The sequence below is a fragment of the Poecilia mexicana genome, unplaced genomic scaffold (genome assembly GCF_051168715.1).
Source record: "Poecilia mexicana isolate PSO_F unplaced genomic scaffold, ASM5116871v1 scaffold_21, whole genome shotgun sequence".
NCBI classification, from domain to species: Eukaryota; Metazoa; Chordata; class Actinopteri; order Cyprinodontiformes; family Poeciliidae; genus Poecilia; species Poecilia mexicana.
Window position 1 is genome coordinate 10187517 of NW_028263390.1, and position 51596 is coordinate 10239112.

Genomic DNA, 51596 nt, shown 5'->3' on the forward strand with positions numbered 1-51596 from the left:
AGCCTCCATATTCGGCTTGTCTCATAGATTTTGGTAAGCACGTGTACTTACTTGTAGCAATACTGTACAGATGCATCTAACAGGATGTTAATAATTTGCCAATAAGCCTTGCTGTTCATGGAGTGCTACTAGAAAGTTTAGTGGAGGGAAAAACTGTGGTAGAAAATATTTCACAAACAACCAGATCAAGGCTGTGGTATCAAGGGAGTTCTAAAGTTGTCTTTGTTTTAAAAGGTTTATGTACTAGAGATAGTAGCAATCAGAGTCATGTCAGCTACAGGTGTGTGTTTTATTCCAAGTCCAGGTCTAAGCAGCGGTCTTCAAGGAAACTCTAGGTCACTTCATGCTGTCCTCTGCTGACAATGAAGACACCTGACTCCAGCTTACACTGCCAAAAAACTAACGCTACCTCATTTAATATCCCAATTAAACGAGGTTTGTTGTGTCTATGTACGAGATAGTGTTCAGTTTCTTTCGGTATCGCTTTGCTTGCTTGGTCAGCAAACTTGCTTTACCTAACTCCCCCCTTCACCCCCCCCAAAAAAAAGAAAACAAAAAACAAAACTGGAATATTGTCAAGAGGAAGGTGAAAAATGGATTCAGACCACGTTGCATAGATGCAGTAGTGATTTAATTTTCAGTTTTTACTGATCAGCACGAAAATCAGCTAAGAAATAAACATCTGAAATACAACACTGTGTAATGAATCTATTTATTAAATAGGTTTTGCTTTTTGAATTGAAGCAGTCAAAATAATTACTTGTAAATGATTTTCTAATTTGAGCTGTTTCTCTATACCTGGTGAATTTAAAAAATATATATATATCTTATTGTAAAAGAGTGGGCAGGATATTTTTACTTCTATGTTCTGATGTTCACTTGTGCTGAACACAAGTCCTTTTGGGCCATTGCTGCTGGACTGTAACACACCGGGGACATCTTTAATCACCACATTTTTTTTTTCAAGCTGTGTTTTACCTGCTAATGGAACAGGCAAGTTGATAATTAAATTAGAAAAAAAAAAGACAAATATCTAAGTAGAGGCTTTCTACAGGCACGGTGGTGTTGTAATTGCAGTGATTAACCAAAGTGGAGGAACTAATCAGTGAAATCACCTACTGTTGTTTGTGTTGTTGAAGAAAACCTGCAGACAGTCAGGCCTTCGTTGCACACGACTAAATAACCTTGACTAGAAATGATTACAAGTGCTCACAGTGGAGGAGATCATCGGCTGGTTTGAGTGATTAATTCTTCTGAAAATAAGGTGCAAGTCGCAGTCGTTCAGGTTGAATTTTGTACACTGCAAAAAATGTTTTAAATACAGCTTAACCTGCCCAAAGTACCATCATATTTGTAAAAAAAAAAAAAGTTAAAATATTAATAACAAATAGTCAAATAGATTTCGATAATCATTAAGAAACCAGATCAAGTCCCCAAAATTTTCCTTTCTCAATTATTTTTATAGGGCGAATTGTATCTTCATTTGAAGCTGGACTCTGTCATATAGCCTCAGCAAGCACTTAGACTAGTGATTGGAATATGCTAACTTTGGAAAAGCAAAGCAAACTTCATAAAATACCTATTTCCTTTCTAGATTTTACTTTTAGACAACGAAAAGTCACTTAACTTATTCATTTGACTATCTCCTTTTCCTCACTATTAACATGGTGCAACAAGCATCATCAAACAGCACGTTTAGAGCATCCTGCACAAGTATTGCGTTGGCCGGCTTCACTTTAGCTAAACATCTCTGCAATGCATTAGCGTCATTTGATTTATAAATGAATCTAGCAACACAAAACCATGGGAGCTGATGTGGATGGAGTTGCTACTCATTTCGTACTTTGTACGTTTTTGGCCATCTCTTACCTGCACCTACTGTACCTCAAGATGTTTTATACCAACTTTGTTAGTTAGCACTAGGCTTGTGACATTTTGTATCCACTTTGAAAACCAACGTTTCTACCCAATCTACTGTAGTTTACTTATGTGGTAATGTAAGACCATCAAATTGCATCTACCAGTAGGAGTTTGCTCATTTATTTTGGTTATAATCCGTTATACCGTCTAAAAGCCTGCTCTCTTTTTAAAAATAATTAACTTCATGATTTATGAAAACACCTAACCAACAGGAGATATAAAGAGATGCTCTATAGTAAAGTACATGGCCATGAAATATTAGCCCAAACGTCTACAAAACGTTGGTAGCTAGCTGTAAAAGGGCAAAGTGTTGGTAAGATAGAAAGGTTGGGTTTGCCTGACCTAACCTCATGAATATCACAGTAAAGTTGGCACACAGTCCCACTATCAATGCTTCATCATCACACAATCAAACCACAAACCTGACTTACCCTTTGAAACGTTGATCGTTATGGTGCTGTCACTAGCTCCTCCTCCAGAAATCACAGGAGGTTTTCTCAGTCCTGGCTGAAAGTGTTTTATGAAAGAAGCTCAAATCATTCACCTCCTCCTTTGCTTATTATCACCTTTAGCTAGCTCTTGTGCCGGTGAACTGGGAAGGAATGGGTCACCTCTGATTATGCGTCTTCCAGGACATTTTTACTAGACTGGCTCTGATACATCGTTCCATCTGCACATGCCTTTCTTTATACATCTTTGCTTAATATATTGAGCATTGAACGTTTATACAAGCATTTTTTTAAACTCTCACTGTTTTGCAAATCCACAGAGAAAAATTACAATGTGAAAATGTAATCTCTTTTTTTATGATTGCTCATAATGTTTTATGCCAATTCACAGAATAAGAATGAGAATATTCTTAGAATAAGAGAGGGGGGAAGAAATGCTATTTTGTATTGGCAATGATGATGAAATGTGTTGTTTTGCTCATTCTTCAAAAAGAGCAAGCATTAGTATGTGTAAGTGTTTCATTTCAACAAACCCAACTGAATGTCACCAAAGCCAGAAAATAATACAGTGTTAATGCCAAGCTGCATTCAGTCCAGACTGCTTATCATTCAATTATCGGGGAAGAGAAAGGAAAGAGAAACCACAACGCTAAAGAATTGAATGCCAGTCAAGCAAAGCAAATGTCGTGCTCTGCAGGTTTAATCCTGTTTTCGCTGAATAAGTTAAACTCTTCATTCCTTTTGTTTGTTTGTAGGTTGTACCGAAACTCCTGAATCATTTAAACAAAGATCAGAAAGAGGAGCAAAGCTGTTCCGTGCAAGTTTAAAGTCACCAGATGAAAACCCAACACCCTCCGAGGACGCCGGCGTTCCTCCGGTTTACTTGGCGTCGCTGCGAACTGTGCATGGTTTTTGCACAAGCATCAAAGTGTACAAACACGTTTAGATGAAAGCGATTAGATGTAATCACTGATTGAGGCATTACGGGGATGCGTCGGTGCAGCTCTCGGAGGCAAAATATTTTCATCACGAGTAATTTATCAGGGAGCAAGGAGGTGAGGGGCGAGGGGGACGTTTGGGGGGAGGGGGAACTCAGGCGAAGTGTTAGTTTGTGTTAGTTGGAGTTATCATCAACACATAAACAGATTTAATTCAGTGGATGTGACACCTCCATCACAGCACAATTTATCTGCTGGAGGAGAGCACAGGTGTAATGGACTCTATCGCCGCAGATGAATGCATTTTCCATCACAGATTAATGTTTCCACCACAAAGCAAGATTACAACAATCAGCCACAACATTAAAAACCTTGACAGGTGAGGCAAATTCTATTGATTATCTCATTATAGCCCTGTGTGTCAAGAAAGGGGGATATATTAGGCGGCTCTCGAATCTAAAGCTGAGGTGGCTGGGTTACAACACCGCGCGTTTTGTGTTTTGTATGCACTGATTACTAAATGGTGGTTTAAGCAGAGACGGACAACGAATTGGTGGCGGTCCATGGATAACCGAGCCTCGCTGATGAGTTTAGGGATTGAAGGCCGGACGCTCTGTCTAATCCCACAGAAGACTCACCGGTCTGTTGCAGAAACAGAAACTAAATGACAAAAAAAAATAAAAAATTCAAACATGTATAATTGTAAAACACAAATCCCTTAGCTCACAGAATTTAGGCCTTTGAAAGTCTATTAAAGAACCAAAGTCATTGATTTAATGACCCTGGCAGGGACTTAGATCAAGGTTAATTCAATCGGACCAACAAGATTTAAAAGTTTAAACAGCATTATGTAATAGAGCCAAAATAAAACAACCTCTGGAATTATGCCTACCTAAAACAAAAAAGCACTACAAAATATGAATACTGATGTAGCATATACAACAGTGGCGAGAGACAGCATATTGTTATAAACGGGAAACAGGAAGCACTAGATGTGTCAACAGTCAGATCATCCAGGTAATCTTAGATGTTGTTTGTGAGCATAAAGTTCTGTAGGTGCGAAAATGTGTTTGCACCTACAGTTTCATCATGTGTCCTTCTCATCATAACACATCTGCTGAGGTACTTGGTCACGGTACTCAAAATGGAAATAAAAGCAGCACAATAATTAGCTGAAGGGGGAACTAACATTTTCTCAAATGGATGGTGAGTTGTGTACAATTACTTTGATCTCATATCCAACCACAGCATGTGCTGGATGTGATTTTTTATTTTTATTTTTTATTTTTATTTTAGGACCAAACTACTGATTGATTTTAATCAACTAAGTGCAGACTTACTTTTTGGTTTGATAGCCAGTGTCCTTAGAAATACATTTTCAAAATTATGGTATTTTAACTGAGTGATACTCTCACCTTTAAAACATGGATTGTTTATGAGTGAAATAAAACAAAAGTAAAAATCATGTTTGTTGACACAGCTGAAAGAGAGTAACTCTGCTGGTCAAAACTGGAGAGGAAACCTTGATGTTTCCAGCTCCTGGATTTTCACAAGAGACATTATTTAAGGATCACCAAACTAGTGTCAATGTTGTAATTCTTTATTAAGTAAAACTTTGAGGAAAATCATCACCTTCATTGCAGCTCTCTTACCAGAAAATGGATGGATGGATGGATGTTGAATAATGTGGGACAAAAAACAGGAAGCTAAACTGTATCCCTTTGTCATGTTGGGAAATGGTGGTTATGACCAGCATGCTAATTGATTTATTTATTTATTTTTTGTTCTTATTATGGTGTAAAAAAAATGCTGTACAGTCAGCTTTTCTGTGCTGCAGCTGTTTTGGCGAAATGCTGCTTCACCTTCATCATCTCTGCTGGAGGACAAACCGTGCCACTGGGTGACTGGCCTGCAGATGCCCTCCTCTGGCACCTGTCCCTGCTTTCTAAAGGTCTCATCCCATGATGCTTACGCTGAAAGTTTTCCGGGCTGTGGCTATGCAGAACACACGCTGTAGATTCTCCTCCCCTACTGAACACCAGCTGTTTGACATTCGTCTAAATACTCCCTTTGCTGCTTTCAAAACTTCCAGGTGCTCTCAGTGTCTTTGCCAAGTGAGCATTTGGGACTTGATTATTGTAGGAGAGAGAATGATGATTCAGTCATCTTTTTTTCAGTTTAATGGGCTCTCTTTGCCAGCATTGCTCACTAAAGATGTAGAGTAGCCCTTCTCCTTAATGGGATTTCCTCTGCAAGACGACAGAAATCCACATAAAGCTGACATGTCCAGGCAGAGACTGTGCCACATTTTGCTTTGGTTTGTATGACAATGCTCACCTTATGGAGTAAACAAACGCATGTATTTTCTTGGTGTAAGAAGTAAATAGCATAAATGTTGATTGTACCAATTCATTGGAGAGAATTAAACTGCTGTATGCCAAACTGAATTGAACATCTAGTCTAAATACAAAAAAAGTCTTGTCTTCTTGTTATTCAATGAGTGCTCATCTTCTGATTACTTGCGAAAGCAAAGACAACTTGCTGTTTTCTAAAAAAATTGGAGGATATTAGTATTATGCAAAGGAATATGAGATACATTACTTGCCACTAGGAGTGAGCACTGATAATCGATTGCCGGTCTTTAAAAAGCCTGACCTACCGATTCAAATTCTGGCTGACACCCATATTTTCATCTGAAATGTTGCTAAATATAGCGAGAAAGTCAATGAGTTGGTAACATTGGGGTGACTATTGTCAACTGCAAATGTGCAGACATGACCTAGTGGGCCAGTCTGTCGGTCAAAGTTCTCTCGCAGGAGAGCAGAAGAGGACAGTGGTTGATTTTTAGACCTTTACTGAGGTAGATAATATCGGGGGATAATATCGGCTTCTCATGTAAATATCGGCCAATCGCTGATCTCCAAAAATTAATGAAATCGGCGCACCTTCCATTAGCAAGTTGAAAAGACATCCAAAGAGCCCCTCAGCTCCACTGTAAAGTCGTCTACACTTAACTCTAAAAAGGTGGGTAGATGTGAAAGTGTTTGTTGGAGCGTCAAACAGATGGCCACATTTAACTAAAATTAGCTGTAATAATCATGCGGCACGGACTTCAGAGTCACCTTGGATCTGTTTTGTTGTGAGGGCACAGCCTGCACTACTCTAAAAAGAAAGTACTCCAGCTGTCGGTCCTAAGACGATCTGACCTTTGCAAGATTCTAAAATTATTTGAATCCCACAAGATTACAAAATCACACGCCGCGGTTTTCACTATGCACCATGTACGCTGCAAAACTCTGGATGCATGCACAACATAGTAAGCCTTAAAATGTCGAATTTTTATTTGATGTTTACGTGACAGATCGAATCCTGCAAAGTTTAAAAATTATATCTACTTTTGTATCCTTTTTTTAATGCTCAGCTGAGAATGTTTGAATGTTTTTTTTTATTAGCTGGCCAAAGGGATTTTGTGTTTAATCATTAACATTACCATTTTTTTGCAAAATAGCCAAAGGAGTGAAAAACGGTGCAAATCAACCTTTGCGATCAGTAACACTTTTACGAAGGCATTTGTTCTGATCCTGCACCTAAATCTGTGCTGCTTAATGAGGCATTTATCAAAGCATATTAGTGTCCAGAACAATGAAATTTTACTCATTTGCAAAGTTGTCCTTCTTTCATCCAATATTTGAAAATGTGTCAATTCGCAATACATGACAAAGATCTTTACCGTGTAGATTTGAACAAAATATGACATTGTGAAGAGATTTCATCATCTCAAAAAGAAAAATGAAATCATATCGGTCGTGTAAAAATGCTTTGTGAAAAGGAGTCAGTGACAGAAATAATTCCAGAGACGCAGCTTGCTCTTTTTTTTTTTTTAGCTTAAAAGCCACATGAAAGGCTTGAAACGAAGCAAACCTTGAACATTTTAAATTCACAAGCTCACAAGGTGAGTGATTCAGTTTGATTTTTAGAAATTATAGGTTCATGTCTTGTTAAAAAAAAAAAAGAACTAGAACTTGTATTACAAAGTACACTGCTGGAGGACAATACTAAGGTTCTTACGTAGTAAAAATGTGTCACCTTTATAATATACTTTTCATGCCCAGTACACTTTTAGGCTTATGGGCCATTTATGATCACCTTGTGATCAAGTAGTGTGGTGCAGTATAGCTTATGTGTGATTAACAAAAGGGATGACGATGGAGATGAAGAGGCTGCCAGAAACATATCCATAGTGCAGACCACCTAAAGGTGCTGTGGCGCTTCTTTTCACGTTCCTGAGAATTGAAATTATCACAACTTCCTAACTCAGGCCTCCCCTCTAGCAGGTATAGCATCACACAGCCATGCCAATTAGCACACTGAAGCTATGAGGGCAGTGACACCTGAGTGGACTTATTTCTGTGCGAGCACAAATGGACCTTCATCCTCCGAAGTGATATCGGAATACCTTACCTGTTGTCTCCTGGAGGTAAAAAAAATATACACCAATCATAATAACAGACAAGCTCCCACAGCTGCTTTCTCCAGCTAAAAGTTAGGCAACCTGCACTGTTTTGAGATTAGCCACAGTTTGTGTTGACTGTTTTTAATTATATCGGTTTAGTTCATGCTGCACCAGCAGGTATTAATGCTATCTATTGTTTCACAGTCATGGGGTGGAGGCGGGGGGGCTCCAAATGTGAATGACGCACCAGAGTTACAACGCTGAGCTGTCGCAGTTGTTGCCGTTTTAATCACAAAGACATATTCACAGGCAGATCCACACAAAAAGAAATAGGCACATGCCCCATCTTCAGTAGAGGCACAGCCTTTGCTTTTTGACATCAGTATTTTAAGCCATGATCAGGTCACAGTTGAAACACTCCAGGCCAATAAAACCAGTTTTTTTTTTTTTTTTTAATCTTTTCTGACAAGCAGGGAGGAACTAAAGATAGTCTTGTTATATCTTTCCAGGTAAGAGCTTTGCCATGTCTCATTTCATTCCGTTTAATCTGTGCACTTAATTACCTTTAATGCAGACTAATCTGGTATTAATGCCAAATGGAAGCCACAAAATAAATTTACCAAGAAGCTTTGGATGAACTTATTAAGGCTGAGCTTGATAACATGGCTGTAAATAACTGTGTGCATTACAGTCACAAATCGAGGAGACCTTGCGGGACTGGACGGTTTAAGCCCGTTTTGCAGTCATTATCCTTGCAAACATTGGTTCAGAACGTTCTGCTCAACTCAAGCTCTGAACGAGGAACATTTTTTTTTTCTTTTTTTTTTTTTTTACAGCCAAGCGAAGACAGACATAGAAGAGCATGTATTACAGGTTTCTATTCCTTAGGCTTTTGTTACCTTAGGCTGAGGCTGTGAGATTTGCTGACTTCCTGTTGAATTACTCACTACATTTAACATGTTTACCATGGCAACAGGTATCTGCTCTGCTGTGCGTTTCAGAGACTAAAAGATTTTTTTTGTTAAAGTACTCCATCTGGATTTTTTATTTCCACTTTCCCTATAGAATCAGTATTTGCTGTGTTGCAAAATATGAGCTGAAGTGGACAAGCTCAACAAGATTTTGCTTGTCAGGCCGATCAGTGCGAGGATCCTGTCAGAGCTCAGGCTGAAGTGGAGATATTTCCATTTCACACCCGTCACACTGAACAGCCATGGGTTCGTATTCAGTAAGTAGAGTTCAGAAACGAAGTAAAAAAATAAAAAGGAAGCAAACAGCAGCTCGCTTGAATTCAAACCCATGTTTGAAGAACGATTGCTTTGACGAAAAACTCAAATGTAACAACTTTTTCATCCTAGATACACCTTACAAATGTTTTCTTTTTTTTTAACATTACGATAGAAAACTTTGGATTTAATTTGTTGTGTTTACGAGGCACCAGTAGTGCATATTTGGGGCGCAGAAGAAATATCCTATCAATATATAAAAAGATATAAAATGATATCCCAAGCTTTGTTCAATCCATTGTTTAAAAAAAACAAAACAAAGTAGTTTGACAAAACTGCAAATCTACCGAGGCCTAAACTGTAAGAAGAGCGTTCCTCAATGAAGCAGCGAAGAGACCCATGGTAGCTCTGGAGGAGCTGCATGGATCCACGGCTCAGGTGTGAGAGTTTGTCGACAGAACAGCTTGAAATTTTCAAAACCATGTGTGATTTTCCTTCCTCCCCACAATAATGAGCCACTTTTGCGGTTGATCTATGACAACGAAATCTAATAAAGTTTGTTGTTGAAAACATACAAACAAATTCAATGGGTTTGAAAACTCCTATAAGGTTCTGTTCAGACTAACTCAGACAAAAGGTCAGTGCCTGCTAAATCTTCTTCTGAGAGAATAGAGATGTGATTTATTTAGCTGCAGAGTTAGATAATAACAGAAACCTTGTTGAATTATATATTTCATAACTCTTAAAATCACTTTATATTATAGTCTGTAACTTATTAAAGTCAAAGTGCTGACAACTTCACTTTTTAGGATGTGACAAATGTTCAGCTCTGTATTAGTTTCATTGTAATCACTTTATAAAGATAAGTTCAGTAAAAAAAATATGATAGCAGTTTAAATGAACTGATTTATATCTGTTCATTTAAAATTTGATATCACAATAATTGATTCATTAATTAGTTCTTCCAGCTAACTTATTTTTTTTTATCAAAAGGACTTTCCTTCAACATGGTTTGCGCTCACATGATACTGAATGTTTTCAGAGTCAAATGAATGCAGTTTCTATAGAAGCGAACACAAATCATTTAAATTTATGTGAAGTTAATATAAATATCTTGAGTTGAGATGTGAGCTTGTGCTGAAAGACTTTAAGGCTCCAGAGAGGCAAAAATTTTTTTTTCTTTTTTTTTTAACAGAGGGGCATATGCTGCAAAAGAAAAAAAAAATTATTTTTATGCCCCACAAGATGTTACACTGTTGATTTATTTAAACTTTTGCAATGTGACATATCTAAGAGAAGAAAAGTAGCCTGTGAATCTCTGCTGCCAATCTCCGATGAGGCTCTGCTGTAGCTGTAGTATCTGCAACTACATCTTTTATAGTAACTTTTTATTAGTGCTACACATCGGCTCCCCTTCACAGAGCAGCTTTCACTCCGAGGTGTTAGTGGGTGTTCGCCGCAGGGTCTCCGCTGTATTTCATCTAAGTTCATCTTTATTGGACTATTTCACAATCAGTTGTTTCACAGGGAGAATGAGGTTCTTGGAGTTGAATCCAGTATTTTCTTGTCCACAAAACACAACTTTTTCTTGCTTAAGGATGAAATATCTGTTCACGGACAGGACTTCTTGCTTGAGAGTCAGATGAGCTGACCGAAGATCTCCCTTCTTTCTACCGGCACGCCTCCCTTTCAAATTGACAGTGGGGCATTTCAACTGGAAAATCAGGACTCCGGAGTTGGTGGACATTCACTCCGAATGAATTGGAGCGTGGCAGTGAGTTTGTCTGTGCATAATATTCAATGGAGAGCAATCAAGCTGTGCACACATTTACAAAGTGTTTTGTTAACGGACGTCCATTTGCAAACAGCAGGAGCTGATTGAACAAAAAACGCCTTGTTGGGTGCTGTGGTGGGAACTATTGCAGGTTTGAATCCCGGCCTGGTGACTTTTGCCGCATGTCTTCCCTCTCTCCCATTGCTTACTTTCCAAATAAAGGCCACTAGAGCCAAACAAAACTTTAAAAAATGCCTTGTTGATGCCAGAGAAGAATTGGCAGTATGCTTCAAGAAGATAGCAAAACATTAGTTGCTAAAATAATGTCTTGTTATAGCAAAAGTATGCAGAATGTCATCTTTAAACTAACATGTCAAATCTTGAAAAAGACCTTACTGATGTCAATGTAAAATGTTTGATAGTTTTACTGATTTGCTATACATCAGATGTATTTCACACACACTTATGCATACAAAGTTTCAAAATCCTTTTAAAAACGTCGCAGCCTTTGTGACGTACAAAACTCACCTAAAATCTACAATTCCCGGCCCTGCGGCATTGAGAAGATAAGCCATGCATACCACAACCCCGCATGAATATTGCCACATCTCAGCCGTCGCATTTGATTTTTTTCTGCCTTTTGTGGTGAGATAGAATCAGATTTATTGTAAACAGGATATTATGTTTACATGTAGCAGCAACCCTTGAGTTTGTGGGATATTAACAGGATATTGATGTGCAGAGTAAATGTGCTCTTCTGAGGCCTAACGACGGCTCTGTATCACTCGGGCGGGCACGACTCCGCTCCGTGTTCGGTCACGCTAACGAAACTGCACCCCAAAGTCATTTTCAGAGGCAATGAGCCTGCAGAAACCCGAGCAGGCTCCAGATCTACTCTAACTCCAAGTGCCTCCCCAAACTCTTTATGGTCTCTTAAACAACATTCTGACTTTGTAATGGTAAAAATCTCCTTTAGATGGATGCTAATAAAAAAAAATAGAAATGATTCCTGGGGGATCGGCAGCCTATAGAAAAGGCTGCATGTGGGGCTGATGTCATCTTAATCTTTCAAATTATGAATGTCACCCAACAGCATTGACAGCTGAGATGTTGCAGCCAGGAAAGGTTGTCCGTATCTATCAGTGGTCATACCTACTATGTAAAGGCCATTGATTTTCTTTTTCTTTCTCATTGATCTGTTGTGTTGATAATGTTGTCTGAAACAGACTGGAGAATGATAAGAAAAAGAGAAAAGTTGGAAGGATTTAATGGTAACAAAAGCAGAAGAAGAAAGGTGGGAAGTGCTGTGTGAGAAACTTGAGTGGGAGGAGTGGGAAGGGGGCTTTGGGAGCTGGACATTATTTATACTAAATGAGGTCAAGACCTTGAGATATACACTGAATCCCAAATGCAGTTTCCCCACAATCACCGTCTTTGCCGAGTGTTTGTCTGCGCGCGTGAGGATGTGCTGGCATTAGTCCACGCAGTCGATAGAAAACCTGCCGGGTCAATGTTATTTTCCCCCCATTACTTAAAGGCTGATTTGAGCATTAGAGCCTCTTTATTCCAGGTAATAATACCTCAAACAAACCCAGATGTGCACCTCAGTCACCGCATGGCCGCATCCTCCTCTCCCCGCCCACATTTTTTCTCCTTTCTGCTCCTTTAGAAAAAAAAAAAAAGTCCAAGGGTAACAAGGTCGCTAAAACGCCGACCTTACAGTGACTGCGCCTTCCTATATCTTTGCCTCAGTTGGCCACTTGCTATCTGTTACCTTGGAAACAGACAACCAATGAGAAAGCCGATCGGAGAGGCAAGGTGCTCTCACCAATTTGGACCGCTGCATCACTTTCTAAATACCACTTACAAGCAGAGCACATTATTACTGTTCCCTCGTAACAACAGAATAAAATCTGCGGTTTCTCATCACATAGCACCTATGTGGCACCTGTTCTTTGTTGTTGTTGTTTTTTTAGTTAGTTTGTGACAATAGAGTGGGAGGTGAGGATATCTGTTGGTGGAAGGTTTTCCTAATAATATTAGGAAGAAATGCAGAGCTCTAAACCTCAACTGAGAAACACCAATTTAATTTCCGTTTTTGTCAGTTTCTTCATTAAACATCTGCAGCATCTGCATGCAAATGTAGATAAGACTATTTCTTTTGAGATTCAAAATTGAAGATGCATATTAAAACACTTTTTGCTTCTTATAGCCCTGCCATTAAAATCAAGGCTAACCTTGTGGTTGTTTTTGAAGATGTTGTTCAGTGTGTGTGTGTGTGTGTGTGTGCGTGCGCGCGCGCATATGAGAGAGGAGATTCAAGTGCTCTATTTTGGAGCTGTTCTGGTCCACTTACACCAGCACCTGTTTGCCCTGTCTGTTCCAACTATTGCATTTTTCTAAACATACTGCCTTTTTCCCCCCCACTCTTTCTGTGTTACGTAAAGAATAATCTTCATTGTTTTGCACTTGTTTTGCTTTCTTGCTTCTGTCTTCGTCTGCAGTTGGCGGGGTTTATCTACGCCTGTTATGTGGTCAAGCTTATTTCTGAAGAAGAAGATAGTTGTAAGTACTAAACACACACTCTAACATGCATGCAAAAAAAATAAATAAATAAATGAGCAAAATGAAGTGGCTTGGTGCTGTCCCGTTTCCATCCTAACAGCAAATTGACTAATGGTTAGTAAAATCAGAACCAGTTTGCCTTGGTAGACCCTGGCAGAGGAAAACCACCCTTGACAACACAGCTCCTTGGGTCTTTGCAACAATCAATCACCTGTGTTGAAGTGGTGATTCACAGAGGAATAAAAAAGTGACTTGTGAGTGAGAAATAAACAGAAGTGTTTCCACACAAAGAGATAGAAGCACAGGGAATGCAAATTCAGCTAATGATGACATATTTCCAATAGCTTGCTCACCTAAATGGATTTTTTGTCATGTACTATTACATAAATTACATCAGAGTGGCAGCCACTAAAAGCAGGAAAACATTACGATCAGCTATCATGAAGACATTTTAAAACTATAATATCATAACATAATGAATAGCGTTTAGTCCGTCTTTTGTTGCCAAAACAGTCCTGACCCCAACTTGCCTGTGTCAATAAAAACAATGCATTACAGGTTTAAGAAGGAAACCTCCAATTAGCTTAGTTTTTCTCAGCTAGCTTAGGAAAGCTAGCTGAGAAAAGTTACTTGTAACTTTGACATGGGTGTTAAAGTTATTCCTGATGCAGCAAGCTGAAATTTAAGCTGACAAAAGTCGCTTTCTTTTAGCTACAACTGCAAGTTGGACTCAGACATGTTGATGAGTGCAAAAAAACTATGTGGACAAAAACTGGCTACCATCCTGATTAGCTAAACTAAGCTTTGTCCAGTTGGCGTACATGTTTTATGTGGTAAGCGTAGTTGTGTATGTGACTTATCTCCAATATAATCACACGTAATTAATTGAATAGTTTTAACCAAGGCAATTCACAAAATATGCATTGCAGGGTGTTGTGAATGGAGAAGTCCCTAACATCTTTTGCAGGTCCTTATATATTACCTATATTCAGCTTGCTAATGGAGATATTTAAAGTGAACGCGCAGAGTTGATTGGGAAAAGCTTCTGACTTTTTGATGGTGTTAAGCCTTTAAGTGGTGACATAAAGTTTTTATTTACTCATCTTTGTGGAGTAAGTGCTGATTTTACTGTATAATAGCCGGAGAAAGATTGCCCTTTTAGAATAGCTTGTAATGAGACCGCTTTCCCCTCGTTTTAGACTGCTGCTGGGTGCAGAATAATCAAGGGAAAAGAAAAGCTCAATTTACACCTTTAAATAAGTGCATCTGAGTTTTTGCCACTAAACTTGGTAAGCATTTGATTTTCATAAGAGGTGTCAATGTAGCATGTTTTCTTTCAATTTGCAAAGATGAAAACAACAAAGCTGCTCTGTGCGCCTTTTACCACCCATGTCAAATAATTTTAGTTTTATTTTTCTATCAAAGACTAAATGAAATGTGCTTCGGGTCACTTTAACACAACTCCACTTGTTATTTCTACGCACCGATAATGCTCAAATTAAACTACTAATGCTCAGAAAATGACAAGCATTGTTGTTTTGAAAGTATTCCTGTAGTTGGAATCATTTATGTGAGTATTTTTAATTTCACACCAGCTCACTAAAGTAATTTGTGCAGCCAAACACTTAAACTTAGACACAGTAATTCTCCTTTATTGAAGCCTAAAGCAAAGCCCCCTCGCCAACTTTATTGCCAAGATGTCCAACTCTCACACTTTTACTGTGAAACCTGTGTTACCTCACCACACACTTAAACCTCACGGCAGATAAAAGTAGATAATTCACTTTTTACTACAAATGGAGCAAAATCTGCGAGGAAAAAAACTACAAGGTGAAAAAAGCTTTGTTTCTAATTTGGTGTGAGGTAATGTTCATGTTTTTGCTTTTTGTTTTTTTATATCGAGCAGCGTCCCTGATGTAGAAGAGCACAGGGCATTTTACACAGATGGTACAACTACAGTAACTGCATTAGTGGCTCATGACTATTAATTTTCCCTGACTCGTAAAAAGGGTAGGTCACCATCAAACAGCAAATTACACTGTTGTTTTCTCTTCCTCACACAGGTGACCTCCTTTTCTATGGTTTTACTGAAGGATCCAAAATATTTGTCTTAAGACTTATTTTCTGACAATTTTGGTCTAAAAAGCCTCAAATAATTAGATTTTATTTGTGTTCAGTTAATGCTGGAGGCAGCAAGTTCTATTCTTTTCCTCCTCACGTCATCATATCATTACCATCCATTCATTTATCCAGATTCATCCCTACTTAACAACCGACCCATCCATCCATCGATCCACTCATCCATCCAGCTGGAACATTGAACGTTCATTCCAAATAATCAGGTGACCAATGGGCTAGGGGGAAAAAATAAAGGAAGACAGTGGCATCCAACAAAACCTACTCAGTTCCTACGCAGTTGCACCATCTAAAGTTTACATCCTTCATCCTAATAAACATAAATAACAACATGCATTGCTCCAAATATTTCACAGAAATCACCTTATTTCTTCAACTGTAGACCAATGCCAATATCACTTTTAAACAAGCCGTCATTTATTGCAAGATGAAGGAACAGTGTGACAGGTGCGTGCAAGAAAAATCGAGCTGGTTTGTTGAATGCCAAAAAGTTAGTCATCATGTCAGTAAATAAACGCGCAGTTGAACCAATTCTTACGTCTGAGTGTTTTCTGCCCTTAAAAGGTTATAACATAAAAACCTCTTTAAATGTCAGCTGTTGCTTCAACCGTCTCATTATGAGTGCAAATCTGAATTTTGGCAGACCCGCTGTGCTTACAGACAGCTGCTCAGCTCTGACCACACGCTCTTTGGAGAGGTTTAGCGAGTGGCTATGTGTGGCAAAGTAAGAGCTTTAAGTGGTTTTTACATCTGAACCATTACCCTTCCTTCCCGTCCAAACATCCTCCCCTCATTGGTCATTCTCTCATAACAAAAGCGGACAGCAGGAACGGATGCACTTTGGGCTTTTGTAACGTCAAGTGAAACTTTTACGCAGAGGATAATTGTTTTAGAAAAACACAGAGAAAGTGAGCAGGCACGGAGCGTGGAGGACGGAGTGATCTTCGTAGATGTTCAAAACCAGCATTTCCCCAAGCAGTGCGATAAAATAGATGTGAAAACACTTGGCCAATCTATTCAAATCTCTTTATTTTTATCTGTGCATCAGTACAGCAAATCCAATCTATGAGAGTGCAGGAAGGACGCTGGCCTCCAGTTAGAATTTTTAAGTTGGCAAAAATATATATTTAAAGGTGTAATAAGAGATTGAAAATGACTCAATGTTACGCGTCAGTTCTGTGATTTTTCTGTTTAAAATGCAGTGTGCGTGTGTGCATTAACATTAATGAGCCCATTAACCCGAGACCATCGTTTCCTTTATTCAGTTAAAGTTGGTGGTGCTGCTCCTCCACTAGATCAATACCCAGCCATGTCTTATTCAACACCAGGCCAAAGATGCTGTTTGCCAACGCATAAATATTGATAGGTAATGCATGCAGATGGGATGAGTGGAAATGGATTTCTGAAGTGAGGAGAGCAGAGAGGCTTTTTTTTTTTTTCTTTCTGTTTTTCCTCCATGCTTAAAGCTGATTGGGGCCCAAGATTGACAGTGTGAAATTGTTTCCGTCCCTTTAAAGGGAAAATAAAAACCGAAGGTCAGCGCAGAAAGGCTCTTTATGCACCCGGAGCTTCTTAATGAGGTCCCGGCAATATTTCACACTGTCACATTGTTAAAGTTAGAAAAGCAGTTGTAATTTATCACTGTTCTCATCCCATTTTATTAGGGAGTAATTGAATTTCAGTGAGTTTTGAGATAAGGTTTTCTTTTTTGTTGTTGTTTTTTTCCAGCGTCGGATTTTAACAAGCTCGTGGATGGCAATAAACCAAAAAAAGCCACATTAGCTTTTGCCTCCATGTCTAAATAATTAATGTCTAACAGTTGTCTGTGTTTGGCCTTTCCTCAATTGTTGTGTTTTGCCCTGTGGCTATTGGTCCCACGAATTTCTGTTCATTTTCCATCCCCATAGAGAGTCTGTTGGAGCTCGAAAAGCAGCCTTAGATAGGACAGAGCTTGAGGGATGTGTTTTGTTTTAATATGAGCATTTCACTGCTTGGCGTTGTGGAACAATGCTGCTTAAAATGTGCATTTATTTAAATGGGAAGAAGTTTGAAATTATTATTAGCTTCATCTTTGTTACTGCATCTTTGTTTTTAAGTTTTGGTTGTTGTCCATCCATCTGTCCATCCTTCCTTCCTGTTTACATCCAACAAATAGGGCATTGTTGGGTTCATATTAAAGAGATCTCCAAGCCATTTTAGCCCCACCTGGTTGAAAATGATTATTAATTGACATAGTTCAATAAGCACATTATATACTCATTCACTTGCATTTATTTGAGAGCTTTGGCTTTGTAACATCTCATATATGGGAACTTAAAGTTTAGATTGTCTTCATGTTTTGACTTTTTTTTGTTGTTGTTTTTTTTACCCTGAATTGCAGCAATGACCACATTTAGAGCATCAAGCACTTCTTTAACTGCTCAACATCAACACACTGAAATAAACTGTAGTTAAAGACTAATTAGAATTAACAAGTGTCAAAAGCATTATATGCTTGTAATACACAGATAAAACTCTCCAGAATGATTAGGATATCCATGGTAATCTCCTTGTTGCTGAGCCTGAAGTCTTGCACGGCTTGTGGAATGCGGCGGGTGAAAAATCGTCCTGATAATGCGGCGTGGAAGAATAAACACTAATCAGCAGGCTTTGTGGGTAAATGTGCCTTGGGTGAAGAAGCTAATACTCGCTAAGGACCGATGAAGGTTTTAAATTGCTGAGAAAGCTAATTACTCTGATAATTGTATGTGTATATATATATATGTCTGTGTGAGGCTTTGTGCAGGTAGAAGTGTGCACTACTTTCCATTACAGTCAGTCTTATCGCTCTCAAACCAGCGCAGACAGATTTCTATCAAACACAGTGGTAAACAAAGCCGCACAGGCAATTAGGGTTATATTCAGGAGATCAGTCTGTGAGGACAGAGTAAAATAGGACATTTTTGGTGTTAAGCAAATATTGAAAAATTTAATTAGGACGGCTATTTTATTTTTTTTTTAAATGGGAATCTTAATCTTTCTGCCGCTCCCATCCAATTTTCTCCGATTGTGGAGAGAATGGGACAGCCCAGACCCGTCTGAATAGCTTATCTGAGGCTTAAATTGAGTCTTAAAAGATTGACAGGCAGCACACTGACAGGTTTAGAGGCTCCATTTCCTCTAATGTTTGGAGGACGAAATTCTGTGGAGACAATTTGACTGCAGCATGAATCAGCAGGAAAGTCTTACTCTCTACACCAGGCTTCCCAAAAGAGGGGTCCAGTCATTCGACGGGACAATCACAATTAGTTTGAGCTTTAGAAATGGAAGTACGAAACCGCCGCTGAGTAAATCTCATCTGATTATTGCTGTTTCAACCTTAAGAAGGTTGAAAATGTTGATACATTCTGACAAGTAATTTAATAATTTTAATGAGATAACATGCTTAAAGAGTCGGACGTTTGCACACAACACCACTTACTTAACTGCCTCTTAGCAAGCTGGACCACAACCACGCGTTTTGTTGCCAACAGCAGTTTTATCACATAATTCTGGCTACTCTCTATATCAAAATAGTTTGTTTATGAAGTGAGTTTCCTGCCATGAACCCAGATTTTGAACATGCATTACAATATTTTATGGGGTTTGTGCATGTTGGCTTAATGTTACCCTAAAGTAATATTATCCTTCTTTTCACCATAAAGCCTAATTTCCTGAGTGTACTGAATTTTCCCAAGTGGGTAGCTGAAAATGTTAAAACAAGTAATAGGTCTTGTACTTGATGAGTTAAAAGACATTCTTGAATCCATCAGAACCCCGTGCTAAAAGGATTTTGGTGAATGTATGTTGTATTTGAGCCTGAATGTATGATATTTCTGGGCACTAGTTGCTTCTCTACCAACAGAAGGGTTGTTTTCCTTCTCAGATTTTATTTTTGAAGCACCAAGAAATGCTTCTCATACCGAACACATCATTTTTGTTACTTGTATCTTTCATACCAGATGTCCAAAAGGCATGTTAAGTTAAGTCCAACAATATTCACACCCCTGACAAATTAGGCTTTGTGTAGTGTTTTAATTTTGCCAAAAGGCTTCTTCTGTCTAGACGTAATATGAGTACTAGAGTCCTGACTGGAATCAAAGATTTTCTTTTTTATTTTCTTTTTTTAGGTAACTTCTTTTGGCTCTTCCAACCCCAAAGACTTTACCATCAAATACAATCTAAAAATAAGACTGGAAACATCCAGAAAGCTTAAGAGGAATCATGACAAAGGAATCATTGTTGTAATACCACAAAAAGATTATTGGGAATTGCATTAATAGTTTTCAGCATGTCATTTTTTTGAACTATAGAAAAAAAAAGCAAAGAATTTTTCAAAGTGTTTTCTTTTGAGAAACGTCTGTCTCATCTCTTATCAAAACACACTTCCAACGGTATGACTAGGTTGTAATCAAACCTATAGGCTGTTTCCATGGAGTGACTCCTAGCTCGACAATGCTAATGCTACTGCCTTTGCGCAGCGTGCTTCACAGACGCTGCTGGAGGCGCTTTAGGAGAGCTCCTTTTCAGATAACAACTCTCAGTCAAAGCAATGGAAAATCCTGAATGCCTGAGGTCATTCTTAATCCCATCCTGACATGCAACATTACAAAATAATTTATTCTATTAAACCGGGACAGTAGCATTTATAAATTTAGAGCACAATCCAACAACATCTGAACCTGATACAGTCGATGCCTTCAAATGATTATATTTAGCATAACATTCTGTAACACATCCCTTCAAACGTTGCCATTCAGAGCTTTTTTTTCTGTAATAAAGTCACCTCTCAGTGCGTGGTGCTTGCTGCAGTTCTTCATTTTGAGGCCTACATTTCAGTTTTATTGAAGACTTATGAAAAAAAAAAAATTATGCCTACTTTTCATCTCCACAGTGACATGCAAATCCACATTGTACTTGATGTTACGAAACCTCGCTGAATAAATGAGAAAGTGTCCCGCTGATCAAGACAAGAAAGTACTCTTTTATGAGCTCTACAACATCAAAGAAAAGGCAAAAAAAAGGAAACACTTCCTCTTTTCAAAAGTCCGTGCTCTCCGCTTCAGACTGAGGAGAGCACCCACCTGCTGGCAGCTTCTCAGCTCAGGAGTCTGTGGAGTTCTTCTAGATAATTTAGAAGTTAAGTGCACTCCCTGGGCATAAATATATTGCTGCATAATTCTCACTCTCCCTCTTAAAAATGGAATTAGATTTGCATCAAAGTGTTTTCGTACAGACGGAGCCAAATTTTCTCTGGAAGGCATTTAGAAGACTTAGCGGTTCGAGTGCGAGATGTACCAACAACACCTCGGTAGGTGCGTGAGGTCGAAAGAAATAATTCGCTCATGGCAGGAGGTTAACAAATGTCAACCAGCAAAATAGGTGCTAACTACTATTGTGTGTTTGTTTCTGTGTAGTTGATTTTATAGGAGGATTCGACTCCTATGGTTACCAGGGACCCCAGAAAACCTCCCACCTCCAGCTACAGCCTATGTACATGTGAGTATAGTTGGATTTGTGCATGTTCGCCTGCATTTTATGTCGCATTTGGCTTTTTGAAATGTTACATCCAGTCAGATGGGGGGGTAAAATACCGTGCGCTGGTCAGCTACATCGATAAAACCACCAACTGGTAAAGTGTATGACATTGATTTTCTTGTTTCAGTGCAAATTTCTACTGTAAAACCTTGAGTGTTGGCATTCATTTGGATGTTATTTTGATAAATACCACCCGCACAAGGGCTACTTCAGAAGAAAGCATATGGCCGTAGCAACAGCACCACATAATAGCGGCCAGCCACTGCAGAACAATGCGCTCAGCCTTATCGCTGGGAGTGCATAGAAACAAGAAAAGCCTCTAAACTCTACAGAATTTAATCCGTGAAGCCGTGGTATGTACTGGAAACAACGCTAATCAGTGCAGGCTCCCACATCTAGTAATCCAAAAACAAAAGCAGTAGACATTATAGACATAGACATTATTATAGACTTTTAAATATTAGTTCAAACGTTTTTTTTCATCATAAATACCTTGAAATGTACCCAGAATATGTAATTTCTTCATCCCTCTTGAGCTTTTGTAAGTTGCATGATGTTACAACCACAACATTAATGTGCATTTTTTAAAGACTTTTTATGTGTTAATTCAACACAACAACTTTTAATTAACATAGCGGTTAAATAAAAGGAAGGAATAGAAGATTTTCAATTATTTTTTGTAAAAGTCTGAAAAGGGTACTGATAATTGTTGGTCCTTTCACCCACAGCCGCGATTCTTTGGAGGCTATCTCTTCACCAGCTTTTCCCCTCTAGAGACTCAATTTTTGCTCATTATTATTATTATTATTTTTTTTGCAAAATATCTCACACTCACTAAGACTTGATGGAGAAGAACTGTGACTGTTAATTGTCAAATCTTGCCCCAGTATGTATTTTGACAGGGCGATTCGCATGAATGTGTTTTTATCTAAATCATTCCACTGTAGCTCTGGCTGTGCATTTTTGGTCTTTGCCCTGTGGGAAAGTAAACCTCGATCCAGTTTCAAGCCCTTTTCAGCATTTAACATATTCTTCTTTCCCCAAGATTGCTTTGCATGTAGCTCCGTCTATCTTTCTATAAACTAACCAGATTCCCAATCCCATGGCATGATGCAGCCGTCACCAAGATTTACAGATGACGTTCAGTGTTGCCTGAGAAGGTTTCATTTTGTTCTTATCTGACCAGAATACGTTCTTTTAAATCTGCTGTTACATCCAACAGTCATGTCAATTAGATTCTCACACACAAAAAAATGAAAATCATGCATAAATATTCATCTGTTGTGCCATGATGTGCTTTTGGTGTTGTCCTGACATAGAAGATTGAAGTTTATGTTTTAAGCACCAGTACTACAAGGGTTGTATGCATTAGAAATCTAGCTTATTTCCATAGAAAGACATAGAAATGTTCCCAGATTTTACTTTCTACATTAGTCAGCTGTGTTCGTTTCGTTTATATTTCGTACATACACAAGCCACTGTGCATAATATGGCATGAACACATTGAGTGTTGAAGGGTAGCATTTACCAGACCTTGGTCAGTTCTTTCATCATTGCTCTCAGTCTCTTTAAATAAAGGTAATTCTGTAAAGGAGGGTTATCATCTAGCTATGAAGCGGATTTTGATCCACTAGAATCTTTAGTTTCTCTCCTTCTTGTGCCTATTTTAAATTTAAATTGTAGCTTCCTGTTTTTCTTGAGGTGCTTCGGCCATTTGGTGGACAGAGAAATGCATCTAGGTGCAGACTGGCACATCGTCGGCATCAACCTCAAAGCCTAACTCTGCCCTGCGGGAAGCGCTGAGCCACACAGATAAAGCTACTGTAACGTACCAAACAACGAGATGAGATAATAGTGACTTGGCTGATGTGCACCAGACAGAATGTCAATACCCGTTTGTATTAGACAAGGACCGACGCAAATCAGAGGGAGATGCAGAGGCGTGGAGATGGAAAAACGGTGGACGAAGCGAAAGAGAGGAAGAGAATGAGAGAAACGAAGTGATGGATGACACGCAGGACTAAACAAAGAAAAAAGCAATAAAGGACTATTCTGTAGTTTTATATGTCCCCAGTGGAAGCCATAACCCAGATCATAAATCACCAAGCCTCTAAATAATGCCTGGAAACACAAACACTCCTCAGCTGTAGTACAAATACAAATATCTATGCACAAACAGCAGCGCGCGCGCACACACACTCATCACTGTGCACACAGACATCCAGACACAGTATTTGTGCTGATAGACAGCTTTTGCTCATAAACATGTTAATCCACGCAGACGAACCTTGAAATGCACACTCTCGTCCACAAACATCATCAATATGCTATCATTGTTCTCCAGCCGTCCTCCCCTCTGTTTGGTGTTTATTGGCTCTGGCCGAAGGGAGTAATAAAATAGCATCAGCCATCCCGTCCCAAAGGAATCTCTCTGTGCCATGGATATATACAGACACACTGCCATGACACATGAAGCTAATAACATAGCCGTCAGCATCTCTAAGGCGCCAGAAACATCTTTTTATTCAAATCTCTCTCTGGCATTATTTGCTTGTTAACCATTGTAAGATGAGACGAGGAAATAACACACGACACCTGCAGTTGCACCTATAAATAATTTAATCCCCTCTGCAATTTAGGTTTGCACATCAGGTCTGATCTCAGACACTCCTGGATGCAAACAATCAAGGGCTTCATCTGGACAAGGTCTTCTTGGAATAGAACACGTAAGACCTGGTCTGGTTTCATTGCACGTTAGAAATATGGCCAAAAAGTTCAAAGTCAGTGACTTGCTCGTGCAAGTCTCTGACTTGCACAAGCAAGGATAATTCTGAAAAGAGACAGCAAAGGCCCCGGCAGATACAGCTGGAGCATTGTTTGCGACTTTAAAGTTGAAGGAACGGCGGCTGTAACACCTAAGCATGGCAGACAGAGGAAACTTCCTGAATCCTGCGATTCTGAGACCCTTTACTGACGACCTTCAGCAAGATGTAGACAAGGTGCATACCAGTCGCTTGACTTGGACTTTAAGTCATATACTGCTGCTGATCCCAAAGCATAAAAAATGCAGCTCCAATTTGCTCACAGTTTTATACATTAGCCAAAGTGTTTTGGGGATTTCATCCTATGGATCAGTCAATCAAAACTGGAACTTTTAGGACCCGTGGATCAGAGTTAAGCACTGAACAGAAGCACGGTGGTTGCTAAGTGAGCTTCTATGGCTGCTTTGCTTCCTCTGGCGCAATAAATCCTGGGTGAAAATGTCATGCCTGCTGTGAGGACACTGAAGCTTGGGTGCCATTGCTTCAAAACAGGACAGCGAGCACAAGGATAAGTCCTCTGCGGCTAGGCTGGGAAGATACTAAAATCTCCATTATAGCTGCCTGACTTGAACTCTACACAAATTGCCGGGGGGAGACTGAACAGGAGGGCAGTCACATGCAAACCCAAGAAAACTAACACTCTGGAGTCTTTTGTCCATAAGGTGCAGGCCAGGAAATGCTTTGACTCACATTTGCAGCCATACCAGCTGAAGACTGCTCTATAAAATACCGAGCATACTTGTCATGACTGGAGCAATTATTAATAATATAACATGTTTTAATTTGGAGCAATATCTGTTTGTCCGAGGAGGCTAATTGTGATTGGATCTAAGTTATTGTCTCTGAATGTCGACACATTCTTACAAAACATCAAACTGTGAGCAAAACAACATGTTGGGTAATAAGGCTCATATAACAGATGTTCAATGTGGCTCAGCAGAGAACCTGCTACAACATGGCCATCCACCTGAACTCATAGGAGTTCAAAGAAGGCAATTAGAGCATTAGTCAGAACCAACCAGGAAGCCCTTAACTCTGGAAGAGCTGCAGAGATCCACAGCTCAGATGGTGAAGTCTGCAGACTGGACAACTGTTAGGCTACTAGCTGGTTTTTGAACTGAGAGAAAAGTGTGAAGAGGAAAGAAATCCAAAAGAAACTTTCATTTTAAGTTCGCTTAAAGACGGGACACAAACTGAACTTATTATGTGCAAAACGCTACGTGTGGTGCAGCTCTAATATTCCACTATCAGCAGAGGCAGGAAAGCAGAACAGTGGGACATTTATTATTTTGACAATCACAAAAGTGTGAGCTGCTATCTGTTTCTACGAAATGCACCAAATGCGTTCTTCTCTCATGTACAGTATGTTTAATTTTTAAAGGAGAACCGCTCGAGAAAGCCAGCACACCCACGAGAGTGTTGAGACGTCTCTGGAGTGTTATTATCTCGCACGGAACACATGGGACAAGTGCTTCTGATGTTCTCTTCAAGCAACATTACGCCATTAAGCTTATTTGTCAGAGCAATTACTTACTCAAGGATAATATAGAGCAAAATTAGTTGTGCAGTATTTCATCATAAACCCATTAGCCCGCTATCTTTTCAGTTTTACCAAATATTTCTGCTTTACAGGCTTCAAAGTCCTCATTGTTTGATAACATCTTAAGTATGCCGACGTATATTTTCAGTGAGTGAATGTATGCTGTAAATTTGCAACATGGCTGTCAAATCTGATTTTGTTGTTCTCCTCTCTCTCTCTCTCTCTCTCTCTTTTTTTTTTTTTGAAGGTCAAAATAAACCCGGAAGCCACTCCAGAGGAGCTGCCTTACCAACTGTCACTGCTTAGAGCCCTGTGTTTACCACTCCAACTCTCTTCTAACAAACAGAGACAGACGTACAGGCAGAGGATAGATCACAGTCTCCATTTCTTACTCCAAATACCCTGAAAAGCTCAATCAGATGGGATCCTCTGGCTCCAGTTGTCTACTGATGGAGTCCCTGATGAAATACTGTCATCATGTGGCCGATAGTGGTAACTGCAACACTTGTGAGCCACACTTATTTCATATTTTTGGAGCCCTGTCAGGAGCCTGTTATTATTTGCCTCTGTTCTTTTTTATTTTCTCTTTTGTTTCTTTTTTTTTCTTTGCAAATGAATATCAGTGTTGTAAGGGGGTGAAATAAGGTTGGCTTTTCCTCAGGCCTTCTGGAAGAATCTAAAATCCTGCTGACAAATCTCAGAACTGAGCCCCAGTTCCTTCAAGATACAGTAAGAAAATGTTCCGGCTCAATACTCCTTGAGTTGTTTCACGCAGATGCGCCTGACCAAAGACTTTAAAAAAAAAAAACACTTCTAAAATCTAACCAAGCTTTTTCCGCTCTTGGTGCCTGACAGTTTACTTACCGGACTTCCTACCAGGAACCTGCAAAGGCGACTACCGATGGAGGAATGTCAGACATCACTTTTCTAAAACCCTACCTTTCCTGCTGCATTCGGGATCTCGTCATTGACTGCAAACAGTGAAACCGCGCAGGAAGCCCAGACTCGCTTTTTACCTGTGTTTTATGAATGTTGACTAACGGTGTGACGTGACGACTTACGGGCTCGCAGCTCACACATGCATGTGGACAAGATAAGCACGCATGCACACTTACACAGGTCCTTCTTACTAATGTGAATCTTAACAATGTTTACAAAAGTCATGCTGTCTACTCGACAGAGAGTGTGGACAGAAATGGACAGAGGTGACCCTCACCTTTAAGCTGCAGCGTTTCGAGACGACCCAGGCTCGTCTTGCCGCCCTGTCTAAATATTTTGTCTTCCACTCAAGACAGACGCAAAGAGGTCGACAGAAAGAGCAACGCTCCTCCTACCCCTCCTGTCTACAGACCCCTGAAAAAGTAATAATTTGAGTTTTTTCACATTAAAAGCGTAAACTTCAACATGTTTTGATGTGATAGATGAAGACAAAGTAGGACATTGGTGGTAAAATGAAGGGAAAAAAGGCATGTTTTTCCAAATATTTTACATAGAAAAACCTCAATCGTTTGGTATGCTTTTGTATACAACGCCTTTTAATTCAATACCCCTAAATAAAGAGTATAACAGGGAGTCTCGAAGAGTTTCCCTACCCCTTCTCCGCCGGACACATCGTATAACAGGGGGCGTCAAACAGGAAGTCTCTCTAAGTGTTTGGAAACCAATGGGGGGAACCAAGAGAAAAAGTTTGGGAACCACTGCGTTAGCCAAAGCTAATATGGAATAGCATATTCATGTAGTGGTCCAGTGAAAGTCCAGATTGTAAATCCAATTGAAAAATCTTTGCCCATCTCCATCCAGTCTGACTGAGCTGGAGCTTCTTAGCAAATACACGTGAAAATACGAATCCATAACACACTTTTTTTCTTTAAAACTTTGAAAACGGCATGTCTTTTTCCATCAGTGTCACAGCTGTGCTTTGTGTTGGTCTATCACATGAAATCCCAACATAGTACATTGAAATTTGCAACTGAAAAATGTTCACTTTTTCACCGTATTATCAGGTGAAATTTGCAAGTTTTTTTTTGTGCAAGTTTTATCAACTGCCAAACGTGAATTGTTCAAATCAGCTGAAACTAACGCTTGCACACATCCCCAACAGAAAAGACAATCGCAGCCATTTGAGTCTCGACGTGAACTGAAGCTTTAGGAACACATGGACACCATCAAACAATCAAACAATTTGGTTTGTTATATGTTGATTTATTTCAAATACCTGATTTGACAACCAATGAAATCATGACAAGCGGAGGCTGAACAAATCCCACCTACTATATTTAGCCTCTTTTAAACAGGCAGGAGGCTTAGCAAGCCCCTTCTGTCACCTCACACCTCAACATTTTTTTTTCAAGATGAAAGTGCCAACTCAATCCCACTCATGAGCCACAGACTGGGACCAAAAAACAGGCTGAGGCTTACTTTTTTATGATTTCCTTGTAAGAAAAAGTGAAGATGTGTAAGAAAAGAAAACCCAGACATACAGCAGTTGTTGTTTTTTTTTTTTTGCTCTTCTACCTTTGTTGGGAAACACAACTAAGGTCTTACACATTTTTGATTAACTGGACCAAAAGTTTGAGGCCTTTTGCTGAAGACGCCCTCCTCTCGACGTGCAGAAGGACTGCTACCCTGGTTTAATCTGCAGTTCTCTTCAGCAGTTTACCTGTTTTGTAACAAAACTTTGTGGTTTACATTCAGAGTCGATCCGCCTGCCCGGAGGACAGAGACGGCGTTTTTTTTTTTGTGTGTGTGTTTGCATGAGGTGTTTCCAAACTGTTGCATATTTAATCTCATGCCTCGTGTGATTCACTGGCTTCATAAAAACGAGTAAAAAACAAACAAAAAAATAATAATAGGGGGAGCTATTTGGATTGCTGGGTGCTCCTCGGCTTTCTTCGAAGGATCCTCAATGTGAACTTTGTGCGTTTTTTTTTTTTTTTTGCTGTTTTCTATAAATAAGAGTCTGCAGAGTTTAGGAGAACGTAGGCAACCACAATGTACAATGATGAAATGTAACTTTGATCTTCTATACGTTTTTTTAATTAACATGTGGCTGTGTGTACTGTTTTTTCTAGTTGACTATTAATGTATGATGTTGTGTATAAGTGGGGGAAAAAACTAGGTTTTATTTCTTCTAACTGTACAAAGTATATGAAATGAGAGAATTTGAGAAAAATAGACTGGAAAAAACTTAGCTGGACTAAAGTCTAGTTATGTCAGGGGTGGAAATTGATTTCTAGTACATTGCTAAGGCTGCAAAATTAGTTGTCACTTCACTGTTCTCAAGATATTTCTTTTCTTAACTAAAACTGACTTGTGGTGAAATGTTTTTGCTCCAAGATTTAAATTGGATTAGTATTATTTGGACCAAAAAAAAAAAGCAATTAATTTATTTGCCTCTGAAGAAGGTACTTAATTTAAACTCAGCTGGCACTGTAACAAGCAACAATCTCTGCATTTTAACAGGAAACAACCCTTCAACAAGTCAGAAAGGTGTGTAAAAAGGTGTGAGTGTGTGTGTGTTTGCTCTTTGTTTTCAGAGTTATGGTGAACTGTACAGCCCTTAACCCAGACCCAGTAAAACCCATCTGGACCAGACCACAGCGAAGCAGCAATTTAAACTGAAGGCAGAGCTCCCTGCAGGCCACTGACCAGTAGCTGGACGAATAATTGAAGACTTTGTGTAGATCTCAATCTTTACTACCATCGAAAGACTAACAGTACTTTTTAAATTGATTGACCCATAAAGATGTGTAAGAAGCCATGAAGCGACTAGATATCTTTTATTTCAGTAGCATCATCATCCAATTAAATAAATTCCAATTTTGACTAGAGTAAATTTATGTCTGTCATCAAGAGCTAATTTTTTTTTTTAAACAAAATCATTGTCACCACTGTTAGTAGCGTCCATGAAGGTAAGCAAAATATGTGGAAAAAACTCCTTTCTGTTGTTTTCAGTTTATCAAACAATGCTAATATCCAATAGACATAGCAAAAAAAAAAAAAACAGTTTTTAAAGGATGATATTGTGGATTAAAGGAAAAAGCTTACCAAACCAACCTGGCACTATGTGAAATAGTAATACTGCCTACTTACTGTAATCCTAACTGACCACTTTGTTTTATTACGTCTGGTGAACTTTCACTTACCCGATTACTGAATGAGCCGTAGAATCAAGACGTTGATTAAGCAGAACTTGTCTGATAATGTGGAGCAGGCAAAAAGTCTCATCGGTGACCAAACTTTGACTTAAAGAAATCCAAAGCAGGTGAGAAACAGTCATTTACATCTACCAGTCTGCAAAAGTTTGCAAAGTCCCACTAAAAAATACCTTGACAGCAAGGCAACGACTCATCCAAAATGTAACAAAAAAAAAAACCCTAGAGTAAAATTTAAAGCACTTTAAAACTTACTTGTCTCAACAATAAGACAGAGAAACAGGGCAAAAATTGTTGCTGGCCAAAAAAAGCACAAAGACCTTACATTTGTCATAGAACATCTTAAGGATCCCCAAGACTTTGGGATAAATATTATTTAGACTGAAGAGACTAAAATACTTTCTTTTTAACATGTGCTTCATGTTACATCTGGTGTAAAACTGTCAAAGCATTTCAAGAAAAAAAAAAATATTTCAAAAGAACAGTCAGACAAAAGGACATGCGATTTAAATAAGGCAGATGTTTGGTTTTAAGTCAAAAGATGGTTGGAATTAAAAGGCTACTAATACGCACATTCTAGAATAATAATAATAATAATAATAAAAAATAGGGGCATGTTTAAAACAACAGAAATATAGACCTGGTAGACCAAACCTAAGTTCGTATTGCTGCAATAAAAACTGAGGGTGGCAAAAAAAAAAAAAAAAAAATCTCCATTCCTCACTATGGGAACATCCAGAATTTTTTTTTTTCAATATGAATTTATTTACCAGTGGTGCCCATAAGTTAGGAGGGTGCTGCAAAGCCTTATCAATAAACATTTATTCAAGCTATTACAAAGTTCTGATGGAAATCCCATTTATTTCCAGGAAGTTTCTCAAGAATGCAACTCAAATATTTGCTTTAGCTTTACTGGTTTAGTACATTCAGGTGAATATTTTGGTTCTGGGTTGATTTGTTACAGTTTGCCACAGACTATAACCATGTGTGTTATTAGCTCCTGTTTTTATGCTGGTTTTCCCACAGGTGACTGTACATAAACTAGACAGCTGGGATTAAAGTTAGAGTGTGGAGAATGAAGGTGTGCCGTGTCCTCTCTTCTCTGTTATCACCTCTGATGGCTTGCAACCTTTATTTTGTGTGATGTTCCTTTTTCAGTGCTGTGGAGTTCACTGCTAAAAAAAAAAAAAAAAACTTGAAGCAAAAGACGACAACCAAAATTCGTAGATCATTCATGGAATAATGTTGCTGTTGTTTTCCGCTGCTCTGGCAGTAGAACATAGCGAAACATGCTCCTCTACTCTCCAAGGGTCATTTAGAATAAGATTAATGAAGTAAAACTCAAACATTCAATTTTATGCTGCGTTCAGTCATCCTTCAGTTTTATGTGGAATGAGAAAAAAAATTAATTGGGGATTTTCATAAGTAGTATGCTGGGTTATTGAACGCCTGCTCTAAAAATCCAATCAGAACAACTAAGACCGTCGACAGCAACAAAACATCCTTGCAGAGCTACCAGCCCAAATCGAGAGGCTGCTGCCAAAAACAGCAGTCCAAAAATGTGTCTATTCAATATGCTTTCATTTCAATCTTTTTCACTGGAATGAGATAAGAGCATTTTGAGTTAGGGTAGGAGTTTTAGAGTAAAAATGATGCAATGGCAAGCAACTGCCAGCATCGAGCTAGACTGGTTCACACAATACTCCCTTGCTAAACTTTACAGCACCCTGTGTTCTTGCAGCTAAAATATTTTTCAAACTGTCGTATGCCACTGTAAATTTGATTTCTGCTGGTAGGCGTCATCTGCCAAGCCAAGGTATCTCTCTTTTAACCCTCCTGCACACTTCTCATTAGTGATGACAAACAGGCAACAGCAAGGTTTTCCCTCTCAAAACTACTGAAAGATCTTGTACGGAACAAAAAGACATGCAATACAGGAAGTATAAACTGTAATGTAAAAAGAAACACCTTATTTTCTTCATATTTATCCAAAGTGACTTACAAGGGAGGATCAACAATGCAGCTCATAACAAAAGCTAACAATAAAGTTAGCTGCACATCCCTGGTAGAGTCAGCAGCGATGTACAGTGTATAGGAGCAACCACTGCTATTGTCGCTTTCAAAATGAGGTCTATCAATTTTTCAAAGCATCCTATTTAGCATAAACATAATCTCTTTCATCCAGATTTGCAATCTCGGTATGTGCAGGGGATAATAAGGTGAGTGATTTCAAGAGAAAGTGACTGTGAACCATGAGTGTAAATGCCATACACATAAAGCAAAATCTGCCTGCTCAAGAACATTTAGTTGGCACAGAGTTGAGGAGGAGTCAATGTGATCTTTTCCTGTCAATAACAGCCCTGGACAGTCAAGGTCATCCTGATAAGAAGCCCCATTGTCTCAAGCCAGAAATGTAAACACTGGAGGCTCCCAAGACACACTTTTTATATAACTACACAAGAAACGCTTTTAAATTTAAACTGACTTTGTGTGATGCCAGTGTATCTTGATCAAGCTTGATTTTATTCTAACAGTTTTATAAGCACATGTTTTTTATTAAAACACAACTGATTAATATTTTTAAATGGTTAACAGTTTATAAAAAATAATAATTAAACTTTGGGAAAGTAAAGAGCTGAGGTAACCCTGTGACATTTTTTAGTAGAGAAGCACCACTGAAAAATGTGACGCACTACAGTTATGCGTGCAAAGTAACAACATCCCTTATTGTCACGTTGTGCTATGCAAATGCTTTGTCTGTGCTCATGAAGATGTACATATCACATACAGCGCATGCCACTTCTGAAAGCCTCACAAGGTGGTCAGGCAATCATCAAGTTTAGAGAAAAGAAAAAAGAGAGATGACACCAGTGCAAAAAAGTTATTTACTCTGTCTTTATAACACACACCATATTTTACACCCTTCATCCCAATCAACGTGCAATTTGGGGGGAATATTGTACCTGACAGGAATTGATTTTCTGCAAAATGTGTTTCTCTCAATGTGTGACTCTCAAAAAAAATGTTTTTAGGTTTTCCAGTATGTGGCAAGCAAGACAACTAACAGTCCAGAGCACTCCAATAACTTAATCTTAATAAAACTAAAACACAAACCGTATAAGAATAGGATTAAACAGACATAAATGGTTCATTTCAGACAAATAAGAGCAATTTTTGAAATTTTACATAAAAACCAGGCTAAATAAAGTAAATTGTACAGTAATAAGAAACCAAAGGTTAAGATACTTCAAAGAGAAATGGTGAAGTAGACTTTTTTTATTTGCTGTTTTAAGACTTTTATCTACATTTAGCATAGGACGAGGGTCTGTAACTTTTTCAATTCAATGCTGACATTTTTACTCTCACTCCTTAAATGAAATGTGTCCTGAAGAAATGAGAGAGGGCAGAAGAGATTATATGAGGCAAAAACAAACAAACAATGAAGAACAGAGTTTTAAAATACTAAGGTCAGCTTTTGTACTTTTCCAGGTAACACTGTATCTTCCAGTTATTGTGGAAAGCTTTTACCGAAACTCTTTTTTTCTCCCTGATCTGATTCGGCTTTACAGTCGACTCTTGGTTGCAGTATCTTCTTTCGCCACTAGGTTTCCCATCGGCCTATCAACACTCTCCTCGGTGCTTACGACAAAATCGGGAAGCAGCGAGCTGCTCGCTTTGTTTTGTTTTGGTAGTAGGAGTTGGAGGACCAGAGGAAGGCCGACAGACAGAGGTCCTCGTGGGGCAGACCTGCTCGCTAAATGGGGAGAGCTAAATCGGGGATGGAAGATGACGAACCGATAGCTGACGCTTGCGAGATGCCGAGCTTTATAAGCAATTTCGAAGAGGGAAGGGGGAAATTGTCCCGCAACCAGCCGACAGGAACTTCCATCACGGACGGCGAAGTTGAGATGCCAGTAGGGGGCCTGAACCGATCTGTCATCCGTTCAAACTCCCGGTTGTCCCTCGACGGAGGCGACGGGAGGACGCGGAAGAGGAGAGGCGAGGGAGAGAGGGATGCGGAGGGCAACAACAACAACAACTGCAACAGCGGAGGAGTCGGAGCAGCAGGGAGGAGGAGGAGGGCGAGCGCTGTGGAGGTTCTGAGGAGGAATTTCGGTGATACCAAGTCGCCCTCTCGCTGTTTTAGTGCAAAAAGTCGGATGCAGAGCGGAGTGGAACATGGAGCCGGCGGAGAAAGTGGTAATAACGACTGTAAGGACGTGGATGGAGCAGAATGTGGTGAGTGTCCAAAGTCGGACGCAGAGACGGGAGGAGCCGGTGGTAAAAACGAGCTGCCTTCAAACGAGTTGACGACTTCAGATGTTACAGGAGTTAAATATTTAAAGGCCAGAGATAAGTGGCACCCTAAAACTGAAGACGACAACAACACTGTGACTTTAAGTGAGTCGTTTAGTGCCAAAGAGCACGTGTACTGTACGGTATACTGCATTGCCAACGACACTCATCGGACAGATGCTGAAATCACGGACCGCTACGACGACGCTGTCACATCTGACGAACTAGAAACGGACTTGGAGACTGTAAAGGTGGCGGACCAGGGCACCGAACCGGTACTGTACACGCTGGATGACCTGGTGGACCCGTTCGGGAACATATCCCACCGCCTGGATGGGGTGCAGGCCGGTGCGGAGAGTCGGATAGAGGATTGCCGGGTGTGCCTGGAGGAGAAACCCATCGCATCCCTGCTCTGCTGCGGGAAGGCCTTGTGTGAGGAGTGTCTGAAAATCTACGTCAGCTCCCTGGTTGGTGGTGTAGCAGTGGCGTTTCTTTCTTGAGCCCATTATTCTGCACCCCGTCATACAGGTTCAGCTCAGTAAATTAAAATGTAATCAGAAACTTAACTCATTTCTCACGGTCAAGTCAAAGAGTACAAGTAATTTGTTGTTCAGGATGACTTATTTATAGGTACAACTTTATTGTCCACCAAGGTGGAAATTTTCCTTCGGCTCTCCTACCGTAAAATGAAAAACATTCATACAATCACAGTATCATCAATTTGTACATAGAATAAAACACTTTCCTTAAGGAAAACATTTCAAATTAATGTTTTGAAAACAAAACATTAAAAAACGTTATTCTTAAATAACATAGAATATTACACAAGACCACTGAAATAGGATATTTAATACAGAAATAGACAATAATTCAATAATGAGAAGGACTGTTGTCTAGCAGATAGTCACTGACACGCTCCACAAGGAATTAAAGCGGAAAAAGATTAAAGATGCCTTTTCACAGAGCGCTGTATCCTAGCATATTCATAGAAAGTAGAGTGGAAGGAAAAAGTGTGGTCAAAAATGTGTACAAGTATCACAGATATTGTGAAGCAAACCCATTCATGATTTTTTTTGGAGAGTCACAAGTTGTGAACTTCAGCTGGAGTCAGTGTTTTTTTTTTTCTTCTTCTTTTTTTATAGCCACTACACAAAGATGTATTCTGGATATGTGCTACTACCGCCTTGGGGTAAAGGCACCCCTGAACAAGTTATACAATCAAAGGTTTTGCCTTGGGTATGGAGAGAAAGTACTGGACTGTTACTTAATGGCCCAAAGTTTTCTTTTCAGATGAAAGCAAATTTTGCATTCCATGTGGAAATGAAGGTCATGGAGTCAGGAGGAACAGTGGAGAGTCACAGAATCTGACATTTTGTTGCATCTTAGTTGCGCCACAGGCTTATCATCTGCATGCTGTGCTGATACAGCAGGTCCTGCACAAGGAGTATGTTTCTTGTGTTTTACAATTATTATTTTTTAATTTTCAGAAGGCTGCTATTTTTGTTTTTAAAATACCAATTTAGACAAGTGGTCTTATGTAATATTGGAATTTTCTGAGAAAAAGTGTTTGGGATTTTCAAAAGCTGTAAAACGGAAACGTCAAAATTTAAACTCTTGAAATACATCAATTTTATTATCGCAGCAATAATTTAATGATATTAGCAGTTTTTGGAACTGCGCATGTCTACGAGTATTTATGTACCAGTACAATTACACAATATTGAATTCATGAGAGTAAGATAAGCTCTTTTTTTTTGTCAACTTTAAAGACGTACATCATTTTCTCTTATTTTTTAAAGAATAGTAAGAATGCATTCATTTTACTTTTGACAGTATTTTCAGACAGTGTTTCTAGAGTCCATAGTCATTGTAGAATAATTCTGTAATACAGAGCAGCAGGCCTGACTTATCGATGTAACTTCAGGTTCTGTTCTAAACTTCGGATACTTCACTTCCTGCAGACACTGTGGTAATTTATGCAGGAAACCGAATCTGCTCTGGGGCAGGCCAGGTTTCCAGATTAGAGGTCAAGAGCATTAAGCACATCTCTCATCCAGTCAATACGCTGAGAGCAGTGAAAGGTGAAAGAGATGATAATGCAAAAACAAAATTTCCCTTTTTGTTCTCAGAGAGTTATTGGGTCTATAAGCAGAGCTCATAATCATGTAGCTAAAACAGAGACCAGTTCCTCTGAAGTTTGGTACTGTTAGAAGCTAAAGATCAAGAAGTAAGATCAAGGACTTTATACTGTTAAAATTCTTATTTCTGGAAAAATATCTGTATTTATCTAAATGTAAAAGTAGAACATGTCATACTCTTGAAATGGTGGTCATTGTACATCCATCCATTTTCTTTACACCCTTGTGCCTTAGTGGGGTCAGGAGGGGTGCTGGTGCCTATCTGCAGCTAACGTTCCGGGTGAGAGACGGGGTCACCCTGGACAGGTCGCCAGTCTGTCGCAGGGCAACACAGAGACACACAACCATGTACACACTCACACCTAGGGACAATTTAGAGAACCCAATTGACCTGACAGTCATGTTTTTGGACTGTGGGAGGAAAACGGAGTTACAGGGAGAACATGCAAACTCCATGCAGAAAGACCGGGGCCAGGAATCGAACCCAGAACCTTCTTGCTGCAAGGCAACAGCGCGACCAACTGGGCCACTGTGCAGCCCCTGGTCTTTGTACATTTGTATTAAAATCACAAATCACCTATAACACCTTTTATGTGACACTGCAGAAACTGGACTTAGACATTCATCATATCCTCACCAACTCGAACAAATCATTTTTACCTTTAAACATTATTGCACAAATATCACAGTGGCAGTGTGTAAAGTAAACAAAAAAAGAAACATGCAAATACAAGACATTAGACACATTCATGCTTGGATCATTTGACTGCAATATTATTATGTTTTTATTATGTGTATTTGTTAGCTTTTCGTGTTGATTACTTCCTCCATGCTTCGTCCTTTCTTTGCCAGCTAGCTTGGCGATACGTCTGAAAACACAATTTTCTATGTTGGTGTTAGTTAGGGTGGATCTTTGAAGGAAAACCTGAACATGTTGAACCTGCGACGTCGAATAGAAACTATGTTTGATCTATTTTTGAATCTAGCCTCAATTTACGATTATATCTATGCCAATAAAGCATTGAACAACAATGCTGTCCCAATTTGTTTAAAAAAATAATAAAGTATCCCTTAAATTAGCACCAAATTAAAGTCTTATTAACAGAGTGACGCACTGGTTGAGCCGTATTGTCCATATCCATATTGGTGTCACGATGGGTTTTGATGGCGTTTGAGCATCCGCTCTTGGATAAGTAGGGAAAAGGAGGGTTGCTGTCGCCTATCTCTTAGATACAGTCACTGCTGATAAATATCCAGCAGCTGGTTGATGAGTCTTAGAGCACGTTATTCTTTGTCACGCTTTCATACGCCATATTTAGCATCCCAGAGGCATTTGGGTCCAGCCTCCAGTTCTGGGAAATTCACCAGAAGCTGACCCCACATGTTTAAAATACTTAATGGAATATCTAGATTAAGAGGTCGACCTAAGCTGTTCGGCATTAACTCACAAGCGGAGGACTGTGTTATGAAATGTTAACCAGAAAGTTAGAAGTCAGCACCTGAAGGTCTCTTTGTCTTGTGACAAATACATATTTTGTGAATCTAGGTCAAGGCACCAGAAGAAGCTCAAACAGTTTATATAACAGCCGACTTTGGAAACTGTGGAGCGTGTTCAGATCCTGGTTCCAAATGGTTCGCTTTTCTTCTGAAGTACATCATCTGACGCCGTTAACACTTTACCAAAGCGACAGATGAGGGCCCATCCTCTTCTGGATTACTTCCTAAAGACACGTCTCCTTTGTTGATGCCTGGAATATTTTTGTTGGCACACCAGCCAGGGTGTTGCAGTCGGAACCATTTTTCCAGTGATTTAGTGTGATAAATCGAGCATATTAATAACCGATAGGTGAAAATCCACTTCCTCTAATAAGCATTTTGCAGCAGAATAAAAATCTGCTCTTACTTTACACCTCTCTGGATGGATTATTTTTATTCTTTAAGCCTCACCTCTGTCATGAGATGGTATCTTCTAAACACTGTCTGTTATGCAGCATTTATGCAGCTTCTCACATCACTCAGGCCGCATGGAAGTTGCAACCGTTGCTCTAATCTGCTTTAATCTGTTTATGTAAAACTGTTTAATCAGTCATTTGAAGTAGATTTTTGTCTGCTGTTGTGCTACTTTGATAACAGGTTTTGAATAATAGTACAGTCACAGCCAAAGGTGCGCCATCTGATAAGCAAGCCAAACATGAAAATGGTCATAAAAAAAACTTGCCTGGAGGCAGTGTTCTTATTCAGGTGAATGGACTGCAGGCTGATTTTAGCATACAGGCCTGGCGTTGAGCGTATAGAGTAAGTGTTATGTCAGAGAGGGTTGGTGGAGACGGGGTCGTGCTTGTTTGGCTCCAAAACCACGTTTCAACAGTGATTAAAGTTGCAAAATACTTGCTTTTTTTTTTTTTTTTTTTAGCCTCTTCGTACCGGTGGAATATTTTTAGAGAATACATATTATTCAGTAATATCACACAACAGATTCCTCATTATCAGTGGTTATATCAAGCAACAATGAAGCCAAATGGAGAGAGAGAGAAGAAAAAAACTATGTGGAAAAACTTGTACCTACTGTCACAACCAGACCCAATTGATCAGATGAATTTGCCATCAACAATTAATCAAATGCAGAAGCTTTAGCATATGCTGCATGGTAACACCGTTTCAAAATGGAAAGACATCTGAATTAACATAAGAGAAGCATTTTTTTACTAACCATTAAAATCAATCAGTTGCATCATTCCCAAAGAATTTGTGGTTTATTATTCTGGAGTTAGATTGATTATTAACTATAGGAAAGCACTTAAGATAGCTGTCAGTCTTTTAAAGGCAGACATCCCATTAAATCCATACCAAAACCCAATTAAAGTGGAAAAAAAGCCACTGAAAGGGACATTAAATGTTAAAGTTCATCACAGTGCAATAACAAAGACTGGAGAATACATTCTTGTTTAAGATGAGATAACACTGGCCTTTTCTTGTCCAAAGAATTTTGTTTTCCCTGGTGCAGGCACTTGGGTGCAAAATCCGTAATCACTAACTACATTCACATTTAGAACCAGGATTTGCACATAATATCAAGTTTTTACCTGTTTTTAGCAACTATGAACTCGACTGTGTAATATGCTAAACAAGCCTCCCAACAGACGTGTTGCAGTGGCCCAGTCAAAGTCAAGACCTCACTGTTACAGAAATGCTGTGTCGGAACTAAAGAGAACTAGTCATAAAACAGATACTTGCGAAACTCGATAAACCGAATAAATGTGGGACAAAATTCCTCCTTAATGGAAGTGAGCTGATGAAGTCACGCAGAAAAACATCAGCTTGAAACTGTGACTGCTAAAGGTTAACGTAAGACCTGCTGAGGTCTAGGAGGAAATCGATTTCCACTCGCAGCCTTTTTGTTCAATACATAACCCTAATGGGGAATATGTTGTGTAAGGTTGGGGTTGGATTTGGCTGAAAATAACTCATCTCCATTCTTGTGTGAAACGAGAGGCTACAAGAGGGGTCACCGTGGGTTAAATGTAAATTTTATTTAACATTGGATCGTGCGGAGCCCTGTTGGAAGTCGCACAATAAAATAAATGCCCTTCCAGGAATCAAAATCCATTTCAGGAGTCAAACCGGATCTTATCGATATTTCTGGTTGCAGCATATTATGTTGACCTAGTTTGTTTCACACCGTTGATGCAAAAATACTTAGCACCCAAACACATTCGGCCTCGTGTCACGCTGTCCACACAATAATGAGGCGCGTGTTTGTGAGAAGAAACCCGTCGAACCAGTCCCACCAGGCAGTGCCCTGTTGTATTTGAAAACAAACGACGCGGCTTTCAGGCCTGCAAGGATAGAGGTTCGTAGTCAGTAAATGGTGCTTATTATCTGCATGAGCTTGCATGTGTGTGTGTGTGTGTGTGTGTGTACTTATGCACAGGTTCCAAAGCAAACATTTGGCATGGCTCCATAAAAGGGTGCAGATATTTTCCGAGAACCACAGTCTCCAGGGGGCTTGATGGACAAAGTGTAAGAAGCCAGGCAGGTTGATAGAAAAGAATATCATTCACAAAAGAAAGAATGGATATAGGAATGATTAGATCCTCTAAGATGGCTAAAAGGTTGCAGGGCAGTAAGTGATAAAGGACTGATGAAGACCTGATTCCCCTACTTTTGATCTTCACTGTTGGATCATAGGGTAAGATTACTGTGCCTTGCTAATAATATCAGGTTTGGTAGGTAGATTTGCAGTGGTACCATGCTTTTTCAATTTTTGGAAGATGGGATGTCAGAATAATCTTTAAGATTTTCGTTTGAAAAATTGATCTGGTGTGTTTTTTTGGTTCTAATGATGCCGTTTGTCCACCAGAGTTCTGTAAGGGTGCATTCACACCAGTCCTGTTTAGTTCTAGGTTGATTGCCTAGAAAATCTCTTTTGTTTGGGGATGTGTTAATGCGCAATTAAACTCTAATTTGGACCCAAAAAAGAAAAAAAAAAGAAAAACTCTGGTCTGACTACAAACCTAGGTCTCAGTGCGATTAAAGTGAACTCAGTCGCTGTACGAATGCACGTTTGAATGCCAAGCGGGTGAAGACCACTCCAGAAACAGGAAGTGGACTATAGCAAAGGGCATTCTGGGTAAAAACAACCAAAACAAACATGAGTCTTAGCTCTTAGAAGAGAAATGGTTTGTGGTCTTCTACCAGCGTCTCATCAGAAATCCTACCATTGACATCTGACGCTTCTCTATTTTTGCTTAGATTTCATGAAGAAGGAAATTGTGCTCTTCTTCTGAAGTTCTTGTCTTGTTTTCTTCAGTAGTTCTTGATGCGGTGCCACCGCAGGTGAGGGAGGTGAACAGGTTTTTCAAAGAGTTTGGTGTGAATGTTGCAACTTTGGTCACCAATCGAAGTGCAGCTATCGGACTATCAGATGTGGAAACACCTAAGAAACCTCCGAGGCCTTCACAGAACAATTACACACAGTCGGATTAATAATTAGGCAATCTCCGTAAATTATTTTCTGTATTCAGTTTTAGATCTAGATTTTTTTTGGAGGGGGGTCTCATAATACAAAAGTACACAAGTATGGCGAAGTTATGCCTCAAACTCCACTTGGTGCTGATAATCTTATGAAAAAAGTTTTTTAAAAAGTGAAAAATTTAAAATGGTATAAATAGTTTTCCATACATGTGTCTGTCTGACTATATTTATCAACTCTAGTGCATTAAATTATTAACAACATTCCAATAGATTTTGTAGTAAAGCACACTAAAAACATCAAACTTCTCACATTTGTGTGTTTTTATCCTCCACGCTGTTTCATTCACCGTGCCACTTACCCACTTTGCACTCCTTCTATTCTGGGGTAAATTAGTCACTAGGTTTTGTGAATTTCTTTACCATGTCGAAGCTTCCTGGTCAGACAACCCCACAGTGGCCAAACCCTCACACTCATACACTGATGAACAGCTGATGCTGCAGAAAAGAACATAGACGTGTTTCTTCTCATTGAAATTTGCAGCTCAGATTTTTTTTTTTATCATTATTTTATTTATTACAGGTGAAGGAGGGCAATGTTGTCATCAGCTGTCCAATCACGGAGTGTACCGGCACCCTGGAGGAGGGATTAATAATTTCCCACTTGAGCAGGGAAGAGGTGGTAAAGTACCGCTACTTTTTGCAGCTGAGTCAGCTGGACTCGAGCACAAAGCCCTGTCCCCAGTGCAGCCACTTCACGTCTCTGAAGGAAAGCAGCACAAACCGCAACGACCACAAGTACAAGGTAAGATTGCACGCTCGGATTGACTGTTTAGTAGGGGGGGAAAAAAACAAGCGAGAAGGTATGGCTGCGTTCAGGGACCTGTGCGGCAGGCTTTTGTCGTTTATCATTTCTAACAGTCACCAGGAAATGACTCCGGTGGATCTGATTGTGTTTCTGCCCACATCAGGCATTAACATACATTGACAGGTCTGCTTTTCCGGTCTAATTGCCAGTTAGCTTGCATTTCCACCTGCCTCCAGTGGCCACTTGTTGTCACTTGTGTGCTGCATGTGAACAACAAACAGGAGATCAGTGCATGTAATATATGGTTTCATTCTGATATCTTAGCAAGCAAGGTGGCAAAACCCAGAAATCTCTTTCTTGAGGATGCTAAAACGTTCTATGGACGAGGTGATGCGTAGTTGGGGAGTTTCAGATCTGCAATGTGATCTCCACCCAGTGGGACTTGACTATCCGGATTAGCTCCCTTCAATTACCTCCATTAACCAATGCAGAGGAGCAGCAACTCCCATGTGATGACTTCATCTCTAAGCCCAAGACCAAATACCCTACAGGGAAAGTTAATTGTTTCTGCTTGTGTCCGATCTTTGCTCTGCCATTTAATGATCAATATATCAACACTAACAGTGAGGCCTGGGATGTCGAATAATGAAAGAAACTATAAACACCCATCTCTAGGTGGATCATAATTATAATGTGCTTGGTTGTTTTGAATGAATTCTCTTCTGTTCTCATAATCCCTTTCAGTGCAATCATTGGTCTCTTTAAAATTGTTTCATCTTCCTGCTTTCCTGCCATAGATACAGTGCATCAGCTGCCAGTTTGTGTGGTGTTTTAAATGCCACGCGCCCTGGCACGATGGAATCAAGTGTCGCGACTACATCCAAGGGGACAAGCTGCTGCGAACCTGGGCGAGCGTCATCGAGCACGGGCAGAGGAACGCCCAGAAGTGTCCACGGTGCAAGGTAGGAGCTCGGAGCAGTGTTTTGGGTTGTAGATCTCATGGTGATTTACATTGTAGGCCGGATCCGGTTTGCTGCGTCGGTCGGGAAGCTGATTGATGAAAGACGGGAGCGATATAGAAACCTGAATCATTAAAGGTTTAGAAGCATGAAAACTGGGAAGGGATGATGGATGAACAGCTGGTGGGAGGGAGCACATGTGGAACAGATGAGTAACGATGCACACGCGGCACTCCTAAGTTGAAAATCGGATTCTGCTGCATTAGAGTTGTGGTACTATCTGTACAGCATCTTGTCTCTCTTGATTCAAATTTGGTTAACGAGCCTTTTTTTTCCTTTTTTCTTTATTCGTCTCTTCTCTTTAGATCCACATCCAGCGAACAGAGGGCTGTGATCACATGGCCTGTTCCCAGTGTGGCACTAACTTCTGTTACCGCTGTGGAGAGCGTTACCGAAGCCTCAGGTTCCATTCTCTCTGCCGCTTTTCACTCTGGCTGCTCCCTTTGTCCTTTATCCCCTTTCTGAGTCCATCTTTCACGATCTTGCGACAGATTCTTCGGGGACCACAATTCCAACCTCAGTGTGTTTGGCTGCAAGTATCGTTTCTTCCCTGACAGGCCCCATGTCAGGCGGCTGCTTAGAGGCTCTGTCTTTGGTGAGTATTTATTCTGCTATTTTAAACTCTTTGTTGCTCTTGTCAACTACAACTGCAAAAATAGTTTATTGAAATTTTCTCAGGTCATGCACCATAATAAACCCACTCCTTTTTACCCAGTCAAATCAGGAGAGGGCTATAATCATAAAAAAAAAATACTCAGAGTTCCAGCCCCTATATTTACATAGACAAAACAAAGGGACACATAGCACTTTTTTATTCATGTTTAAGTTTTTTTTTTACATTTAATCTTTGTCTGGTATTTCATAGAATTGCATTTTTAAACTGTATAATAACTGATACTTTTTAGTTATGGCTCCACAAGTCTCTCACAGCAGTTTGCAGGAATTTTGTCTCATTCTTTGTGACAGAATTAGAGTAACTGAGTCAGGTTAGGAAGCTCCCTTGAATTGAATTATATTTATTTTGGTACAGACAGGTGTTACATTTTAACAAATGCCATACACTTTACCGATAAGTGAAAAGTTAGCGCCACTTACCGTAAAAGGTGATTCATGAACATCATCTCGGCTTGCTCTGAAGTGCTACACCAACTTGATTTTTAGCAGAAGCTAACGCTAAACGCTAAATTCAACTATATTGATACTCACCATGTGACAGCATACTTTATCACCCTCAACAGGGTCAAATTGTTACTGCACACCCGCCTGTGTGGTTTGCACTTTAGGAAGTGATTATTTGGAACTGATGTTTTTCTCATTGTTTCAGTTCTGTGGTTGAATATTGCTAACGTTAACTTTGTAGCTGATTTTGCGTAATTGACCTCTGTAGGGCATCGGTTGAAAAGGTTCAAACAACAGTGGGGGGAAAAAAAAACTTTTAAAAGTAACAGTCCCATAATTGTTTTACTTCTTTGATTAAAGTTAAATGTTTCTCCTGAGCTCAACGTCAGCAAGCAGTTAAACAAACTGTTGAATTAGCATGTCTTTGCTCAAGTTGATCAAGGCCGATTCTAATCACCAGTCCTGCAATCTGTTCGTTCTTACTGCCTATAATTAGCAGAAAATATAGAACATTATGTTGTATTTTCTTTAAAATACACAAACTTATGTCTGACAACTTTGCGACATAGTAGATAGGATAAAACGTGTCTGTAACAATATTCTTTAAGTAAAGCCAAAGTTTTAGCAGCATAGAGTACGTCTACCTTACTTTAACGGTATGTTCTCCCAGAGACATTTTTTCATACTTAACACAACTTTGTCTTAATCTATTAGATTTAGCACAATAGTTATAAGTATGCAAATGTATATCAAACATATCAGATCAGAACTTTGCCAATATTGACTTAAACATCACTTTAAACCTTGAATCATTTTACTTGCTTTTTGTGGCTTGTCTTGCCAGTTTTTAATGAAAACACTGTGACATTTCGCCTTAAAGTTCTCAGATAAAACTTGCGTTCCTCACTGCACCACCCGCATAGCGTTCTGTCCTGAACCAGAGGAGATCTCGCATGATTCTGTCTTAGTTATGATAATTAACAGTTATCAGATCTTTGAAGCAGTGAGACTCGGAGAAACTGGAATCCTGACACGATTTCCTTGACATTCGCCATAAAAAAAAAAAAAAAAGCACAGTTATCTCAGCGGGTGGCCGCCAGTTTTACCCCACAGCAGGAGTCATTTGCACATTGCCGCTCCGATTTTGGATTTAATGAGAAGGCAGAGCCGATCGTTGGCTGTTGCAGTAACCGTTCTTCCTTTCTCCTTCTTCTCTCTTTGCAGCTGCTAAGTCGCTGTTAGCTCCGCTGGTCTTCGTGCTGATGATAGTAGTCGGAGCTCTCGCTCTGGTGATAGGTAAACGCAGCTGCACACATGAACACACATGCACCGGCCAAACACGTCCTCGCTAAATGCCTCATGTGAATAAGAGAAGCGGAACGCTTTCTTAGCGCAGCAGCAAAGCAGCTGCTCTGCACAGACGAGGCTGGAGTCGTAGATTCAAACCGCGACTGGCCTCTGATGGTGATGATTTCCTTGAGTTGCATTCACGTCATCGTCGTCAGCGGTGACGCTGACTCATTCGTCGGGGTGCACTGGGACCCATCGGTGCTTCAGCCCAACTGTATCTTCATATTCCTATATATGGTGCAGCTGGGAAAGTATTTGCACCAATTATATCACACAGAAAATTAATACATAAGCAGTCCCAAAAATTATGATTTGATTTATTATAAACAACTTTTAACTTTGCTAAGCTATCCAAACCAACCTGGTGTTGTGAGGTCACTTAAAAGGACCTGCCTGACAACATGAAAATCTCAAAAAGCAACATATCATGGCACACCAGAATTCAAGAGCAGATTCCCAGTCAGTCAGGAAAGGGCGACAAAACTGTTCCCGAGGTTTTGAAACTCAGAAGTAGATCCATTATCCACAAATGGAGAAGACGTAGAACGTCGGTAAACCGTCCCAGGAGTGGCCCAGCCTGCAAAAATGACTCCCAGAGCGCATCGATAACTCGTCCAGGAGGTCACAAAAGAACCCAGAGCAACGCCCGACCTCACTTTCCTCGGTTTAGGTCATTGTTCATGATCCAGCAGTAAGAAAGAGTGATGGGGCAAAATGGCTTAAATTTGCTGGAAACATCTAGATCATCCCCAAGACTTGAGGAAATATTTCCCGTCAACTCACGGGACAAAAGTGCGTCCTGTTAAAAACCAAACTAAACTAAAACAGCATTTCAGAAGACGAAAATCAAACAGAAAGTCGAACATGGAGGTGGCAGTTCGACGGTACGCACCATAAAATCCAGAAGGAGGAGACTGTCCAGCCATCAGTTTGTGACCCAAATCTCAAACCCCCCTTAGGTTATGCAGCCGTTTTCGGGTTTTTTTTTTTCTTAATTAAGTAAAAAAAAAAAAATTGAAAAACTATCTTTTGCATTTCATCAGTTTGATGGTAAAAACAGAAGAAATCTTTTAGTAGGCAAATGCTTTTTCACGCCACTGCATGTCTCTACTAATTGGAAAATGCCGATTCTCTCCTGTTCTCCGCAGGTTTGTTTGTTTTCCCCGTCTACTACTTTTGTAAAAAGAGGAAGAAGGAGCAGGAGCAGCAAACCCGAGGCTCCGGGCGCTGGATCTAGCCCCCTCCTTTTCGAGGAAAAGGCCGACACCCACATCTCCTCAGGGACGCCAGCCTGAGACACGAGAAAACTCAGAGGAAGGATCAGACTTCACAAAACAAACACAGGCTGCTGGAGTGGTACTTTCTTGGAGCGGAGCGAGCCCTTGACAATTGCACACCAACACATGGAGTTTATTTATATTGCATGAGACCGCTGTTGAAGTATGAAGGCTGGATGTCGAAGCAGAAGAGCAACCCAAATCTATTTGGACTGAATTTTGAGGCAACAAGAGCACCGTCGCATAGTAAAAGAAAAGAATTGTGGTCAGTTTATAGCACACGCTCTCCACGTTTGTATTTATTATTATTTGTTATTATTTTGCCTCAGATTTAATGACAAATAACACAATCCAAATCGAAAAATGAAGTTTTTTTATGATTGAAGGAGGCTCAGAGAGTGCTGGATAAACAAACTTTCCATATACTCTTCCTGGGGATAAATGCCATAATTAATTCTTGGCTTTGAAAACGCATTTGCACAGTTCTCAGGTTGTCAAGCAGCCCAACTACTGGCTTAATTCTGGCCCTTTTTTTTTTTTTTTTGAATATCAGAAAAAGGTTTTATAATCAGATGAGGCAGAGACTGAGCTTGTCTGGTCTTAATTACAAGAAGTGTCTTTGGAGGATTCAGGACGAGGCTTTTAAACCTCTGGGCTGGTAAAGGAACAATTATTAAAGGCCTACAGTTAAATACGTCATGCAGGTCAGCGATGATTGTATATAAGCGTCTGACCAGAGCCGTCGGAGAGCAGCAGAGACGTGACAGACAAATTATTCTCAACGCGTTTCGCTAATCTAGTCAGGAACGAAAAGTTTTCACTGCGATTTGAGTCTCACACGGAGGAAGATGCTGTGAAGAGAAGTCTAGCGATGCATGAGATGAATTTGGACCCTAACTTCTCACCATAAGGTCTGCAAACCTGTCGGGTGTGTGCGCCCAGTTCTAGAAATTCAGGTTGAGTCCTAATGAAAACGCGGCAACCCCTTCCACCTGGTTTGTGTTCTGACGCCCCGTCTGTCTTTCCATCCCTGCTTTTGGCTCTGATACCAGACGTCATCCCTGCTCCGCCTGCTTTCCGTGTCATCAAAAAACAACTACAGAAAAAAAAGAAAAAGGTGGCTGTGCCAAAGCAAAATGCTGAATGTGGTGCAACATTACAATTGATCTGGTCGCTGCGTTGTTTTGTTATCTTTTCGGGTTTAGCGTGTTTTGTACTGTTGCTCTCCCGCTGTGGCATTCATTGCTGTCTGAAGCTTTTTCACATTTTCTCATGTTGCTAAATGTTAAGGAGAGGAAAAATGATAGATGGTTATAGTTTAACAAAAGTGCATAAAAAGTGTGGCATGCATTTAAAGTCTGCTTTATCAATCTGTGGTACAGTTGTACCACAGATTGTCTTCAGTCAGAGGCTTCTTCAGATCTGCTGTAACACAGACTGCTTCAAAAGATCCTTCCTGCCCACAGCCATCATCATCTGCAGTAAATCTCTGGAGAAACATAGATATGAGTCACAACATTCATTTTCCTTTTGAAATTAATTATTTTATTAATATTAATTGACACTGTATTTTACTTATTGGTATCAGGCTGAATGGGCTAAAGGCAAACGTCTGCCACTTTTTTCAGATTTTCTTTTATATATTGTTGACTTCTTAGCTCAAACTCAGCTACCGGATGCTTGCTGCGGGTCTGTCCCAAAAAATAAAAAATAAAATAGCTTGACAAAATGTGAAAAAGTTCAATGGTTCTGTAGTTGTAGTTGTACCTCCTGGGGTGACGAACTTAAAGGTCGAAATATCAGTTTAGCGCAGATGAAAAAGTGCAGAGAACGATTAAAAAAAATAAATAAATACTGTCCTTTATATTTATCTTGAGCAGCCTGGTTTAGTGCTTTATCAGTGAGTTCAACAGGGTTTTGTGTAGAGTTATTATTTCTAAGATAGTCAGGTTTCATAGTGTAAAAGGTGTGATCCAGAAGGACTGGTTCTTTTTATGAACCTGAAATATTTTTTTTAACTTTGAAGGAAGAATGTAAGAGGGAAGAATCGATTTCAAAAGGGTTAAAAGGTCATCTGACGGTCTCTTATCGCAGGCTTCTCTCTGAATTTTAAGTAAGTTTTATTTAAACAACAAAAAAGAAAGGCTAACCATCTTTATGCCCCTGAGCTTTAGGTTTCTATGAACAACAAATTTAGAGTCATTCAGGCAAATCCTTTCAACGATCTGCTTTTGTTTCCCTGCTCTCTCGCGTGGAATTCACTAAAGAAAGCTGAAAATTGATGGCCAAGTTGTGTCGCTGCTCCTGTAAAATCTGTAAGTGTTTTAGCACTGAATCTACACTCGAGAAGGATTAATGACATCAATTTAAGTAGAAAAGGCAGGATTTATCTTTGTGTTTGTCAAACACTTGTCCGTTAAAAAAAAAACAAAACATAAAAATCTATTAGTTGAGCTTTAACCCAGGGGACATGACACGTTTTCTACATCTGGGGGTGTGAAGAAGTGTCAAATAAAGTTACACTGTAATAACAGAGTTCACAACGTACACTCTTCATTATATCCCTGCACGATGCTTTCTGTAGTTTTCAGTAGTCCTATATAGGTTTGGGTTGAATCCTCTCTCAGGGAGTTTGTTTTGTGTTCACTGGACCCAGATCCCAACCCGGACATTAGCTGTGCCAAAGAAATTGCTGAACAGCGCCGTGGACTCTGAATGCTTCCTGGTACGCTTGCCAGCTGCTGCCGCGCTTTACATATTGGATTCCAGGAAACACAGTGCACTACGGCTTCAAAAGGAGATCAGAGTTGTGTTTTGGCGTTGCCAACGCTGACTCTCTCTCTCTCCCAGCCTGACTCAGCTGGATTGTGAACTCTTTGGTGGGGATCAGAGGGATGAAATCCACGATTGAAAAGCAGAATAATCAAAACGGGCACATGTGTTCGCAAGACAGAAATTGGAAACCGTACGACCCTCATTCCCACGTATCTTAATAACAATCGTACTGCTCCACTTAGTTCTGCACTGTCATGTTTAACAGCTGCTTTTTAAAGGTGTTATTTATGAATGAACGTGTGCATCTAAAACTGCCCCCCATTAGATAAACGTTATTGTAATTTTCTAGATTCTTTCTGCAGTCAATGACATTGTTTTTTTTGTTTTGTTTTGTTTTTTCAGTGCCATTCTACCATTAGGTTGTCCTTTACAGCGCCTTACAAAAATTCCCGTACCAAATTTCTTACAATGTATTTTATTGGGAATTCATGTGAAGACGTCTTCATAAAATCTTAAATGAAGTACACAAAGGTATAGAGATATGAGAAAAAAAAGTTTGAGAGGTATAAAAACAACGTATTTGGACGTTCCCCACCTCTGAAGTTATAATTGTGCTAACTTAGCTCGCTGCCAGAAAGTTAACTGTTAAAATCGACGTGAAATTTGAGGAACAAAACCTGCTTCCTTGGATAATATTTTTCTATGTGATTGATATTGCATTTTATGATAAAGTTTTTCCTTTGTTTTTGTCGTAGTTGATTCAAATTAATCAGGTTATGGCATAGCAGGGCTGTGGTAGCTGCCTGCTTAGATGTATATATATTTTCCCAGTAAAGATACAATGTCTGGCATAAACGGTGCCGTCGTCACGGCTGGAGATCAGATTGTGTTTAAGAGAGTTGCAGAATGTATCACACCCTGGCCTTTTATTTTGTATTTATTATATTAAGCCTTCGTCCTCAACGAATTAATATAGTCATGCATGAAAAGATGCTAAAAAAAATTTCTGTGAAACGTCTTTGAGATGCATTTGGAATCTTGTAGCTGACTGCTCAGCAAACAAAGGCAATAAGTTTAGGTGTGACGTCCCAAAACCACAATCCGGCGTGTAGCCTACATCCAAAACCTGCTTGTAAATTTGCACGTTTAACAGTCACTTTAGTTTGGCTCATGTTTTCCTAACTCGCACTTTGAGCCCTGCCTCAAACATTAGATGGTCTGTGAAGGAGGAAGTGCTGCAGAAATACCTGCTGGCTTTCAAGTTTCAGTTAATTAAATGTCTGCATATGGAGCTGCAAGACCTTAGAAGATGTTGACTGCTAAACCAGTGAATTTGGATTGATCAGTAATCTCAGGATGGGATTTCACCTCTTGGACATGCAAATCTGTTGGAACAATAGCAGTGTGTTTCTATGTATATGTCACTGTTTTTTCCAGGTATCTCTTTACAAAGACATGTTAAAGATAACTCCCCCCCAAATGCTGCCACTGTCAAAGATTATCTGCTGATATTACTGTTGCTAACTTAGCAAAGGCACAAACACTCTTTTATGAAAGAATCTGAAGGACAATAAACAAAATGCCAAATGTGGCTGTGGACTTTTTCCCCCCCTTTTCTTCGCCTTGATTTACAAGACTTTAATATCTCTCCGGTCACAGTTGTGGTTGCATTTTTACGCCAGTAGGGGTCATAATTGTACCTTTTTTTTTTTTTTTTTTTTTTTTTTTTTACTGAGCTCTGCAACTACCGTTAGTTTGAAAATGCACAATGTATATTTTTAATTAAGCTAGAGGATTACTTGCGTGTAATTGAGAAAGAAAGAAGTAAATTTGTAAATCTTTTAAAATAAGCAAATTGAGTTTGTAGGCTAGCTAGACGTTGGATTCTTTATCGATGCTTTTGAGTCTTTGTGCAGCAGCTGTTTTAGCTGTTGATGTGATGTGGCGCAGACTTTTCATTGCCAAAAATGTTTACATAAATGGTAAAGGTAAAAGTAGCGTAAATGGAAAATATGGAGTTTTCCCACACACAAAAACAAGTGCTATACAAGAGGAAGCCATGTTACTGAATGGTTATGTTATAATGTTTTTTCCAGTCTATTCTTGAGTTGAAGTCTCCTGTATGGCAGTTTCTTGTAGTATATAATCTAAGTAGGCTCTTTGTTTTTTAGGTAATTACAGCAGGAAATAACCTTATTAGCATGTATCCATGGCTTGTGTGAGGGAAGAAATAAGTTGTCTAAAAATGTCTGCCTGTAGCTCCAAATAGCCACAAGAACCTTCTTCCTATTCCTATTTAGCTATGTTGAT

At 39.5% G+C, this 51596-nt stretch overlaps 1 protein-coding gene and 1 long non-coding RNA gene across 2 annotated transcripts; both read left to right on the forward strand.

The window, feature by feature from the left end:
- Positions 1-20895: 20895 nt before the first annotated feature.
- On the forward strand, positions 20896-30609 carry LOC148153028 (uncharacterized). Its single transcript, XR_015761780.1, has 2 exons — positions 20896-20978; positions 25627-30609. It is a non-coding gene; the product is annotated as an uncharacterized LOC148153028 (long non-coding RNA).
- Positions 30610-32477: 1868 nt separating this feature from the next.
- Positions 32478-50877, forward strand: rnf217 (ring finger protein 217). Its single transcript, XM_014985767.2, has 7 exons — positions 32478-34296; positions 41522-41743; positions 42544-42708; positions 43071-43168; positions 43257-43360; positions 45109-45180; positions 46383-50877. The coding sequence occupies exons 1-7, from the start codon at positions 33292-33294 to the stop codon at positions 46469-46471; spliced, it is 1755 nt and encodes a 584-aa protein (XP_014841253.2). The 5' UTR covers positions 32478-33291; the 3' UTR covers positions 46472-50877.
- Positions 50878-51596: the final 719 nt, after the last annotated feature.

What these genes read in the sequence shown, in the direction of transcription:
- rnf217 (XM_014985767.2), top strand. Translation starts at nt 33,292, where the DNA reads ATGGGGAGAGCTAAATCGGGGATGGAAGATGACGAACCGATAGCTGAC. An exon ending in GCAACGACCACAAGTACAAG is followed by an intron (nt 41,744 to 42,543) that starts GTAAGATTGCAC and finishes TTCCTGCCATAG; the next exon opens with ATACAGTGCATCAGCTGCCA. An exon ending in GAGCGTTACCGAAGCCTCAG is followed by an intron (nt 43,169 to 43,256) that starts GTTCCATTCTCT and finishes ATCTTGCGACAG; the next exon opens with ATTCTTCGGGGACCACAATT.